Source organism: Durio zibethinus, chromosome 21 (genome assembly GCF_047325235.1).
Source record: "Durio zibethinus cultivar Kanyao isolate XHJ-2024 chromosome 21, ASM4732523v1, whole genome shotgun sequence".
Classification (NCBI taxonomy): domain Eukaryota; kingdom Viridiplantae; phylum Streptophyta; class Magnoliopsida; order Malvales; family Malvaceae; genus Durio; species Durio zibethinus.
Genome location: NC_143182.1, coordinates 22,117,779 through 22,188,046, shown reverse-complemented (window position 1 = coordinate 22,188,046; position 70,268 = coordinate 22,117,779). Strand labels below are relative to the sequence as shown.

The 70,268-nt window shown below is 31.9% G+C and overlaps 8 protein-coding genes across 23 annotated transcripts; 1 reads left to right on the top strand and 7 right to left on the bottom strand.

The window, feature by feature from the left end:
* Positions 1-16,416: 16,416 nt before the first annotated feature.
* Positions 16,417-28,942, bottom strand: LOC111306601 (receptor-like protein 7). 12 transcript variants are annotated; one of them, XM_089750159.1, is made up of 13 exons: positions 28,583-28,942; positions 27,088-27,164; positions 25,820-25,889; positions 25,639-25,719; positions 24,834-24,908; positions 24,461-24,569; positions 24,240-24,377; positions 23,678-23,768; positions 23,444-23,589; positions 23,079-23,159; positions 22,876-22,966; positions 20,787-22,750; positions 16,417-20,665 (listed from the first exon to the last, which is right to left on the bottom strand). In XM_089750159.1, the coding sequence occupies exon 13, from the start codon at positions 18,687-18,689 to the stop codon at positions 17,712-17,714; it is 978 nt and encodes a 325-aa protein (XP_089606285.1). In that variant the 5' UTR covers positions 18,690-20,665; positions 20,787-22,750; positions 22,876-22,966; positions 23,079-23,159; positions 23,444-23,589; positions 23,678-23,768; positions 24,240-24,377; positions 24,461-24,569; positions 24,834-24,908; positions 25,639-25,719; positions 25,820-25,889; positions 27,088-27,164; positions 28,583-28,942; the 3' UTR covers positions 16,417-17,711. The 12 variants fall into 12 exon arrangements, with proteins under 12 accessions (XP_089606285.1, XP_089606281.1, XP_089606282.1 ...); XM_089750155.1 differs by having other exon boundaries at positions 20,787-22,423; positions 28,583-28,941; XM_089750156.1 differs by lacking the exon at positions 23,079-23,159.
* On the bottom strand, positions 18,808-28,842 carry LOC149512992 (putative isoprenylcysteine alpha-carbonyl methylesterase ICME). Its single transcript, XM_089751132.1, has 9 exons — positions 28,794-28,842; positions 28,583-28,750; positions 26,127-26,257; positions 25,455-25,546; positions 24,834-24,908; positions 24,461-24,562; positions 23,703-23,768; positions 22,876-22,966; positions 18,808-18,846 (listed from the first exon to the last, which is right to left on the bottom strand). The coding sequence occupies exons 1-9, from the start codon at positions 28,840-28,842 to the stop codon at positions 18,808-18,810; spliced, it is 813 nt and encodes a 270-aa protein (XP_089607258.1).
* A 4,300-nt stretch (positions 28,943-33,242) lies between the features above and the next one.
* LOC111306333 (cinnamoyl-CoA reductase-like SNL6) lies at positions 33,243-36,608 on the bottom strand. The gene is made up of 5 exons (XM_022904230.2): positions 36,397-36,608; positions 35,741-35,913; positions 34,893-35,078; positions 34,113-34,266; positions 33,243-33,685 (listed from the first exon to the last, which is right to left on the bottom strand). The coding sequence occupies exons 1-5, from the start codon at positions 36,596-36,598 to the stop codon at positions 33,375-33,377; spliced, it is 1,026 nt and encodes a 341-aa protein (XP_022759965.2). The 5' UTR covers positions 36,599-36,608; the 3' UTR covers positions 33,243-33,374.
* Positions 36,609-37,269: 661 nt separating this feature from the next.
* Positions 37,270-43,812, bottom strand: LOC111305801 (proline-rich receptor-like protein kinase PERK8). Of its 4 annotated transcripts, none has more exons than XM_022903613.2 (9): positions 43,734-43,812; positions 42,186-43,643; positions 40,032-40,439; positions 39,567-39,653; positions 39,241-39,311; positions 38,910-38,986; positions 38,405-38,552; positions 37,960-38,121; positions 37,270-37,877 (listed from the first exon to the last, which is right to left on the bottom strand). In XM_022903613.2, the coding sequence occupies exons 2-9, from the start codon at positions 43,180-43,182 to the stop codon at positions 37,626-37,628; spliced, it is 2,202 nt and encodes a 733-aa protein (XP_022759348.2). In that variant the 5' UTR covers positions 43,183-43,643; positions 43,734-43,812; the 3' UTR covers positions 37,270-37,625. The 4 variants fall into 4 exon arrangements, with proteins under 4 accessions (XP_022759348.2, XP_022759349.2, XP_022759351.2 ...); XM_022903614.2 differs by having other exon boundaries at positions 42,186-43,622; XM_022903616.2 differs by having other exon boundaries at positions 42,186-43,622; positions 43,738-43,812.
* A 3,767-nt stretch (positions 43,813-47,579) lies between these two features.
* Positions 47,580-50,248, bottom strand: LOC111305800 (glucan endo-1,3-beta-D-glucosidase). The gene has a single exon (XM_022903612.2). The coding sequence runs from the start codon at positions 50,010-50,012 to the stop codon at positions 47,730-47,732; it is 2,283 nt and encodes a 760-aa protein (XP_022759347.2). The 5' UTR covers positions 50,013-50,248; the 3' UTR covers positions 47,580-47,729.
* A 780-nt stretch (positions 50,249-51,028) lies between these two features.
* LOC111305799 (golgin family A protein) lies at positions 51,029-55,436 on the top strand. Of its 2 annotated transcripts, XM_022903610.2 has the most exons (7): positions 51,029-51,363; positions 52,486-52,608; positions 53,236-53,427; positions 53,547-53,628; positions 54,520-54,584; positions 54,917-55,155; positions 55,277-55,436. In XM_022903610.2, the coding sequence occupies exons 1-7, from the start codon at positions 51,073-51,075 to the stop codon at positions 55,368-55,370; spliced, it is 1,086 nt and encodes a 361-aa protein (XP_022759345.2). In that variant the 5' UTR covers positions 51,029-51,072; the 3' UTR covers positions 55,371-55,436. The 2 variants fall into 2 exon arrangements, with proteins under 2 accessions (XP_022759345.2, XP_022759346.2); XM_022903611.2 differs by having other exon boundaries at positions 51,032-51,363; positions 54,917-55,436.
* Positions 55,437-55,813: 377 nt separating this feature from the next.
* LOC111305798 (protein trichome birefringence-like 19) lies at positions 55,814-58,255 on the bottom strand. Its single transcript, XM_022903609.2, has 2 exons — positions 57,061-58,255; positions 55,814-56,812 (listed from the first exon to the last, which is right to left on the bottom strand). The coding sequence occupies exons 1-2, from the start codon at positions 57,526-57,528 to the stop codon at positions 56,006-56,008; spliced, it is 1,275 nt and encodes a 424-aa protein (XP_022759344.2). The 5' UTR covers positions 57,529-58,255; the 3' UTR covers positions 55,814-56,005.
* A 5,469-nt stretch (positions 58,256-63,724) lies between these two features.
* LOC111306332 (protein trichome birefringence-like 19) lies at positions 63,725-67,234 on the bottom strand. The gene is made up of 2 exons (XM_022904229.2): positions 66,624-67,234; positions 63,725-64,793 (listed from the first exon to the last, which is right to left on the bottom strand). The coding sequence occupies exons 1-2, from the start codon at positions 67,137-67,139 to the stop codon at positions 63,972-63,974; spliced, it is 1,338 nt and encodes a 445-aa protein (XP_022759964.2). The 5' UTR covers positions 67,140-67,234; the 3' UTR covers positions 63,725-63,971.
* Positions 67,235-70,268: the final 3,034 nt, after the last annotated feature.

Sequence of the window (70,268 nt, the reverse complement as noted above, 5' to 3'; positions counted from 1 at the left end):
CATGCATCATTTGCTTGAATTCGTTGCTTTCCATGCCAGCTAAGGACAAGGAATGATAATTGCAAATATACTTTTGTCAAATCTTCGAAGCAATTTTTTTTATATAATAAAATTCATGCCATGCATTTCTGACTTCTGGTAATTAATAAAAGGTTCAAGGATAGCTATTCTAGGAGACAAGGTCAATTGAATCTGTAACTTGTAGCACTCGAGTCAATACCAAAATCATGGAAAATAAAGATGCCAGTCTAATAGACAGAGTAGAAAAGGCTCAAGGAGAGATCAGTAAAACAGTTACAGGAATGCAACAAAATGTGAACAGACAGTTGACAGAATTAAAACAGATGTTAACAGAATGGACAAAAGGAAAAAGAGTTATTGAAAAACATGGGGCAAGAGAGGAAACAGCTATTGAGACACCATTGTATCCATCTGGGTCCACATATGTTCAAGACGCTCATATGCCACAAGTACCTCTAACTACTCATCAACCTTTTACTGATATTTCTACCAAGATGCCATCAATTCAAACAAATATCGATCTCAAGTGCACTCTTAACGACTCCTCTGCTGTGCCTAATGGGGACGATTCTAAAGAATCAAAAAAATTAAATGGTGTGCTAGATCCATCAAGAGATATGATAATGAAAGATAAATTTGATCTGTTGAAAGAGAGATTGAAGGTAATTGAAGGCCATGATATGTACAAAAATGTTGACGCCAATGAACTTAGTCTAGTACCTGATCTCATTATTTCATTAAGATTCAAAGCCCTAGATTTTGAAAAGTATAACGGAACTGGATGTCCTAAAATACATTTGGCTCAATACTGTCACAAAATGGTTGGGTATGCTGGTGATGAAAAGTTGCTTATTCATGTCTTTCAAGAAAGTTTGACTGGGGTAGCAGCTAATTGGTATTATAGTCTGAAAAGTAGTCAAATTCGTACTTGGAGGGATTTATCATAGGCATTCTTAAAGTAATACCAGAATATGTTGGAATTGGCTCCAGACCGACTAACCCTCCAAAATATGAGAAAGAAACCCAATGAGAGTTACAAAGAATATGCTGCTAGATGGAAGAATATGGCATCGTAAGTACAACCACCTCTTACCAATAGGGAGTTGAATTCTCTGTTTGTGGATACCTTTCTTTTTCCCTATTATGATAAGTTGATCAGCAATACTTCATCAAAGTTTGTGAATTTATTGTTTGTTATGGGTAGAATTGAAGATGGGATAAGAAAGGGAAGAATTATAGATACTGGTGATGAAAAAAGAGAAAATATTTTTGAAACAATTGTTAAAGGGTAAAATGAGAGAAATCTCACCATGATACAGAAAGATCCCACGGATAATTATTCACAATGGCTACCATATTGTCACCAACCAATATTTTTGATCGATGATTTTCCTCGACCACTTCATCTGTGTGCTCAAATTTTTTCACCACGAATAGAACCAAAGATCAACTTAAGCCATTCACAGAGTCGTAAGAGAAAGAGAGCCAAAGTGTATTATTCACTTTCAATACCTTACGATGAGCTCTTTACTTTACTGATAGAGAATCATATGATCTCTATTGTTCTTGCAAGACTCAAAAAGCCTCCGTACCCGAAGTGGTATGATCTTAATACTAAATGTGAATTTCATGATAGAGTTAAAAGACATTCCATAGAAGATGTATTACCTTCCAGGATATAGTTCAAGCTTTGATCTACGTAGATGATGCAAAGTTTAAAGAGCTAGTTGGTAGTTTTGATGATTGATGGTAGTAAAGTTGCAAGTTAGTGATGCTAAAGTTGAAACATCAAGGGGAAAACTTTTGTTTATGTAACTTTGAATATCATCTCAAGAGTATGATCAAGATAATAAATTCTTTTTGGTCAAGTCTTAAGGTTTGCATTGCATGAGTAAACATTATGCATCATATTGTTTCATTTCATGTAAGTTTTAATATATAGTTGGTTTAAAAAAAAAGAGAGAAAAGATGTTAAATATGAATAAAGCCTCATGTGATTAAGTATCGAGGCTCGAGAAATATCTTGAAAAAAAAAGTAAAAAAAAAATGAAGTTTTGAGTCTAAGATGAATTGGCGATCGCTATTAGGAATTTTTCAAATACCTAAATACCAATTTGCTCATTCAGTTGACCTCATTTCATCAGTCATGACCCCTTGATAGCCGTGAATTCGAATTTGTGAACCTTATTTTCACCTGATATTGTTGGCAATATTCTTGTCTAAGGCAATGAACAAATGAAACAGCCATTAAAAAATGTGTGGTTCTTAGAAAATCAAGTCTATATGACTTTCTTTTTTTTGGAATTCAAATGCGATAATCTAATATGACAAGACTATGTTGCAGTTTCAAAATTTTCAAATCCAAGTCTTGTAAAATGCACTCAAGCATACTACCTTTAAGCTTTTGTCCCAAAATTGATTCGATCCTTTATCTTGAGGTATATTTGTCAGAAAAGAAATACTTTATTACCTCTAAGGCAACTTGAGTTGTGTTTAACCCTTTTGTTCTCTTTTTGTGGAGTAACTTAGATTATTTGATACCTTAAACATGTTTACCCCATATAATTCTTTTTTCATCCATTTCATATGACCATTCTCTTGTAATTACTTTCATTATGGGTGGTTTGTTAAAATGGGGCATCTTTCATGAAACGTGTTACTGGCAAAAATGAATTTAAGTGTAAGCTATGGGGGTAAAAAAAAACAACAAAAAAACAACAAAAAAGGAAAAAAAGATTGGTTATGACATCATGCACTAAAAAAAAAAACTTGGGCAAATCCAAAAAGATCCTGACAAAGTCAAGGTTTAGAAAAAAAAGAGAAAAAAAAAACCAAAAAATTTTTTTTTTAAAGATAATAAACCTTTTTCAAGTTCATTTTCCTGAAGAGTAGTCTTCAATTTAAGTGTTTATGCTTGAAATGACAAATGGCCATCTTTCATTATCTCTTCACAAAAATAAAAATTTATCTCTTGTTACCCCTTTGAGCCTGATTGAATTCTTTTAAAATAAATCCTGACTAAGGATCACCTTCCACATTTGGGGTAAAAAAAATGCATTTGAAGGTTAAGAATGAGAATGTCTAATGGAATATCATGTGATAGGGGCACAAACCCAATATAAAAGTTCATAAAAGTTTTGAATCCACTCAACGAAAGGATGCAAAAAAAAAATGAAAGGAAAGGAAGAATAAAAAAAAAAAAAAAAAGAAAGAAATGAATGGGTGGAAAGCATAAAATAGAATATACCTTAGAGTGTATCCTTCCAATGAAAAATGATCCTTAGTTTCAAATACCCTTAAAATACTTGTTTTGGGCCTTTTTATCCTGTTCTTTGGCAACCATGAACCTTAACCTACATTATAATATTTGAAAAGTCCATATTAGATCAGGTATGAAAGCTTAAACTTGAAGAGTTTCTCTTGAAAAAATGAACATGAATTTTTTGAGCTTTCCTTTTATTACCTAATCTCTTGTTTGAACCATTAAACCTTTTTGAAAAAAAAATTCTTTTTCTCTTTTGGATTAGATTTGAATTTTCAAGTGCATGGTGTGTAAAAAAAAAGAGAGAAATATAGAAAAAAATGGCTCTAGGGTGAAAACCCTTAAAAGGGCATTCTAGAGCCAACCCTGAAAGGTCACTCCTGATGCTAAGTATGGTGGATGCTAAAAGAAGTAAAGCTAAACCTTTTTGAAAGATCTGAAATATCAAAGCCATAGAAGTCTGAGATGGGTTGATTATTCCTAAATAACCCTTTAAAATCTCAAGTCCTTACAGCTGATCTTGACATATATCAAAATGTCACATTTGGAGACTAAGAAAAATGTTAAATATATTTGATTTTCAAGGAATTCATGCTTTTAGAAAAGCTTGTGTTTCATCTGTGAGCTTGCATGCCTCTTTCACTCCCTTCAAGGATTGAAACCTTTTGAATCAACATCGCTATCTACACCATTTGAAAAAAAATCCTCACATTTTTCATTTTTGATAGGGATCGTCAAATTCTTAAAAAAAAAAAAACTTTAAGCCCAATTATCTGGCCTCAAATGAAGTTTTAAGCCCAGTTTATCTGGCCATTAATGAAGCTTTAAGCCCAGTTTATTTGGCCATCAATGAAGTTTTAAGCTCAGTTTATCTGACCGTTAATGAAGTTTTAAGTCCAGTTTATCTGGCCATCAACGACATTAAGCTCAGTTTATCTGGCCATTAATGAAAATTTAAGCCCAGTTTATCTGGCCATCAATGAATCTTTAAGCCCAGTTTATCTGGCCATCAATGAATCTTTAAGCCCAGTTTATCTGGCCATTAATGAAAATTTAAGCCCAGTTTATCTGGCCATCAATAAAATTTTAAGCCCAGTTTATCTGACCATCAATGAAGTTTTAAGCCTAGTTTATCTGGCCTCAAATGACATTTAAGCCCAGTTTATCTGGCCATCAATGACATTTTAAGCCCAGTTATCTGGCCTCAAATGAGGTTTTAAGCCCAGTTTAGCTGGCCTTCAATAAAATTTAAGCCCAGTTTATTTGGCCCCAAAAAAAGTTTTAGAGTTTGAAAGTTGTATCCACAATAAAAAAAAATTCTCAATGCATAACCTTTTGAAAGATCTTGCATTTGTGTTACTTCTATCATGAGAAAGACATTTGACCTACAAAAAAGAAGATATTCAAATTTGCATCACTCATCTGTGCATCATGAAAGGGATATTTGCATTTGCATCACTTACATCTGTCCCACAAAAGAGACATTCGCATTTGCATCATTTGCATTTGCACTTGCGCAAGATATTTGCATTCGCACCATAAGAAAATTTGCATTTGCACTACCATGGCATCCGCATCCTTAAAAAAGGTATTTGTATGAGCATTTACATGAAAAGAACATTGTCATTGTCAAATATAGTTGCATCAAGCATTTGCATTTTTCCATTTGCATTGAGATTTGTATTTTTACCAACATTTGCATTAGCATCATTTGATCATTGTAGACACCCAATTGGGTCCGGGCCCAAATCAATTGGGCCTGACCCAAATGGGTAAGGCCCATTTCAATCCTGTATATTTTTTTCTTCTTTTGTATTTTATGTATTCTATTATTATTATTATTATTATTATGTATATCTTTATTTATTTATTTATTTTTATTCAGATTAGATTTATATGTATTTTATTTATACAGTTATATATTATTATTATTTTTTTTTTGTGTAATATATTTTTGGGTTTATCTTATTTTATTTGTTATTATTTATTTATTTTTTTTTAATCATCTGTTAATTCTATCTTCTTTTTCCCGAATTATCTGATATTATTTTTAATTTTTAATTTTTGATTTTCTTTTCTAATTATCTAGTTTTTTTATTTTGATTTTGGAGGGCTGAGATTGAAGGCTGAAGAATCCCATTGGAAGTGGGAATTCAATCAGAAAAGTCCAGTGGGATTCAAAGATTGAATTCCCGTCCAAGGAGGAATTGGGATTGATCAGAAACTCCTGATCAATCCCTATATAAAGCACCTCCTGGAACAGAATGAAAAGACACAGAGAAAACAGTGAAAAAGCTACTGATTTGAGAGTAAAGGAGGCGTATAGGAGGCTAAAAAGGGTTTAGGAGTGTTCTGGGAGCTAAAAGAAATTTTTTGAAGATTTTTCGATTTTTTTTTTCTGGGAATTTCTGGAAATTCCAGTTTCCGATTGAATTTTTCGGCGAAACTTGAATTTTCCGGCCAAATCTCCGGCCAACCTTGAAGTTTCCGACGACCTGTCCAGTTTCCGACGAAGAATCCCAGAAACCGGCGACTAATCCCAGAAACCGGCGAACTTCCGGCGAAATTCCGGCTAAATTTCCAGATTCCGAAGAATTTTTCCAGAATCCGGCACCGGTGTTCTTCATTTTCTAGAGAGAAGGGAGAGAAAAAGGGAAGAAGAGAGAGAGGGGGGAGCGTTCTGCCAAAAAACGGAGGAAGGTGCCTTTTATACCCTCCCAAAACGACGTCGTTTTGGCCTTAAGTAACCCAGAGGATCCGCGCGTTTTGCCGTAACCCGACCCGACCCGAGCGTCGACCCGATTCTGACCCGCGCGTGCCAGCCCCCCTCCGAGCCGAGCCGAGCCGCGCCGATAGCCGAGCCGCTCCAGGTTTTTTTTTTTTTTTTTTTTAATTTTTATTTGTTTTATTTGTTTATTTATTATTTTTATTTATTAGATTAGGTTTATTTAATATTCTTTTTATCTTTATTTTATTTTTAGTTTTGTTTTACTTTTCTTTTTTTATTTTTTTATTTTTTTTTTATTTTTCTATTTTTCTTTAAATAAAAAAAATCAAAAGTTCCAAAAAAAATATATTTTTAGGGAAAAGTTGAAAGTATCAATTTTCCTTAGAAATAAATTTTCAAAAAATACTTTTGGGGAAAAGTTGAAAGTATCAATTTTCCTCAGAAATAAATTTCAAAAAAAAATATTTTTAGGGAAAAGTTGAAAGTATCAATTTTCCTTAGAAATAAATTTCCAAAAAATATTTTTGGGAAAAAGTTGAAAGTATCAATTTTCCTCAAAAATAAATTTCAAAAAAAAATATTTTTAGGGAAAAGTTGAAAGTATCAATTTTCCCTAAAAAAAAAAAAATCATTCTTTCCTTCCTTTCTATCTTAATTTTGATTTTGTTTTTTTAAATAATCCGACGACGGAGCCTCTGTAAGTGAAACAGTAGTTTTTCTTGCATACTCTTGAGGTGAGGAAATTTTCTCAATTTTCTGCTAAAGTATTAGAGTTAATTGAGAAAAGTTTCCAATAATTAATTACTTGGTAAAATTTTAAGGCTTTTGGATAACACAAATTCAAGCTGGTACCATCTTTTGATGGGCGTTGTGAGGGTGCTATAACCTTCCTCACACGTAACCGAACTCCCGAACCTTGTTCTGGTTAGCAGACCTGAACCTATTCTTCTAGGGACCCTTAAACTTAGGTGTTCCCTAAAAGGACAGATTCCTTAGGTGACCAATCGCACCTAGATAAAAAAGATTGGTGGCGACTCCCTAAAGTCAATGTCTAGCGATAGATCCCCGGATCTAGACGTTACGACAATCATGATAGACATTTGTATCATTGTTTGCATTCATTAACTCTGATTGGGGAAAAGCCATTTTCAAATTTTTTTTTTTTAATTTTCAAAGTTCTATTACCTCTGATTGAGATGAGCATTTAAAGATCTTGATTTGTAAGACCTTCAGGTATAATTTCGATTCGCGGTATTATCTCGATCGATTCATTATTCTCGACTTGTGATGTTGTCCCAGTCGATTCTATAAGACCTTCGGGTATAATTTTGATTCGCGGTATTATCCCGATCAATTCATTATTCTCAACTTGCGATGTTGTCCCAGTCGATTCTGTAAGACCTCTGAGAATAATTTTGATTTGCGATATTATCCCAATCGATTCATTATTCTCGACTTATGGTGTTGTCCCAGTCGATTTTGTAAGACCTCCGAACATGATTTCTGTAAGACCTTTAGGCATGATTTCAATTCGTGGTATTATCTCAATTGATTTTTTATTTCTCGATTCACGGTGTTATCCCAATCGATTCTTTACTTCTTGACTCGTGATGTTATCCCGATCATTTTTGTTTACATCTTGACTTGCGGTGTCGTCCCGATCGTTTTCTTTATTATTTAACTTGTAGTTTTAAAAAAAAGATTTAAAAAAAATGAAAAAAAATGATTTTCTTCGGACAAAATCGTTGTCTTTATCTTTGCCCTATTACTGATTTTTAGTAATGTACAAAGAGGGGCAGCTATAGACACCGAATTTTGTCTAGGTCTACATTTTTATAATTAAAAAATTAATTAATTTAAAATATTAAAAAGATTAAAAATTAAAAAAAATTAAAAAAAAGGAAAAAAAGAGAAAAAAGACAAATAGAAAAACCAAACGGAAGAAAATATAAACAGAAGAAGAAATGGCTGGTGCCAGCGGGTGCCGTGCACGGCATCGCTGGCCACTCACGCCTGCCACCACCCCAGCCATCATAACACCCCCTCGTCCAGTCCCTTCACTCCATCAACACACGCAACCACCGTTTCAACCTTATAAAAACACTAGCTTCTCCCTTATTTCGGTTAGCTAGCTAAAACTCTCGGATCCCCTCACCAGATCAACAGAAACACGCTCCTCTACCATAAATCTCTCAGACAAAAAGCTCACCTCCCATAAAATACCCAAACAGATCTACAAAAATCCAAAGAAAAAAAATAAAAAAAACAACATAGTCTTCGCCTACGGCAAGGAACCATCAGCGCCAAGCCATCCCTGCAAAATAAACCAAAAACAAAAAGTCAGTTTTTTTAAAAAAAAAAAAAAAGAAAGAAAGGAAATCGCAAGCTTCAAGCCCCAATCTACGTTGATCGGTGTTGTTTCTGGTAAAACGGACGTCGAATCTGGAAAGAACTCGTTGAAAGGAGCTTCTGGAAGGTTTTTTGTGTTTTCCACCGTCGCCGATGACCCAGGCGGCGACCGACGCGACAGTCAGACGATCGGACTCAGGCAGGTGCCGGAGAGAACCCAGAACTCTGAAAAAAAATTTTTGTGTGAAAATAAAAAAGTGAGCTGAAAAAAATTTGAGTTTTATAGAAAACATTAAAAGCAAAACGACGTCGTTTTGAGCATAGGGCCAAAACGACGCCATTTCAGGCTAAAGAGGATCTGCGCATTGACTCGGACCTGACCTGAGATCCGCGCAACCTAACTCGTCGACCCACCTCAGCCAACCTCCAGCTAGTTCATACGAACCGTCAGTGAACCGATCGAACCGATCCGAACGGTTCATGAACCGAACCGCGCATCGAACTGAACCGCTGTTGACCGGACCGTTGACCGGTCCGGTTCAGGTAAAAAAATTTTTTTTATTTTTTTATATATATATATTTTTTGTTATTTTAAGTATATTTTTTTTATGTATGATAAACTTTAAATTTGTTAAGATAAGTTTTCTAATTGTTATTAATAGTAATAAAATGAAAATAATATAATATAATAAAATAAAAATATATATATTAAAAATGTTTAAATAATAATAAAAATAATGAAATAAACTTTTTGTTTTCCTTGCCTAGATGTTGAAGGGAATAAAAAATATTTTTTTCAAACAAATAATTCCGCCTAAATGTTGAGGAATTATTATTAATAAATTTTCATAAAAAAAAAAACATAAGAAGTTTTTTAGTTTTCAAAAATTATAAAAAATTAAACTTGCTCCGAAAATCTGCCTAGAGGATGGGGATTTTTAGAGATGTTCGCGTTTTACCTAAACCTTAAACACTAATTTTTAATTTTCAAAATCCTAAGTTTTTAAAACCCCTAAAAATCCAAAATCCCTAAAATCCAAACCCCTTAAAAGTCCAAAATCCCTTAAATCCAAACCCCTAATAAAATCCAAAATCCCTAAAATCCAAAAACCCCCCCAAATCCAAAATCCCTAAAATCCAAACTCCTAAAAGTCCTAAAAACACGTGTGAAAATTCTATTTGAAGCAATTTGTTCCCGAATGCCGCCTAGATGATGGGGTATTTAGAAAATTTTACTTCGTTAAGTCTTTTCACACGATTTCTTAATTTGCATTAATAATAAGATTAATAAATAAAAAACATAATAATAAATTGGGATCTTAAATATAAACAGTCGCACCTAAGCTCTGCCTAGATGTTGGAGAGTCGGGGTGGTCTCATTATACTTAAGAGTCCAACTTTTAAATTGCATCTCATCCTACATAACATTCATTAGCGTACATACATTAGCATGTTGTCATCGATAATTGTCTGCATTATTCTCTCTTTGATTTACTGTTCGATGATAAAATATGTTATAATAAAAAAGAATAATACTTTAAAAAAAAAGAATTTTTTTTGATATTATAAAATAAAATAAAAATAACATTCCGAAGGAAATAATTCTTAGTACTCTGCCTAGATGTTAGAGAGTCACTAACAATTATCTTCTATAAAGATTGTTATTTCATTTTAAGGATTATCGTGTTAAATCTTAAGCGAAAAGAGTTATTTTAAATTATGCCTAGATGTTGGAGAATTTTAAAATAATTCTTTAACTTCAAGATTTTCTCGATATTCCTAAATACAGAGCTTTAGTAAAATTTTATTTTTGCAAATAAAGGGAATTAATGTTAAATTTCAAATTAAAACTATTTTTATCCAACATAAAAAATAGTGATAATTAAATGGTACCAATTTATAGGCGTTGTGGGGGTGCTAATCCTTCTCTACACGTAACCGACTCCCGAACCTAACCTGATTTTTGTAGACCAAACTTCATCTTTTTGATAAACTTTAAATCCGCTTTTACAGTTTTATTGAAAAGATAAACTTTTGGGTGGCCAATCACACCCTAACAAAGATTGGTGGCGACTCGCCTATTTACTTCGATTTTTAAAACTCATTTACGTCTAGCGGTCCCAAAACTGTTACGACAAAACCCATTGTTGATTTTTCATCACCATCCACAAGGTGCAACACTTTTACCAAAGGCTCATAAACTTTTATTATGTTGCTTGCTTTTTCCAATAAACTTTTACTTTTACAAGCTTATTGCTTTATTCTGCAGTGTTGAAATTTTATTTTTTTCTTGAATTGTTGATCCGTGAGTAGGAAAACGGAATAGCATCCGTTATTGCCACTATTTTTTGTTACGTCATTATTTTATGACCGTTATAAACTGTTTTGACTGTCAATGAATTTTTCAACCGTATTTCATCCAATAGCATTGGCAGGTGGTGGCGCTACCGTAATTTTATGACCATTATTCTACTATTAAACTGCTATTTGAATCCAAGGATTGGATATATATAACAATTTTTATTTCAAATAAAAAAATTACTTTAAATGTGTTATAAAATTAAATTCAAAATAAACAATACATAAATGAAAAATTAACTAACCTATTTTATGTTTCTAAGTGCTTATTTCAAGAAAGATCCAAAGATTCAAGGTTCAAATTTTTCCCTAAAGATGATGGAATATGACTAGTGAGATTGTTATTTGAAAGGTTAAACATAAGAATCCGCTTCAAATTACTAATGACTTCGGGGATTTTTCATTCAAACTTGTTGCTTGACAGATCAATAGCTGAGATTGCATCTGGAACATTCTCATACTTTAGGTCTTTGCCTTTGTTTGTCAATGTAATTGCGTAATTATAATAATCAGACCACAAAACTCTCTATTCCGGAAGCTTGTTTTTGCATTCATGTATGGTGATAAGTTGTTTGTATTGGCAACTTTCATGGCATTCCAAATATTGAAGTACTCAGATGGCAACTTACTTCTAAAGTATTGTCTGATAGATAAATTATTTGCAACTTAGAGAATTTTGATTTGGTATGAGGTTTCCCTATCACACCATGCAATCTATTTGCTCTCAAGATGAGAACCTTAAGTTTTGGAAGAGTACCCAACCAACAAGAAAATCTATCACTTATCTGATTGTTTCCAAGAATTAAAACTTCTATCTGAGTACAGTGGGCTAGTGATCTATTAGGCCTAAAGCAATAAACACAACAACACAGAAGTAATATATCGCAATAAAGCCACAGTAATAGCAATAATCAATAACGCAGAAAAAATAAAATTCAACAAAATTTTCCGTGAAAAGCCCTCTAGTGTAAAGAGAAAAAACTATGAACCACCAGAAAATATCTACTATCAAATAATGGATATACAAAATTTTTCTCTAGTTATAACTAGAGCTAATTAACAATTAAAGAGATAATTGAAAAAATCTCACAAAATAGGTGACTCAATAAATACACCATGGATTTGTTCCTAAAGAGCTTCAAACCCGATCTCACCATTCAGAATATATAACTCTATATCATAAACCTAGTGATAAAATTTTAGCTCAATCAGATCACTGATCAACTTTCATTCAACCAACTCTCCTTTTTTTTTTTCTCTTTATTTTTCTGGCTTTTTTTCTTGGTTTTGTGACACAACTTTAAAACAATCCCACCTCCTTTTATTAAGTAACTAGGGCTTTATGTAAGAAGAAAGACCAAGGCCCATAGCCTTCGATTGTTCCAAAACTAATTACATGGGTTTAGACCCCATTTTTCTAACAATTTCCCCCTCCAGCCCCATTAGGAGGAGATTTAACACCATAACAGTTTTATTTGGAAGTTACCTTGGCTAAAGAACTCATTTCGATCAAGTTACTGTAGAGCTTAAGCTTCTTCTTAGGAAGTGTCTTAGTCAACATATTTGCTACATTCTCATTAGTATATACTTTCTTCAACAACATCTGTTGTTTCTTAATCACTGAATGTAACCAATGTTCTCTAACATCAATGTGCTTTGTTCTAGCATAGTACATGACATTCTTACTCAAATCTAAAGTATTATGGCTATCACAAAACACTACATACTCTTTCTGATTCAACCTTAATTCAAAAAGAAAACGTTTCATCAAAAATATTCTTACTTGCTTCGATTATTGCAATATACTCAGCCTCTGTAGTTGACAAAGTAACACACTTTTACAACTTAGACTCTCAAGACACAGCTCCTTTTACGAAAATGAACAAATATCCTGAAATAGATTTTCTACCGTCAAGGTCACCGTTATGTCAACATCAGTAAACCCTTCTAGAACTGGTTGTGAAACTTTATAACTCAAGCACATTTTTTAAGTGCCCCTCAAATATCAAAAAATTTATTTACTATTTTTTAGTGAACTTTTCTCGAATTAAAAAAAAATTTGTTCACTACACCAACTGTATGAGCAATGTCAAGCCATGTACAAACCATAAGATACATTAAAGAACCAACTGAAGAAAAATAAAAAATACTAGACATAGCTAGTTGCTCTTTCTTAGACACCAAACAAGATTTCTTACTTAGATGAAAATGGTTGGTAAGTGGACTATTAACTGATTTAGCATATTGCATGTTGAATCTACTAAGTATCCGTTCAATATATTTTTCCTATGACAACCACAGCTTTACAGCTTTCCTATCCCGAATAATGTTCATTTCGAGAAACTACTTTGTTGGACCTAAATCTTTCATATCAAAGGACTTAGATAATTGTTCTTTCAATTTACAAATCATACAAACATTTTGTCCTATAATCAACATATCATCAACATATAATAAGAGAATAATGAAGTTACTATTAGAAAACTTTTACAGCTACACATAAGGATCCACTACCATTCTTTTATAACTATGACTCACTATAAAATAATCAAACTTCTTGTACCACTATTGAGAAGCTTGTTTCAAGCCATACAAGCTTTTTTTCAATTTGCAAACTATGTTTTCTTTCCTTTTTACTTCAAAACCCTCAAAGTGATTCATATAAATTTTCTCCTACAAGTGACCATGTAAGATTGTAATTTTAACATCAAGTTGCTCAAGCTCAAGATTCAAAGTAACTGCTAATCCTAGTACCACTCAAATGGAACTCATCTTCAAAACTAGACAGAAGATCTCATCAAAATCGATGCCTAGTTTCTAAGAAAAATCTTTCACCACCAATCGAGCTTTGTACTTCACTAAGTTATCACCATCTTTTTTTAACTTGAACACCCGTTTATTTTTTAACGACCTCTTTCCTTTCAAAAGTTTAATGAGATCATAAGTACTATTTTTTTGTAATGACTCCATCTTTTCTTTTATTACTTTTAACCAGTGCTCTTTATTCGAAGTAATCTACATATCTTATAAGCTCTCTGGCTCCCCTTCACTGGTAATTAAAATAAAATCTGAACTTAGATACATGGTAGATGACATGTGCTCTCTAGTAGATTTTCTAGGCTAAGACTTTATAGCATCGATGCCGAAAGTAGCTTCTCCTGCTCAACACTCTCAGGTAGAGAAAATTGCTTCTCCTGTTCAAAACTAATTATATATGGCTCATCATTAATTGTGGTTGGCTCATTCAAATCTTTAAGTTCTGTTTCTTACTCATTCTCACCATCTGTAGCTTTTTCTTATGGAACCCCTATTGGTGTTGAAACATCACACTCAATAGTAACCTGTGTAGTTTTCTCATTTTTGTCAAGATCTGCTATGGCTTCTTTTTCTTGAAAGATCACATCTTTGCTTTTGACTGTTTTTCTCTTCACTGGATCCCATACCCTATAGCCAAATTTGTCATCACCATATCCTACAAACACACACTGTGTAACTTTACTATTAAGCTTTGACCTTTATTTTTTTGACACATGCATGAATGCTTTACATCCGAAAACTTTTAAGTGAGAATATGAAGCATCCTTTTTCTGTCCACACTCTTTATGAAATGTCAAAGCCAAAAGAAATTGATAGTGATCTGTTAAGCAAATAACAAGCTGTGTTGATTACTTTATCCTAGAATGGCTTTGGTAATTTTACCATCCTTAACATACATCTGACTTTTTTCATAATGGTACGATTCATCCTTTCAGCTATACAATTATGCTACAGTGTTTTAGGTTCTGTTATTTCATACCTGATCTCATATTTTAAACAGTACTCTTCAAAGTCTTTAAATGTGTATTTCCTACCATTATCAGTTCAAATACATTTCAAGGGTAACTTTGTCATCCTTTTTATCATGGCATGAAATTTCTAAAAATACTATAATACCTAGCTTTTCTTTTAACATATACATCTAAGTCTTACTGAAGCATCATCAATAAAAGTAACAAAATATATGTTGCCACCTAATGACTTAGCCTCAATGGGACCATATACGTTAGAATAAATTAATTTCAATCTATTTTCTTTTCTCTGAGAACTCTTACAAAAAAAAAACTCTACGATGCTTATCAAACAAACAATAATCACATGATCGAGAAACATACCTTTGATCAAGGGAATAAGAGATTGTCTTGCCACAACCTATAACCCTTTTCTCGCTCATGTGTGCCAGCCTTTTATGTCACAAGTTTGCTAAAGCATTATCCTCAACGACATTTACCTGATTACCATTCAATTACATCCATGTCTTATACATTGTGCAGCATAATTTTCTCTTTGCAATTACCATAGATCCTTTGAAAAGCTTTCACTGCCCATTTTTTTATCGACTCTCATATCTTTCCTTATCAAAGATATTAATAGCAAGAAAGTTCATTCTTATATTCGAAATGTATCTGACATACCTTAAAGTCAACATGCAGCCTGTACTAGTTTGTACAACAATATCATCAATCCTAATAATCTGTAACATACTCTTGTTTTTCATCTTGGTGCAACCAAAGTCTCTTACTTTGTAAGTTATAAATAACTCTTTCTTAGGAACACAATGATATACCGCTCTTGTATCAACTACCACTCAATGCCAGGATCACCAACATCATTACAATCATCATGTGTATAAATCAAAGTAACTGAATCACTATCTGAATTCACTATTGCAACATTACCATCATCTAAACTCTTGTCTTTTTCATCTTTTCGCTCTTGCTTCAAGATTTTATAGTGTCATTTTCTATGAACTGCCTTACCACAATGAAAACACTTCACTTTATCTCTGAATTTGGATCTATGTTTAGACGTATTACGATCTTTTAAGTTTTGACCTCTGTCGATGTTTCTACCTTTGTTCTCTGTGACCAAAGATTTTCAGGGTCTACATCTTTTCACATTGCTTCTTCATTAAGCATACTGTCCTTTACCATATCCAGTGTCACCTTATAATTAAGAGCTGAATTAAAAACAGTCACAACTAAAGTATTCTAGCTGTCTAGCAATGAACCTAAAAGAAATAATGCCTTCATTTCATCATCCATCTTAAACTCTATAGTAGTCATCCGATTAAATATATCTTGAAATCACTCAAATGCTTAATAATAAATCATCTATCCATGTACTGTAAAGTTGTAAGTTTTTTAATAAGCATAACTTTATTCATACATGTTTTTCTCTCATACAATGCTATTAATTTTTTTCAAACAATGTGGGATCTGTCTCTTGCGCTACATGATGGAACACGCTGATATCAACCCATTTTTTAATTGTAGCCAGCGTCTTTCTGTCTAACTTCTTCCAGCTTTTATTTTTTATATCTGTTGATTTAGCTGAATCACCCAATACTAGCTCATACAAATCTTTACAGTATAAATGATCTTCCATCATAGGCTTTTAAATTGAATAATTTGATACTATCAATTTTATTATGAAACCTGTATCACCCTCCATGATCTCAAATAAAATTTACTTCTATCTTAGGCTACTTCTGTATTGATGTCTCAAAATAACCATCGCTCTGATACTACTTATTGGGCCTAAAGCAATAAACACAATAACGCAGAAGTAATATATCGTAATAAACCCACAGTAATAGCAACAATCAATAACGCAAGAAAAATAAAACACAACAAGATTTACGTGAAAAACCCTCTAGTGTTGAGGGAAAAAATCACGGACCACCAAAAAAATCTCTACTATCAAATAATGGATATATAAAGTTCTTCTCTAGTTATAACTAAAGCTAATCAACAATTAGGAGACAATTGAAGAAATCTCACTAAATAAGTGACTCAACAAATATACCATGGATTTGTTTCTAGAGAGTTTCAAACCCGATCTCACCGTTCAAAATGTAGAACTCTAAATCATAAACCTACTGACAAAATTTTAGCTCATTCGGATCATGGATCAACTTTTGTTCAACCAACTCTCTCTTCTTCTTTTTCTTTCTATTTTTTTTGGCTTTTCTTATTTTTCTTTTTGGTTTTGCGACACAACCTTAAAATAACCCCACTTCCTTTTATTAAGTAACTAGGGCTCTGTGTAAAAAGAAAAACCATGGCTTATAAACTTTGATTGGTCCAAAACTAATTACATGAGGCTGGATCCCATTTTCCTAACATGATCTTGGTATTCTGCCTTGCAATTGTTTTTGGCTCAAGTCCATCACACTCAACCCGCAGCTCTTCGTATATGTTGGAGGAATAGCACCGGTAAAGTGATTATTTCGAAGGTTGAGAACTTTTAGAGAGTCACTTAGAATGACTAAACATGGCGGCAGCATCCTAGTCGAGTTGTTATTGGACAAATCCAAGGCCAGAAGAGGAGAAAGATTGCAGATCATTGACCGGATTTCTCCCGACAGCGAGTTATTCGAGACCAAATAAGAGCTGATGGTAGGCGGTGGATGGGGCAGTGATCCATGAAACATGTTAAAAGCAAGGTTGAAAACCTCTAAGCTACTCCATGGGAGAACGGCAGGAACCTCCTGAAATCCAGTTAGAAAATTAAAGCCCAAATTTAAGTACTGGAGAGTTTCTTTTCCCACACTCCTGAACCAATTTAGTATTTGGCCATGAATTTTGTTGTCAGCAAGTTCCAAAAACTCAATTCATGTTGATTACGCAGAAAACTTTGGAACTCGGTTAAGTTGCATGAAGCCAATCCTAGAAGCTTGAACCTTTGACGAGTGGCAGTGATGCTGACATTGTTTAGCAAGGACAGGTAGTTGCCTGAAAGTTGGAGTCTGGTGAGATTTTTAAGCTCAAGGAATGAGTCCAACTTGAGAATTCCTGTTAGTTGATTTCTTTGTAAATAAAGAAGTTCAAGATTCTCAAGCTGGAAGATTGATTCTGGAATAGACCCACTCAAAATATTTTCCTGGAATTTCATCTCACTTAGCTCGGTAAGGTTTCCTATCCAAGGTGGAATCTGACAATCTAACTTATTGCCTCAGAGATATAATTTAGTAATTTGGGTCAAATTTCTGAGAGAAGATGGGATTTTACCAGTTAAATTGGTGTTTGACAAATCCAAGTCTGTTAGATTGGTTTGTTTACCAATCCAGGACAAGGTTCCATGGTCGAAACTCTTGGTGGAAAGGGACAGATAAACAAGTTGGGTAAGATTGGCTAAGGAAGAAGGGATCTCCCCTGAAAAATTGTTATAAGAGAAATCCAAACTCATGAGCTGGTTTAGGTTTCCAGCTGAAGGAGGAGTAGGTCCCGAAAAGTTATTGTAAGACAGATCAAGATAGTTGAGTTCAGTAAGGTTAGCAAGTGAATATGGTAACTTCCCTGAAAAATGGCAGTTGTTGATGTCTAAATATTCCAAGGACTCGAAGTTTCCAATTGATTCTGGCAGCTGTCCGAAAAAGCTTGTGTTTGCAGGGCTTAACTTCAAAAGAGGATGACTGCCCTGAATATCAGGTAAATATCCTGTAACTTCTTGATTGGATTGCAAGCTGAGAAACTGAAGACTTGGTAAGTCACAGTTTGATAAAATTAAAGTTGTCAACGAAGACAAATTTGCTGAGACATTAGGTACCAAAGAAGAAAATTTCACATCAGTGAGAGAAAGTGCATTAAGATTGGTTAACTTTTCAAGCAGAGATCTCAAGCCTAGCGTTCGAAGCTTCAATGAGTTTCCTGACAGATCAAGGAGCTCTAATTCTGATAGCTCCAGGATTTCTGATGGAACTTGACCAGAGAAGTTGGAGTAAGAGAGGTCTAGGAATGTCAGTCTTGGCAGATTCCTAATCTCTGAAGGAATTTTGGAATTGTTGAAGACATTGTTGGCAAGATTAAGCACTTCAAGGTGAACAAGACGGAAGAGGCTGCTGCTGGAATTGATTGACCCATAAAGATAACTGTTTCTAAGATCAAGGACGATTACATGACCAGCGCTGTTGTCGCACTCGCCCCATTCCATGAACAACAATCACCACCTCTTTCCTCCTCCAGTTTCCAGGATTCAGTTTTGGGATACGCATCAGGACTACTTGAGGCAGAATTATCGATGATAAAGCTTTCCTTGAACTGCAACAATGCTAAGCGCTCATCAGGGAGACACAAGGGCAGTAGCTGTACTGAAGAAACAAGAAAAAACATTAAGAGTAAATATCTCAATTGTTTACGTCCAGAACTCTTGGATGTGCAATGAAAATCAGTAGTGACAGACCATTTTCTGACAACCAGACAGTGGAAATGAAACTGTTGGAGTCGTTTGTGTGCAATTTTGTCATTGAAGCTTTAAACAGTGAAGTTTATTATTTTATTTATTTATTTATTTATTGCATCTGTTTTATCAAAGATTCCAGAAGGCAAGGTTGGAACATCCTGCAATTTGCTTTTCCAAAAGCAAACACCATTGATTTACTTGGATGAACCATGAGTCTCCCCCGAGACCATTTCAAAGTCTTCCACTTTTAATTTGCGTGTTTCCACGCTGAAACAACTTTTGCCTATTACTAATAATTTTAACCGGAAAAGACAAGAAAACCAAATTATGTTGTAAAAACTCAAAAAAAATGCATAACTTGTTCCCTGTTTTCTGTTATACTATCTTTCATTCATATTTCTCTTTTGTTCATACCCGTATTAGGCTTAAGTTGCAAATTAAACAGAGTTTTGTCGGCCACCTGCATGGGTGACAGATCAATGATCCAGTGATTTCTTTGTGCTTAATTTTTTAAGTGTTCAACGATGCAATAAACAAGTGCGAGAAGGGGAGGGCATCGAAATTAACTTCAATATAATATAAGATTTTAGCACTGTGCTACTACTGTTTGTGGTTTGAGGCCTGATTAACTTTGTTATTCCAACTTTGTCCTTTTGTGTTCTGTCAATAATCCTCTATATATGATAGTTTGTTTCTTAAAAACGCAAATGCTATTTGGGGTATCTTGTTTTTGGGGTTTATATATGATCATATAATAAAATTGATCTTAATATTTATTAAATGAAGAAAATGATCAAGATCATCAACAAATATGTGTAACAATAAATCGATTCTTTTAATCATTTTTACGAAAGTCGAAAGGCAATAATTAATATATAGAAATCAAATTTATTAAGATATTTTTGAATTTCACTAAAAAATATGTGCATGGGATTGAGTTAATCTTATAATTCTAATAAAAAATTGATCTTTTAAATAAAATTATATTTAATTGATAAAAATAAATAAATATAAAAGTTATACATACACTTTGGGAAAAGAAAAGGATGGTGCATAATGAAGCTACTTTCGGTCAATGCAAAATTTTATTTCAATATTCATCTTCTTTTGTGTTAAAATATTGCTCATTTCATACATTAAATTTAAAAAAAAAATTAAAAGCTTTTTCTGACATTATTTGATACATATATATATGGAAGATACCTGGTAATATATTAATTAGTGTATTTTTTTTTGTGTATTTATACAAATAACAAATAATTTGTGCATCGCATAAATTAATAAGAAATAAATTAAATAAAAAGATAAAAAAAATGTAATTGAACCAAATAAGAAATTTCCCATATGCAAAATTTATTGTTATTATTATTATATATAAGAAAAACACTAGGACTCAAATCAAAGATCTCTACCTCAATCCCATGCACGCCACTCTTTAACATAAACTGGAAGATACTGTTGAATAAATCATTACTCAACATATATAGCACCTTGAAACACACTATAGAAACAAAATAATTATCAAAGACTTAATTAGAGTCCTTTTCGATTAATGCAAGGGCATGTCGATCTTGAATAAATAGACACTTTTCCTGCCTTTCCTGCTGGTGGTGTGCGTATGTTGCATACTACATATTTTCCATTCTTGTAGCATGATACTTTTGTAGCCACACGCTGTCCACCTGTGTTTCGCACCGGAAAACTCACGCTAATGCCATTGTGTTCCACTGCATGCATGCATCATCAACAAAAAAAAAATGTTGTTTGTCTCATCAATGAAAGAGTATACCCTAAAAAAAAGATTCATGAAAAGAAATATAGAAGTGAAATAGAAAGCAATTTTCTTACCGTCGTGAACGTCTCGAGCTGTAGAGAAAGGAAGGACACAAAACAAGAACAAGAGGATGCAAATAATGAGCAAAGCCTTCATGTTTTTGAGAGTATGATGTTATGCTCAACTTCTGATGGCTTTCCTATGTCTATTTATATTTGAATAAACTTTTGAAAGCAGTATGAATGGGTGGGCGTTGGATCCATCAAGCAACCCCCATAATTAGGGGCATGGCCCCAGTGGAAAGAGGGAGGAAACGCATTACTAACTTTGTCACCTTCTTTATAACTTTTGTTTTTTTGACTATCAGAAGGATTGTGATTTGTGAATGCCATTCCAATTCACACTGGTCAAAGATACAAAACTTAAAAAAACAAAAGTTTGCACTTTTGTTATTATTAGAAACATTTTATCTTACTTTCTAGTTATTCAATTATTTTACGTGAAATGAGATTTTTATTTTTTGAATATGGTTTCACTTTATTCTAAAAGAGAAAAATGTGTAATGAAGTATAACTAAAAAGAGTCCTTTAAATAATAAAAATATTTTTTAATAATTTTAAATATATTTTTAAATTAAATTAAAGAAATATATAATTTATTAATGAAAATAATTATTTATCTCATAACGTGTTTGGTAGGGTAGAAAAGTGAAAAGATAGACAAGGGAAAGTGAAAAAATGAAAAAAAAAAAATTGTTCAATCAACCCATGTCACGTGTTTTTAAAATTTTCTATCGGTCATTCAATTTCTTTCATTATTTTTCCCCAAAAGATCTTCCCCAAACCATGTGATTTTTACCTTAGGTTTTAGGCTCCATCTCCTTCTGCCTATGATCCAAAAGTTCCAAATCAATTGTTTTTTCACACAGGAAGCTATGTACCTGGAAGTCTACTTTGTGTAGCAGCAGCCGATGAATTGGATGTGTTGAAATCTATTTGTTTTTTTTTTTCTCTTTTGTAAATTTCTCTTATTACATTTTTTTTAATATTTTATATGCGTATAACCTTAATTATAAAAACATATAAGCAGTAAATACATTAAAATTAAAGCAAGAAAGTAGGTGAAACATAGAACAAACCACACTAGACCTTAATTATGTAAATGACCATGGCGATTTCACTTAATTATGCAAGGACATATATAGACCATCTACTTCAGAACTATGGCTCGAAGTATAGCATATATAGACTAAATAATATATGACTGACGCATTAGTTTGGGTTTCAATATCCTTGAACTTCAACTTAGTTTACACGAAAATGCACTAGTTCATAGTTTACAGGAAAATGCACTATTTCATGGCTGATGCTACTGCATGAGCTCATTCTAAAAAATTTGTTTGTTTCTCCAATAATAATATCTAACAGGAATGAAGAACCCAATGAATGTGATGCCTACTAGACAAGCATACATAAATGGTGGAAGAACTGGAGATACCATAGACATTATCAACAAATTGGCCTAAATGTGCTGTTGCTGATCAAACATTGAGAAATAGAAAGGAACTAGAAGGGACTGATCTGACGAGCCAACCTTAATAAAATCTCAGGCACGAGGCGTTTTCTTGGACGTTCCAGAGCTTCCTCATCACTAGCATGTATCACAGCAACCAGATGGTCAAATGGATCATCCTTCTACCTCTTAAAGGATCCTGCATAGCAGCGCTCGATTTTAGGGGAGGAAAGAAGAGTTTATCAATGCCATATCAATATATTTGTCACAAATTTATTTGCTCAAGGAACTGGAAAGCAGGGAAACCTTCAAATAGCATACCAAAAAAAAAAAAATGCAGTAGCGTAAATCATTGTGTGCATCAATCCTTAAATATTGTTATGACTAAAAAATCATGTAAAACAGAGCTCTGGCCAAAACAGTAGTTTGGTTCTATTAGCTACTAGTAATAAAAACAAAAAAAAAAAAAAATTGTTGAAGTATGGTCCTTGGTTGAAAGATGATCCAGTATCGACGGTGAGGGATGCTGTTGTGGCAAAAGGAATCAACCATGTCAGAATAAGTTTCTATAGTTACATATCACAAAAGTAGATGTAGGAACTGGTATATTAAACCTATAATGACAATAAAAAGCTAGAAATGATCACTTACCTGTAAAAACATATCAGTATGAGACTTTCCTTGATATAAAATTAGCTCCGCCTCAGCCCCTACCCCTCTGAGAGCATCTACAAAGTTTATACTGCACAGAAAACGTCAATACCAGGAAATAATGCAGCACTTTCTGTAAAAATTTGCAGTAAATCCATTGCAGCAGTAGATGACTCCGTTTCACAACTTAGAACAATATTTACCTTTACAATCTAAAACTTTATAAACCGCATTTGACAGGGATGGCAAATTGGGAAACACATGCATTACTAGCAATATGATATCTGTTCTTCACCACCATACATCAGTAGAGAGAACAGTATCTGATAGAATTATTCTAGTTACAATCATTATTACATAATACCTATTACGATTCCAGAATAAAAATATAGTAATGGAATTAAATACAAGAAGGTACCCACTCATCACCTGGACGCAGAATATTGTTTTTTTTTTTTCTCAGTAGCATATGCCATTTGAAAATAAACAAAGTTATTAAACAATCAACATCTAGGAGCCATATCCAATAGAACTTAGTTGTTAACGCTATGCCAACAGGAATTCTAACCTGGCATCTGATGGTATTGATTAATCTGAAGTTCCATGGAAAAGTTTAATAGGAGGCAGAAGAAAAGCAGCTTCTCTACAGTTTGGATCTTTTACTCTTAACTTCAGGAGAAATTTTGTTCAAAGGACTCTTCCCCTTCCATAATGCTGTAAGATAGAAAGAGAACTTTAGTTGGGTAATAAACTGGTAGATGGGGTAATAAAAGGAAAATGACAAGTACATATAGATGTTTACCGGAAAAATACTGTAGGCGGAATACCTTAAAAAGATGGAACAATAAAGGCCTCGATTGTGGAAATAATCAACCACATTGAATAAATTGTACCTATTCACAGAATTTAAAAGGAAATAAGCAGATATCTATGTACAACTATCAATCTGTTTATACAATTTAACTGGAAAATAAGACCATATGATGTACATTGTACAACTATCAATGAACAGAAAGAGCATAACGCAAACATAACAAACAGCATTTTACACTATGAAAGTCATTCCCATTGCAGTGATACCCTCCTGCAAATAATTTCTCTGAAAGTCAGAAAGCATGGAAACTATGCCCCAAAACCATTCCAATGACTCCACATAAGAAGTGAAACGGTAGCTTGTTGCTTATTCATGCTTAGGATATAAACATTTTTATCATACAAAAGGTATTAAAAAGGTTTTCAATTCAGATAGCATTAAGAACATTGTAGTCCCAAAATTATGCCCAAAAAAAATAGATAAGTAAAGCTTTCTGCAGATCCAACATATCTTATGCAAGACTCACGATAAAGAACACATAAAAGTTTACCCGCCAGATAAACCAAAATAAGCTTTTATCTGGGAGACACTCTAGGTGATTCTTTCTCCTCTAGATTCTTTGATTGCTTGCTGCAAGAGAACACAAGCAGAAATATGTGCCCCTGCTGACTGACCCATTAAATAGATTCTATTCAAAAAATAACCATAAAGGAGTCAATTGACATAATATGGAAAAAGGAGAGGCATGCATCAAAAAAAGCAGTCAGTCACCTATTAGGATCACCTCCATATCCTCCAATGATATTGCATATAAATGAGATCCCTTGAGATACATCTTTCACCATACCACTAATGGTTCCCTGGGGAAAGTTTCTGCATACTAATATCAAGCAAAGACATTTAGTGTTTGAAGAAAACAGACAGGCCTCGTGAAGATAATAAAATTTTATGACAATATGTGAGTTGGTTAATATCTGGGGAGGGAAATTGCATAGAGCATGGAGACAAAACCATTCATTGGATATGGCTTTCCATTAATAAAGTTACAAGTACTTATTTTGACCCTTAGAATATTTCACTCAGGAGTGGCATTGTTGGCAAACATGAACACAGCACCATGTCATGGCATCAACCAAACTAATACCTGTGATCAACGCATGCTACTATGATGTCTCTTTCTGCCAATTGTAGTCCCAGAAGGGAACCCCAAGCCTTGTACCTAAATCAACAGAAAAGTTCAGAAACTTAACATAAAAGAATTGAATGATATTATATACTTTCAATAAATATTTTATGGTCCGCCAGAATTGAAAGTGGTTGATATTGTTAGACACTGTTTGATCATTCAAGTCCACTGAGTTAGCAATTTCAGCCTTAAATTCTCTTTAGGTTTATAGATACTTCATATGACATATCTCAATCTACGATTATCTAATTCCTTAGCACAGCCCACATGCATACACAAATACAAGGAAAGACAAACCGATGCAGAACCACCTTAAGGTATATTAAGGAATCTCAAGGCTATATCCTGCATTACATATTTAAATTAGGATTTATGAGTAATAAGATACAAAATCTTCCTCCTTTCTTCCATCTCATACTCTCTCATACACCTCATTCTTCCATCTCATACTCTCTCTTTCTTCCACCTTTCTTCCCTGGTTCTCAAGTTCTTCCTTTTTCATTCACAAATAATATACTACTTACTAAGAATGAGAGCTCCCTCATTCTCAAAGAAACCTACAATTCACTTTTCTCAAACCTGTATTGTATATTTAAGCCCGCAACTACGGCAATACTTGTTAGCAAAGCTTTGCTACGGCTAATTTGTAGTGTTACTTCAGATTCAGGGGCCTGGTGCATGTTACCAAATTAAATAATGCAAAACTCAACAGTTGTACATTAAAATGTGACTGATACGCATGCAGCAATCTCATGTCACTCACCCAAATATCCAGGCTCCGCCGGTCACAAACACCACAACTGGCTTTGGGCCATTACTATTTGTTGGCAAGTATAAATCCTATCTGTCGATTCATCATCAAAAGAAAAAACAGCAGCATTAATCTATTATATGTGACAAGCAAGTTAATAACATATAACTACTTGTGCCACATATTCACATACCTATTACTTGGTTGATCTCCATAAACAATACTCCGTCGTACTTGACAAGAGAAAAAATAACAATACTCAACTGTAGAAGATTAACAAGTTATGCTTTTATCAATATGAAGATATTTGAAAGCAACCTACAAGACAAATATTTATGGCATTGGTGAACAACAGAGCTAAACTTCTATTTCTGTTACAATCAAGCACATATTAGTTATATTTGTCTTTCATTCCACCACATATTCAATTTTTAAACTGCCTAAGTATGAAGGCAAACATAGTGCAGATGTCATTTATCCCAAGCAAAGAGCTGCACAACCACAATCCTCAAAAACTTGACTGCAACTTCTATCACACATGAGTACGCATCCCCTGTGAATTCAATTAGTGGGAGAACTAAGACATGTAGGGATAGCGTTACAGCCAAGTCAGTGGAGTCACTCGGTCCCACTGAAAATTGAAAAGCTCCAAAAACACATCGTTTACGAAATATTCTAAAATGACCCATTGGGAAAGAAATATTGGCATCACTATATGGTATTCGAATAATTTTTATAAAAGATTTTATGGGTCATATATATAAATTTTAAAGCTTGGAAGAAATTTTGATAATTTCAATAGTTTGTAGATAATGGGACCCACCACAAGAGCTTTGGACTTAGCAACACTAAAACAAAGAAGAGATAACAAGGAGAATAAGGTTCTTCAATTCTAAAAGAAACATACAAATAACAAGGAGAATAAAGTATGAAGATTTTTTTTCTTTTAACATTTTGGAAGCAACGCCAAAAGAAGAGATAAAAATTTAACACTTGAGGTTCGTGTAAAAAACTTTTCAAACCCTAATTTTAGGTTGAGAAATATCATTTTCATAATAAGATCACTTTAGAGATATGTTATTATTTTAGTTTATTGACCTCACTCAAGGAAAATCTTAGCTCCACCACTGAAGATAAGTTGAGTCTTTGTGATCATTTCCTGTGGTACAATAACAATTGGGCCCCATTTGGTGCCCTTGTAAATGGTAAAGGATTACTTATATATTCACTAATGCTAAAAACAGAAAATAATTCAGTAATGAATTATGCAAAATATAAAAGTATTCTATTCCAAGTTTCCAACACCTTCTTGATTTCCTTTTTCTTTTTCCTCATTCTTACATTCATATATTTTCAGTTTCTTAAATGATTTAGAAGGGGCAATCTCTTGCTCAACTTCACTTTAACCCAAAACCTACTTATTTTCATGTGAAAAAAAAAAAAAAAAAAAAGAGAAAATACCTTGAAGAAAACCAGGTAAAAGAAGCAAAGCATAGCAAGCAAGAGCAACTAATCTTGGGATCCACCTGTAGCCTACCCTGAATGAAAATGTATGATTAAACAATATATATACATATAAAATAATCAAGTGAAAAGCAATTCAAAATAAGTTCAAGGACAATAACGCGTGTTAGATAAAAAATGAATTATTTTTTTCATTAGTTCTATCTCAAAAAATACCAACAAATTGCAACAAAACACATGCAGCAAGCAAATTTAACAAGAACTAAGCTCCAAATATGGCAGAAGAAGGTTCAGAATAATAACAATATTTCCGTTAATCATAGAGCTAGTGAAAACTAACAAAACCTAATAGACCAGTAGAACCTTCCTTGGAACTCAACCCGACTCAACTTACTTTGACTTAAAGTGGTCAACTACTTAACCTGAATAACCCAAAACCGGAGGAGCCAAAACCTGAATCAACTCAAACCAAAAAAAAAAGAGTGGCATAGATAGATCCAAGTAGACGTGAAGTCAGAACGACCAAAAATTATATATTCACTATAAATTTCATTCTTTCTCATTTGAAATTCAATTTGATTAAAAATAATAAATATAAATATCAATTATTAAAAAAGTAACCTAAATTTGATTCAAGTATGTGTATAATAACTCAAATTTGAAACCCAAAATAACCTAACCGCAAAAAAACTTAGGACCCAAACTTACCAGATTCAATTAATCCAAACAAAAAGAGAGCAAAATAAAAGAAGAAAAGGAAAACTAAATCAAAATGACATGAACCCCATATTAACCGAAACCCGAAATGACTCTTAAATTAACCTCTTAACCGGAATCAATCGATATCTTAAAACTTAAGTTGTTAGCTTTTAATCAATTAATGTTTGATATGGATCTCAGAAATGCATCAGTTCATCAATGCATTATCATTTTACTTTTATGGTTAATAATCAGATACCAAAAACCACCTGCTCCAATCTTCTTGACGTGTAATTAAACTTGAGGATGCAATGGGATCAAACTTTGATTTCAATTAAATTTCCGATAAACCGATTCAATTAGGAAACATAATCGTAGAATATTACTAAGCCTCCTTTTGATTTGCTTTTGCAACACTCCTTTTGCTTATGAAAGTGAAAAGCAAGAAGTGCTTGTAGATGAAAAGTAAATAATATTTTTAAGGAATTAACAAATAATATAATTTATTTATCAAAAATTCTTCATTTCTGGATTTTTTTTGAAAAGGAAAATTGAAACTATGCAACTATTTCCTAACACTTAAAGCAACCACTCAGAAAAATTATAGTAATTGTATTTGCTTCTCTTCTTTCCTTCAACTTTCTAGAGAACCAAACACAGCCGAGATTCACAAATAATAAACTAAATAAAAATCAAAGTATTATTAAAAAAAAAAAAGCAACTGAAATACGCAGATAAATACGTCAAAATAAATAAACAAATACGTATTCAAATGAATGTACGTATATTATACCCGAGATATCGGAGGAGAGTGAAGCTAAGCCGCGTAAGAAGACAAGTCTCAGCCGCAGCGTGCCCGATCTCTCGGCTAAACGACGGCTGACGCTCCATCCTAGCCGATTTCCGGCTGCGCTGCTATTGACGATAGTTGCCGTAGGTCCCAAAGACGGACCCCAGGAACCTGTAAATCAAGCAACTAACATCCAAATCAAGATGATTTTCACTTCCGCCACGTTGGCCATGGTCATGCACCGGCGGTAACAAGGATGTCATCGCCAGCCCCATAAGAGTGGATCTGAGATTAGAGGGATTTTTCTTTTTTTTTTTGCTTTAATTGTGAGAATCTTCGCTGTTGTTTATTGCTTCAAGCCTTTGATCTTCTCTTTTTGTTTGTTTGGATTATATAGCTTTTTGTTTTGCCACTGTGGAGTGGAGTGTGTGTATTATTTACGTGCGGACCTGATTTACTAGTCATGTCAAGCCACGTGGCAAAATTATGATCTAGTGGGGTCCATCTCGGCCTTGGGCGGAACTGCAAGTTTATTTTTTTTTTCGAGCTAATATTTTTATTATTATTATAAAATATTAAAATACTCTTATTACTATACAAAATTAAATGTTTACAATTTTATTATTTGAATATGATTTCCACTTTTAGTAATTGAATGCAAAGTCGTCAAAATTTAATGAAATTCAAAATTTTTTATTTAATTTGTTTGAGTTCAAGCTCTATTGTCTGAGAAATTATAAAAGTTATAGATTGGATAAATCTTAATCAATTTAATTTAAACTAATTGAGTCCAAATTTGATCTAAAGTTTAATTCAAAATTGCTCGAAAAGAAAATTTGTCACCTTTATTATTTAAAAAATATTAATTTAATTAAAAAAATAAATTTTAAAAAATTATTAGTTTATTAATTTTTAAAACTTTATAATAACAATTAGACTCATGAAGATCTGGCAACTCAAGGAATAAATTTCATTTCTAGTCACTAAATTATCATCATAATTTTAAATGAGTTACTCATCTTTAATTTGTATAAATAAAATCATTCAAATTTGTAAAATATATCAAATATAATCACTCTAACAAATTTCATCTGATGATTGGATGAAAAAATTACGTAACTACCACTGAGCAACCATGTAAGCTTTTTAATTTAAACAAATAACCACATAAGCTATATAATTTGCCACATAGACTTTTCTTCCTTTTCATCAAACCATAAATTTCTTCACTTTTTTCAATTTTGCTGCATGCAACGGAGGATCCTTTAAAGTACCTGAGGGCCATGATCTTTTTAAATAAGAATATAAATGATATATTAATATTTATAAATTATTCGAATTTAATTTAAATAAAATTTAAATTTGAATCGATTATTATTGAATTAAGTTCGAACTTAAATAGTTCGATTCATCAATTGAACTGAGTTCAAGTATTTTTATAGCTGATTCAAATAGTTCACGAGCTTAATCGAGTTTTTATATTTAAATGTATTTTTATTATTTTAATTAATAAAATATCTCGAAATCGAACACAAATAATCAAACTTTTATCAAATATAAAAATCGAACTTATTTTTACATATTAATCAAGCTTAATCGAACGAGTTCAAGTAGCTCGATTTCTATCTCGAGTCAAACTTAAATTAAAAAAATAAAACTTAATCGAGTTTAAGTCAATTTTCGAGTTTCAAATTTTGAATCGAGCTCAAATTTGAGCTTAATACTGTATCAGTTCAAACTCAATCGATTACACTCTTACTCTTAAAATTTTGAATTTTAAATTTATTTTTATAATAAATTTAAATTTTATTATAAAAAATTTAGTTTTGTCCTTTTAAATTTTAGTATTTATTTTACGTATTTATATTGGATCTACAGTTACAAAAATTATTTATCTCTACATATTACAACTCTTAATTTAAAAAAAAAATAATTCTTTAACTTATATTTATTTATTTTAAATTATTTTTAATTTAAAATGAATAAATTTATTAACATTATATTTTAATATATATGTAAATTTAAGTTTACTATATATAAAAGTATTGTAATAATTAAAACCAACTTGACAAATAAATTCTTTTTTTTAACTAACGTTTTACAATATTTTGCTTGCTCATTTTATTTAAAAATTGTTACACATCAAAATAATTAATATGATTAATTTAAATACCTTTTCATTTTTTATAATGCAAAAATATCACATAAAAAATTAAAAAGTTTTAGTTTATCAAATCAAAGTCTCTATTTTATTTTTTTAAATTTAATTTTTATTTAAAAAATATATTTTTGTGTTTTCACTTTAATACTTTAAAATATTAAATATAATAAAATAATATATTAATATTATTAAAAATAATGATTTTATTTTTATAAAAATTATTATTAATAATTTATAATTAAAAGTCTGAGACAAATTACTTAATATATCTATTTTGTTATATATATATAAAATTTTCATATTAGCATAATTGTAAGTTGACCGCATGCTCTCCTCCTAGCAGGGCCTAAGTAGAACAAATTTGTCGTCCTATCTTCATGGCAACACTCCCACTTTCCTTTTTCTTCTCACTTCCTCACCTCACTGCCACACTCTCCACATTCTTTCTTCTTCTCTTATGCAGATTATTTTTTTGGATAATTGTCTTAATGTAGAATTAGATCTTTCAACAACCCACCGCCTTCGAAAACCCCATTTCCGTCGCCATTAAAGACCAAGCAAAACCTTGAAAACATTTTCTCTAACATTCCTATTTCTTACCACCTAAAAACTGAAGTCGGCAAAAAAACGAAGTCAGCAGTTTGTGGTTACTTTATTTTCTAGGAATAGTTTACTTTAAACTTATTGTCGTGGTTGTGGCAGATGATGTTGCTGTTTTTAGTGGTGATGGGAGGTGGTTTGCGGGCTGCGGCTGTGGTGGTTGTGGGAGGCTTAAGTCTATAGGCTGTGATGATTTGACCATGCTCGATTTTGGTCTTTAGTGATGGTTAATGATGGTTGAGCTATCGGAGTACCTTTGGTGCTAGCAATGGTGTGCCAAAAATTGACATGGATGCCTACTATATCATTTTTCCGTCCAAACATGGTATGAAATCTATTAAGATGATTATATTTGATACATTTTACAAATTTGAGTGATTTTATTAGTATAAATTAAGACTAAATTAATTTTACGGTTTTAAAATTTTGAGGTGGATATTATTTTGATTTTTAAATTTTTAAAAAATAACATATTAATTTTTATAACTTTATGATTGTGATGAAATGGTTTATTTGTAAATAAAAAAAATTACAAAATAAGATATTATATTGATAATATTATAAGTTCAAGGTTAAAAGATAAAATAATAATAATTAAGAAAATAAAATTTTGAATATTTTTATGAATATTATTAAAAGATAAAATTTTATTTTTTAATTTATTTTTATTATTATTTTTATAATGCTGATTTTAAATCAATTAATTTTTTTAAAAAAAATTATTAAATTACAATTAAATTTACCTATAAATTAAATTATTAATTAGATCAAGTTAGACTTGACTCAAATCAAGTTTTGAACATAACTTTTAAGACCTAGACTCAAAATTATTAATTTATCAATAACATATTTTTTATTTAATTTGTATTTTAAAGTACATTATTCCCTCATTTCGAACACAATCATATATAAAAACATATAAATATCCAAATGAACCTAGTAGAAAATCAGGAAAGAATAAGTTTTTTATATCATCATCATAAAAAAAAAAAAAAAAAAAAAACTTATTTATTCAATGAATTTATGGATAGCTCAAGAAAAAAGATTAAATAGAATAAATATTTTTAAGAACATCATTATACAAATTATTTATCTTATTCCAATATCAAAAAACAAAAACAAAAGTAGAAGCATTTGGCAGGTTTCACCATAGTAGGGTAGCAGCTGGAGTTGGAGAAAATTGCTTCAGCTTGGACACACAACCAAACAATTTATTAGGCAGGTTAATGGTGCTGAGATATGGTCTATTCTTGGGAACTGTTATTCAACTATGACAGTGCAGAATGAGATTAGGCCAAAGCAAAGGAAGGTGGAATGGCATAAGCTGATATGGTTTCAGACATCATATATATACCAAAACACTCATTGATTGCTTGGATGGAAATACTAAATAGGCTCCCAACCAAGGATAGACTGAGGGCATGGAGAATGGAGGTGAATGAGAAATGTTGTTTATGTCAACAGGGCAGAGAATCCAGGGATCATTTGTGCTTTGAATGTGAGTTCACAAAAGCAATATGGCAAAGAGCATTATGGCAGTGCAGGATGGGAAGAAGAATAAGGGAGTGGGTTGCAGAGCTCCGATGGGCAGAAAACAGGATGAAAGGGAAAGCATTGATCTCAATTATCTTGCGAATTACTTGGAGTGCTTGTATATATTTAGGCATGGAAAGAAAGGAACTATAGATTATACAAGAATGGAAAAGAGACAACTGAACAAGTGTTTGTTGGAGTACAAGATGCTGTTAAGAATAGATTAGAAAGTTTGCATTCTGTTGTTGCTGACTCAATAAGGAATTCTATTTAATAAATGATTTTTTATTATTCTTATTATAAATCTTCTTGAATGTTGCATTGTTGATCAAAACTTTTATTCCATTGTTGCGTTGGTGAATTCCCATATGCTTAATTGATTTCCGCCTTTAAGAGCTCTCTTCATTGAATTTCCATGCTCTTTTTAAGAGCTCTCTCTCTCTCTCCAATTGAATGGGTGTAAAAGAAAATTTCTCAACAAAATGTTGCGACAATGAGGTTTCAACTTTTACAAGACAACCGTTGAGAGGCCTTAAATAAGAGGGTCACAAGCTTTGAATTGCTAATTTTGATTGGAATTTCTTCTTCTTCTTCTGATAAGAGCACATGTCTATCTCCTAACAGCAAACCCTGCTTCTTCAACCCATTTTCAAGCTCAATGGCCTTACTTGGTCTTCTCACTACTTCTTCAAAGCAAAAATATCGTCCACAAGCTCCGTAATCCATGGCTTCATAAACATGAACATGGGCTTCAGCCACCTTCTTCACCTCTGCAATTGCTAAGTGGCCTTGTTGTAGCATTATATGCCCACCTACATACCCAAATACACCCATCGCAATTGAATACACAATAAAAATATAGACTCAAGCAAATGCATATGTTTAAATACAATATTTTCTATATATCTTATTGGGTTAATGTTATAAATGGTACTTGAATTATAGTGAAAATTTTAAAACAATATCTAAACTTAAAAAATTTTTAATGTAGTATCAATAATATGAATCTATTAATTAATATGATATTCACCTTCAACGTGATTAACTTCAAGTAATAATACGTGATGAGCAAATAGCCTTCAAAATATTATATTAGTTAAAAGATTCATACTTTAAATATCGTATTAAAAAATTTAAAATTTATGTTTACGTTAAATATTTCATTATAATTCAAGGGTCACCCTACCTTATTTTGCATAAATTTAAACTCGAGGAGTAGAAAATGTTCGATTATTGTACCTTTAAGGTAAGGTATAGAAGTTTCTCTGTGAGCATTTGGAAATGTGGGAGCCATGAGAAGACCAGGGCAGATAGTAACAAGTTTTACTTTTGAATCTCTTGCCTTCATCCAAGCTACCTTCTCAGCCTTGGTCTTACCCAATGCAAGCCAAAACTATCGTCCAAAACAAAGAATGCCATTAATATTTGGAGGTCACAGCTAAATTTAGAGTTGTAGAAAAAGAAACAAAATAGTAATATAAAAAAAGATGAAGCCTACTTTAAGTAAATCTATAATTTATTTCTTCCAAAGAGATGTTAGGATAAAGGTAATATATAAGCATGCCTTGATCGTCCCTTTCATAAATACACAAGTCTCATGTGTTAAGTAAAAACCCTAAATTCACTTGAGAGACAATCTATTTCTTTTAGTATAGAATTCAGCCAAACATCACCTTTTCACTTCTTATTCAAGCGAACTATCATTAGAGGTTGGATGCTTGGACAGCTAAAGGTTTAGAATAATCTAACTCAAGTTTCTAAGCGGTTCTTGCGTTTGTGAAACCTAGAGATCAAGGTAAACAATTATGCTCTTATCGATTTGCTAGTATGGTTGTACATCATGAAATCGACATGTGATCCTTGCTTTTAGGAGTTAAAATTTTTAAATGTCATTGCATTTGCATGCTTAATTCCCAACATTGCCAGCCCCCTCTGCCCTTACCTAAGATAACATTGATAAAAAAAAATGTGGAAGTAGTACTAATGCATCAAGCTAAAACTATATACAAAGGAAACTACCTTATTTTCTCTGCAAAATTCTTCACTGCTCCAACAACTCTCATCTATGGTCTTCTCTATATTGTTGTTTTCCCAAATAGATGCGAGTAAAGAAGAAGTGAAGATACACCTCTTTATATAGGCTGCCTTAGCACAAGCTTCCATGACATTCCTCGCCCCTTCAATCTCCAGAAATGCCATTTTTTCCTAGAATCAGCAAGCAAAATTGTCAAGTGTACAAAATTTAAAAAAGCAAGGAAAGTAACAAGCTGGTTATAGAAATTCATGTGCAGCAAATCTTGTTGTTACAATCACATTAAAAGAAAGCCTCTATTAATCCATGCTTGTCGTGAAGTCCTTACTCATTGTGCATTTTAGATAGCATTAACTAGGAGTTGACACAACTTAATACTAATACCTATGTCACTCATTGGGAGTAAGTGTCGAATCTGAGTATGTATTCGACACGGGTACGTTCATTTTTATAAAATTCTTTTCATATATTTATAGGATTGAACTGTCATACCCATGTTCATTGTTCATCAGATATATCTTACATAAGTACTTAAAAAATAAAGAGTTGAAGTAACATAGACAAATACATAGCTATCTTTCTAAAGCATAACCTCTCCAAACGATTGTTATTTCTATGTGAACTATAATCAAGGAAAGCTGATGTGACTACTACTACTACTACGTATTTTACTCAAATTTTAATTTTGATTAAAGTTGTTCAGTAATTAACTGTTTACTATGGCAAATTAGTTCAGAAATCCTATTGACATCAATTGTAAATAATTGAAGAGTAGATGAATTGAAATATGTAGTAAATCTAGCTTTATGTAATGAAACCACATATATAAACTTACCGAATAACCAGAGATCCCATGTGGATCAATGAAGGAGGATGTATGAAAAACAGCATGGCAGCCTCTAAAAGCAGCACAGAGACTTTCTAAATCTTCCATCCTTGTAACCACTACACTTTCCAATAGATTTAACTCTTCCACCCCTATCAGATCTTTCACGTCTTCAAATTCCACTGTTTAATGGAAAAAAAAAAATAAAGCTGCTTTCCAGAAGAACATCAAAACTGTAACAAGATTCAACAAAAAAAAGCTAGGAGTTCAAGAAAAAGTTGACATGATTTTTGGTCATAGGAACTAAAGAGATTAGTTCAAAGTCTATTATTCCACATAGCAACCAGCTCGGTTTCCGAACCGGAGTTTAACCTGTAACCTCTTTCCTTATCCTAACCTACGATCTCTTTATAAAAAAAATCGTCATGTTTCCCATGTTACAGATGCCAACAATTTCTGTAGCCATAGGGTGTTCACTTAATTGGTTCTGGATTGACCCAGCCTATCGACTACAATAATCAGAAAATAATTACAATTCTGAAGAAAACAGAAAAAAAAATGATAATAAGAACTTATAATATGAAATCCAAATCGTCCTAAAATTTGTTTTATTGCTACAAATTCTTGTTGCAGAAAAATTTTTAACACAGTTTAAATAACTATACCTTCGTGTTGAATGGTAACTCGCACAAGGTAACCATGAGCCAATAGCTCCTTGACAATAAAAGAACCCAAGTAAGAGTTCCCACTTGTCACACATATCAGTTTCTTCTCTCTTGCACTCAAACTACAACTAAAAACATTCCCAACACACTTTTGTCCTAAAACTGGCACCAACACTGGTTTTGGTACCTCTACTTCCTCCATCTCTCTGTTTGACTCCTTCTCTTTGATAAGGCCTTAGCTTTATATCAGAGGGCGCTTGCAGCAGGGTAGACGGAGAATATTAGATGGAAAAGCACGAGGGTGGTAAGTGCAGTCTCCCCATAATAACAGTCAAGAAACAATGGTTTGACTGATGGCATACTTGGGCCCACGTAGTCAGGCAAAGTAATAATTTACAAGCCAATATTCACATGCTATTATTGAATAAAATATCTAGAATGCAATAATAGAGGGTTTGAGATAAGGTTTGTATTATTCCACTGTAAATTTGATAGATGAAAGATAATTGGCGAGATTGGAGAGTGATTCGGTTATTTTTAATATTATGATGAGGTTTAATATGCTAACTTGTCGGCTAAAACTGAAATCCGTTATGACTCTTGGTCAGCTAGACCATTAAACTGGGCGGGTCGGGTAGGTCATTTCGGATCCCGATTATTTTCAGGACAGATTTGACAGGTTAGTGTCAACTTGGACTGGTAGGGATATATCAGACTCTAAAGTCAAGCTAATAGATGGATCCCAAACACAAGTGGGGCAGTGGCATTTATTGGGAACCAGGATTAAAAAGATTCTAGTAACTTGAAGGAAAAACCTTCTACAATATTTCTTCTCATTATTTCCAGGTACAAAACAAATTCACGAGTTATAAATAAGTGAAAAGAAACTTATATTGAATTAATAAATATAAATACAAGGAAAAGATGTATGAATAATGATTCTAAATCATAGAAAATACATCCAGAAGCATTCCTACAGGAAAATCATGTATGCTTTTTTTTTTTTTCTTTCTCAAAAATCATGTGGGCTACAAAATAACAAAGATTGGATATCAAGTGAGCAGCAAGACCTGATTCCATGATATTGATCTTCAATCTTCCAAAAGTCAGAGATAAGGCATTCCCTGTAAACTGTGATGCATCTGAACTATCAGTACTCAGGTATCCAATGGTATGCATTGAACGCATCTGACTTGCTAAGGCATTAAGGTGCTACGTTCCCTATGCTCTCAACTCTGGCCACTCTGATTCCCAAACTCTCGACTCCTCCAGCTACCCTGACTACCATCTTCTTGACTTCTCCAACTGCTCTGAGTATGTTCAAAGAAACTAGAACTGTAGTCTTGGCTGCCAAATGCTAACCTCCGAAACATTCTGATTTGTGCAGATTGTTGTGCTGAATCAAAAACTTCACTTTGGCCAGGTCTCATTCCATTTGTGAGATCTGATGACTCATCTAATGAGTCTAGAGCTCTCACCACCTATGAAATAAATGTCAATGAAATCCATTTGTAAGCCAAAAGTGATAATAAAGAAAGTTCCATATTATGGAAGCATATTTACCTGACTCATTCTTGGCCTTTTAGTAGCTAAATGTCTCACACATGCTGCAGCTGCCTCAATCATTCGAAACATTTCATGATTCACATAGTTCTTTTCCAGTCTAGGATCCACCAACTCTCCAAAGTCTTGATGTTCAATTGCTTCAGCAAGCAATGGTCGCGCCTAAGTAAGAAGTATGAATCAAATTAAAATGTTTGATACCGGACCATTGCCACAAGTTCCATTGCATTAGATAAAGAAATGATTGAGGTCATAACAATTTGGTTTGGTACTTTCTAGCTGGATTTCAGATGTTAATCAGAAGAAAATCAAATTTCTTGAAGATTCAACCAGTATAAGGCTTAACTTAAAGCAAAGCTAAATCCTATGAAGAAGTTAGATCAAAAGGCATGTTAAAAGCAGGCACAAATTTTTGATAACTCAAAACCTAGCTTCATAGCCTTACCCATTCAACCAGGCTCTCATCACCTAGGGGCTGAGAATCATCAACGGGCTTGCGTCCAGTAATTAGCTCCAAGAGCACAACACCAAAGGAATAAACATCAGATTTTTCAGTTAACTTGCCACTTGTCGCATACTCTGGAGCCATATATCTATAAAAGAACAAATTCGTTTATCAGAAAACCAGAATATGATATTTGACTAAGACACAATACATGTTTGCAGGCCAAATTAAAGGTCAAATGAAAAGTGCAGTGCACATTTAGACAGATTATCAGATCTCAAAATTATTGGATTTAAAAATGCTTTAAATAGATCAAAGTGATAATATGCAATTATAATATGGACCTTAAGTTTTAGCTTTACACAGGAAAGCTTTAAACAGATCAAAAAGTACAAAAATAATTGGTTATGCATATGTAACACAGGGAAAACAACACCATGCAAAAAGCACATGAAAGTTTAGTTCTTCTAGATATATCACAAACCAACATACCAAGTTAACTTACCCAAAGGTTCCCATCACACGAGTGGTTACATGGGTATTTGAATCCAAAGCTAACTTTGCAAGTCCAAAATCCGAAACCTGTTTTGGTAACATGAATTGGGGGAGAGAAAGTTAAAGTGACAAAAGGAAAATAAAATAATGAAAAAAGAAAACCCCAATATAGTTTCTAAGATTATAATAGTAAGAAATGTTAATAATTCTAATTTAATGCAGAAATTCTATGGTTAACAAAAGATGATATGGCACTCATAAGCACCATCAATATCCCCCAAAACAATTCAAGATCAAAATAATGGTGTTTACAAAAATTTGGACAGTAGAAATTGGCATACCCGAGCCTCAAAATTGTTATCAAGAAGTATGTTTGATGACTTGATATCCCTGTGAATGATGCGAGGATGGCCTGATTGAAGCAAAATATTTATAAGAAATGTTGCATTAGAAGTTACAATAGTAATGATGCAATGATCAGTTAATTACCAAAGGAACATGTCATAGAAAGACCAATTCTATATGATTTGAAGTACATATTACTTTATAGCATAGCAAACCTGGTTCTAGGTGCTGTTTAAAGTCTACTGTTGTTCTTATTCAGATAATTTAAAGGTTTGCAGCATATGTCAGAGTCTAAAAGTACAACAAAGAAAAAGTAGATTACAGTCTTCATGGAGGTAAGCTATCCCACGAGCTGCACCTGCAGCAACCTTGACTCGTACTGGCCAATCCATAACTGGCCTGCCTCTACCTGGAAAATTCCATAAAAGTGCATGAAATTAGAACATTACCATCAGTACAAGAGGATTATAAAGAGTGATTCTTTCATGTTTCTGTTATCCCTCATCTTCTATTCAATGTGTAGGTGAGTGTGAGTTGGGAGAGGAGGAAGCTTCCCAACTGAAGTACAGATGCTCAAGCAATGGGTCCAATCACGTTAATGGACAGGAATCCTCTTACAAAATTGGTATAAATATCCATCATATCAGTTGACTCTTTGAACCATACATATAACTCATGCAACCCGCTTCAAATTTTGAACAGAAAATTATATCCGACTTCATTATAAGCACAGAATGGTTATAGATGACAGAAGTGCTTAGGAGTTTAAGATCAGAAGATGACTTACCATGGAGATGGTAATGAAGGGTATTGTTCGGGACATAATCATAGACAAGCAATCTTTGATGCTCTGATATACAGTATCCTACCAGCGAAACCAAATGGCGATGATGTACTCTGCTAATAATCTCAACTTCTGCTCTGAACTCCCGCTCCCCCTGTCCACCACCAATCTTTAGCTGCTTTACAGCGACTTCTCTACTGTCTGTGAGAATACCTTTGTATACACAACCAAATCCACCTTCACCCAAAAGATTATGTTCTGAAAACCCATCCGTTGCCTGGGCTAGCTCTTCATAAGTGAACCATGACCTGGAATTATTGACCCCACCAGGCTCTGACGGTGAATAAAAACCACTGTTAGAACCACTTCCCACTAGTTGATGTGGAGACTGAGGCCTTAAAAATGCTGCATCTGCAGAGCAATGCAAGTTCCTATATCACTATACAGCATAATTTAAGTAATATTCAGTTATAGCAAGATAAATCAAAAGAAGGAACTGAAATATCATTGCCCAAGTAAAATGTGACCAAAGAATCCCCTAGAACCTGAAATAAAATTTTAGCTTATATTAACTCCAAATCCTTGGTGAGCCAAATTGAATTTGGAAAAAAAAAATCCTAAATAGATCTATAAATAAGTAAGATTTACAACACTTATCAGAGTCATTAACAATATATTCAAAATGAAAAAGAACTTTAAGTATTGAAAAATGATCCCTAGCAAAGGACTTGTGCACCTCATCCATATTATATCTTTGTATAGATCTATTAACTCTGAGTTTCTCAATTTCCCCATATAAGAATACAGAACCATTCCTTTTGCCTTTTACATTAGAAACAACAAAGGGAAAAAAAGAACAAAATAGCAAAGTACAAAAGGAAGAGTGCGCATGCGCAGGGGGTGGGGTGTGTTCAAAATTTTTTCTTTTAGTTGCTGAGATATGTAGAAAGGTAGTTGAAATTATAAAAATAATCTCCGTTTTCTTATTATATTCTCAACAGGGAAAAGTTCAAACATTCAATTACTTAATAAATAACTTTCAATATTCTATCAATTGTTACTCATCCTAAGATGTTTATTAAGGAAGGCTTAGATTATTTTTGTGCATGATGTGATATTGAATATCATTCGGTTTTAATGTTAAAAAATGTTATAGTTCTTTTCTTCAAAAAGAAAAAAAAAAAAAAGAAAACAAAAGAAAAGAAAACGTTACGGTGCTTCTGTAAAATTGACCAACCAATATTTGTTTTTGTCGAAAATTAGTATAAAAGTCATTTCCAGTTGATTTAGCAGTTTTATAATATTCTAATTTGATTACACTATTTCTTAGCTTTACAAATACTATATTGAATAGATAGATGACTATTTATGATAAAAATATTTATTTATTTTTTTTTATATATTTTCAAATAAAATTATTAGTAATCATTTGACACCCCTACGAATAAAATTCCTGGCTCTAGCAAACTGCTTTAATTTAATTCTCAAACAAATTGGAATGCTAAAGATATGGCAGCAGCAGTAAAAGGTGAAGTATTGAAGCTGTGGCATTGAGAATTGTAGAAATATGTGAAGAAAGGATAGGTCCTAGGGGATTGATATCAAAGAATCAAGCTCATGAAAGTCTAGAATTGTTTTGTTGATTGGGTTTTGCAGAACAAATAGCCGTAAAAGAGAAAAAAAAAAAAAAAAAGTAAAACAATGATAATCTTGGGTATAACATCATTTAATAAGCATGAAAGATCTTCAAAATTCACTTTATGTGATAATCTAGGATAAAAAATGTCACTTAATAACATAGCATGTTTCAATGTAATGTGCATAATGTGGGTCAAATGTGGATCACATTGGATGACAAATTATAAACTTTTCTAATATTAATCTTCATATAAGTTTTTTCTATTTTATGAATTACTCAGAAAGGGTGTCCTTTCAACCAAAATCTTTCAGCTTACCATGAGGGAAATTTTCATTTCAGATAAAACTTTTGGAATCATAAAAGTGAAACCAAACTAAATGAATAAGTACTTTTGAAGATTTCAAAATTAATCTAGAAAACATCGAAATAAAGATAATTCTTACATTGAATTAAGAACATCCACAACCAACAGAAGAACATGAAAACCAGCTTCCGCAAGCCATGTTTCAATTATTTACCTGAATTTTGAGAGGAGGCAAATGGAGAAGGCATAGTGTACCGAATTTTCAGTCCAGCCCTCTTTCTCTTTTGTTTCTGTGCAAACCACACAGTCACCACAAGAAGACCAAGCACAATAAACCCTACAACAATGCTTATACCTGCAGCACCTCCAGCGCCTAAACCATTCTTACCGGAGGATGTTGCATTTACAGATGCATCGGCACCCTTACTTGAATTTGCAGTTGGTTTTTCTGTTGGAATTGAGGGCAAAGATGACGAAATGGGACTTCCAGCTGTTGACGGAGTACTTGGAGCTGCTGGAGGTGAAATTGTAGAAGGTGAGGGGGTTGAGGGAACTGAAGGAGGCGGGGATGATAATGTGGGTGTTGAGGGAGAAGTTGTGGGAGGAGGAGAAGCAGACTTAGGGCTAGATGGTGGGGGTGTAAGTATAGGAGGTGAGGAAGAGCTTTCAGGTGGGGGTGTTTCTGGTGGTGAAGGTAGAGACTTTGAGGATGGTGGAGTTGGAACATTAGCTGAAGGAGGTGGGGAATGTAAAATGACCTGAGGTGGAGGTGAAGTTGCAATCGGAGGTGCAGGTGCAGCTTTTGGAGGAGGAGAACCACCTGATTGCGGTGGTGGAGATAAAACTGGTGAGGGTGGAGGGACAACAGGAGCTGAAGGTGGAGGAGATGTTGGCAATGACGGAGGTGGGGAAGCAGGAGGCGATGGAGAAGGAGATGCTGGGATTGATGGTGCAGGTGAAGCTGGTGGTGGTGATAAAGGTGGTGATGGAGGAGGAGCTGTAAGGACAGCTGGAGGAGGGGATTGAGGTGGTGGAGGTGAAGAATTTGATGGTGCTGAGGATGGTGGGGGATCGGTAGTTTGATTTGGCTGAGATGATTTGGGGGATGGCGAAGTGGTTGAGGAATTTGAGGAGGAAGAGGTAGGAGGTGCTGGTGGTGGTGAGATATCACTAGAAGTTGGTGGAATTACAGAAGGTAAAATTGAAGTCATATTTCTCTAAATGATCAGCACTACTATATCCCTACACTCTCATATCCAATTTATAAATTTCTGAACAGCAAAATCTCCAATTGTTCCACAAAACTATATCTATACATGGTTTCCACAGCACAAAATGCCACAATTCAAGCCATAAAACGCGTATCAAAGCTCCTTGAATAAAACACAAGGAAAATTCCAATGAATTGACAACAGCAACGCCCAGAAACCAATAGAAAATGTTCCAATAAGTCCTGGCTCAGGCAAATAAACCAATCAACCAAACTCCCTTCCTGGTATCACCATGATTCCACACTCAAACAACCTCTAAAAATCCGTACTTCACAAAAAATGAGGAAAACCCAATTCTTAAAATCCTCCAAAAAAACAAAACCCAGATCATCAAACTCGAAAACTGATATCACAAGACTGAGTTCTCACCTCCAAGCAACCTCCAGAATGAGAAAGCAACTCTTAATAACAAGCAAAATGCAGCATTACAAGATGGATGAAACCTTGGAAATAGAAAAAACCAGGAAGCTGAAGAGTGAAGACATGCTTACCTACCAATCCAAAAACTGAAGAAAATTGGAATCTTGAAAAGCCACAGAGAGGGTGGTGTTGATTTTTTGCAAGAAGAACAAGAAAAGAAAAAGAAAGACAGCCTTTTTCTTTTGAGGAAATTGGTAGGGGGAGACAAGTGTGCCCACAAATTGTGCAAAGGAACGTGGGGGCAACTTGGAGTCCACAGGCAATCAAGTCCTTCATCAGTTCACATGTAGCGGAGCCAATATGCATTGTCACTTTCTTAGCTGTTTAATAAAAATAAAAATTCTTGTCTTTTTCTTTTCTTTGTTTAATCAAACTTTATAACTTGTATTCCTAGATTAATTGAGTAAATGATAAATTAATATTCATAAATTATTTAAATTTTATTAAAATAAAATTTAAATTTAATTTAATTAAATTTAAGCTAAATTTTAAAAAATAAATTTTAAATTAAATTCAAACTTCTTGTTATATTAATTCAATTCGATTTCATCCTTAAATTACATTAAACAAAATAGTAAATTTAACTACTTTTCTTTTTGTGTTCTGTTTTCTTTTTTGCACTTTTGGGAAGCTTTGGGGTTTAAACTTAGCATTCAATAAACAATCTTAAATTTTAAAACTTCTGTTCTTTGTGATCCAAAATGCAAATATTAGTTTTGTTTGGCACATATGAAGAATTCCATAAAAAATGAGCTTTTTTAATTTAAATCTCTACTTTCTTAATAAGGGGTTTTTTTTTAACTTTCTTAATGAGAATTAATAAATTTATATATCAAGCTAAATTTGAATTATGTTTTGAGGATTAAGTAGGGGAGACAGTCAAAAGTTGCAAAAGTATTTTGAAAATTAAAAAGTGTCCATTTGATATAACTAGTTTAATAGTAGTAGCATATATGCCATCAAAGTTGATAAAATAAGATTCTTTTTAAGAAGTTTAATTTAAAATTAAATTTGAAAGTTATTTTAATTGATTTATATAATTATTTTAAAATAATATATTTAATATATTTAAAATTTAAATTTAATATATATTTTTTTATTCTTAAGCAACGGTCTCTTTTTAAAAAATAAATTTTAAATTCAAACATTTAAAAAATATATTTATTCAAATAATATAATTACAAATTCTATTATTTTAAATTAATAAATTTCAAAATATTAATATTTTAAAATTTTTAAGAATTTTAAAATTCTCAGTACAAACCCACAAGATCAAAAGATGAATTGAATTTAAGCATAGAGCCAAAATTTTGTATTAAGGGTGCTGTCCAATAACAAAAAGATAAAAAGCTTGGATAAAATGCTGTCGGAATTGATTAAAAAGTGTAAATGATCACAACATTATCCAACATGGAAAAGTGAAACTTCATTGTCACGGTGGTTAAAGGCGTTAACGAAATATCAAGCTCTAATTTCAAATTATTTTTTTTATTAAATTTTTATTTTTTTATATAATTAAAAATAATAATAATTAAGTTTTTCATTTGTATTTAAAGTTATCGAAATTTAATTTTGATTATTAAAATTAAAAATTTAATAATTTATTAAAAGGTAATGCGATTGTAAAAGAAATTCACTACAGATAAAGTAGAAAATTGTTACTCTCTCTTTTTTATTTTTTTTAAATTTTTTAGAGATGTTCTAAAATTATTTTTTAATATTAAAAATTATAAAACTTTAATTTTATAAAAAATTTAAATTTTAATATTAAATATATTAAAATTAAAACTTATTTTAAATTTCATAAAATTCAATATGACCTAAACAATTTGGACAGAGAAAATACATTAAAGACAAAAAGCAAAGGAAGGTGAAGAAAAAACTCCGAAGCCGAGTTGGGATTAATCATTTATTTACTAATAAATAATATCTCAATAAGCTATTAAATTTTAAATGATAAAGAGTTCGATAGTTTTTAAATAAAATTTTAATTTTAAAATTTTATAAATAAAAAAATAAATTTAAAAATTTTATTATCTCTTATAAGATTCACCTTAATTTAATTTTAAATTAATTAAAATCTAAAATAATTATCGAACATTAAAAATTTTAGATAAAAAAAAATCCCAATAAGTCAACGCTGAGATGTTATTGTTATTTCAACTGCCCATGATTGTTTTGAACGTGCTGTTTTTAGGGTAAGAAACAATTAAAAAAAAAAAACCACGATAATTATTAACGGGTCCTAGATAAAAAAAAAAAAATCCCAACAAGTCAGCGCTGAGATCTGAATCTTGTTTCAACTGCCCCTGTTTGTTTTAAATGTGCTGTTTATAGGGTAAGAAACAATTAAAAAAAAAAAAGCCACAATAATTATTAATTTTATGGAGATTCGTTTCATCATGGGAACTTTGTTTTATTAATTTATTATTATGTTTTTGTTTTATTGAGCAAGGCATGGATTAAATAAGCCTTTTGAAGTCGAGATTTGTTGAGCTAACTATGGCAGATGGATTTCTTGTAACTTCAATTTCAAGCCATGGAAAGCTTCCTCTCTCTTTCTTTTAACATTATATATCGTGAAATGATTAGGTCATGAAAGTTTCACTGTTTTATTGCATTAAGTATCCAACTATTAAAACTATAATAAAAAAATCATTAAAGTTTTTATTTTTTATTATAATTAATTAATTGCTTCAATATTTATTTGAATCTAATTAAATTTTAATTTGAATTAAAAATTAACATCATTAATTTTTTAATTAAAATAAAAATTTATATGATACCAATAAAATAAATGAAAATTTATCACATTAAAAAATTAATATGTATAAAAATTAAATAAAAAATATATTTTTTCTTTCCCACTTTTTTTAAGATCTTTTAAAGGTTGAATTGTTTGATTAAATTTTATCCAATTAAAATTTTAATTAAATCGAAATAAAAAATTAAAAGTTTGATTAATTGTAATAAAATATTAAAAATTTAAATAATTATTAAATTAGAATTCGAAAGTATTTTTAGCCTTTACCCTTTTATTTTTGGTTAAAAAATTTATTTTTTTACGTTATGGATGAAGTTTTTAAATCTGATGCTAGAAAATTACCTACGCGTCTCATTAAATTTATTTTTTGAAGATTTAATTTGATGAAATATATGGCAACTCTCTAACTTGCTAGTAAAATTTTTAAATCAAATTGATGCTGATTGAGAAGATTTTTTTTTTTCTCTTCAAAACATATTTTAACTACTGTTCTTTTGAAAAAAGAAACAGATAATTTAGAACTCAAAGTGAAGGTTGGCCCAACTAAGTTTGTTCTTTTGGGCTTCCCATTGACAAGTAAAATTGTTGCACGATCCAAAGCATATGTTGATTTTATCCATATCTTTTTTTCTGGCCAATAGATTTTATCCATATCTATAAATTAATAAATATTATAATTTTAGTTATAATTTTAAAACATATTTAAAATATTAATATAAAAATAATGTTATTTTATTCTAATAATAAAATATTTTGTAAATAGATGGACACATTGAGTTGAATTAATTGAAATGATTCTTAACATGACAATCAACGAATGCTAATTTGACAGTTAAGATGTTTCAGAGAGATACAATAACCTGGAAAACTTGTTTCTTTGTGGTATACTTCACTCCATTTTGAACTGCCTTTTAGGTTGCAAACCCAGTTTCATGGCCATTGAAAACTCATGTTCATCTTATATTTTGTGATGTCTCTTATAATTAAAACTTGTAATTGTGAAGGAAAATGGAACCAGCTTATAAGTTTGATCCCGTTCTTGTACTCAGCATAACTTTTGGTGTAAGGCTAAGCAAGTGAAGAGGGAGAGCATTACTGATAAAAACCATTGATTAGAAAGAAATGAAATTTCAGCTAAATAAACAGCACAGTGTATCAAATTAATGAATCCATTTAACTTGGAACTTTATATCAATTCATATATAGCATTAAGCAACAGAGTCATGAAAATAGCAGAACTAATTCCAGAAGCAACATTTCATGGTTTAATTTATTCACCCAATCCAATATAAGACAACTGAAGTTAATGACAATAGTGAGGAAACCAGCAATACTTTCCCCCAGCACCGCTTTCATTTTCATGTTCATCACCCCTACTGTGAACCCACCACAACAGATTAGTAAGTGAATTCCCATCATCAAAACCATTCAGGTTTCTTATCTTTTCCAATGCACTCTCTTTGTCATAAATTGCTTCCAAGGCATAGACAAACCCTTTCCATCCCTCTCCCACTCCATCCCTTCCTAGTGCTGGCAATGTCCAGTTCACAAGCTCTCTAGTAAAGCCAATATCAGAGAACAAAACCTCGCTGATAGGCAATAAGGGTAGCAACTGAATTCCGAGCCTGCACTCTCTCCAGTCAGGAGGAGCAAACCAAAGGCCACTGTCCCTCTTGTTAGCCCACAAAACTCCTACCACTCGGTTCTCTCTTGTGAATTCTTCTTCATACAGATTACCTCCCTCCTTTACATGCCACCATGTTTGTGCTGCTTGAATCTCCATTGCTGTAAGTGTTGATCCAGTTGCAACAAGATGAGTGTCTCCATAGGCTAACCCCATCAATGCAGCAGAATAATATGCATTCACTGCTTCACTAGTGCTTTCTTGATTCCGTCCATCTGCAAATTCAGTCAACCCTCCAGCCCAAGAATGGAGTTTATAGAAATCAAAACACCTCAAACGTGGATAATTTGAATTTAATCGCCTGCCTAAGTTCATAAAATCTGCCACAAGTGAATAAGCTTGGAGCTTATACCTCCTTCCCCATGTTGGGTCAATCTTGGCCAAGACAGCAATCGCATAAAGGAAGTAACCAATATGATAATGGTGATCATTGTAAATTCCAAAACCAAAATCTGCCCCCGAATCAGCTGACCCTTGTTTAGTTAAAATTCCACCCCATTTTGAGTCATAAAAAAAACCGTTCCCATTAAAAGTCCCATCCAGCCATGGCTCAATTGTATCCTTCAAGAACTTCCTTATTGCTGGAATCACATCAAGAAAACACACTTCTTCAGCAATCAAAGCCAACCTTGCTGCTTTCGCAATCAACTTCCCATAAAAATAAGATGATGTTGTTGTTATAGCCGATGAATTCAAGGCCTCAACGTCCTTACAAAGAGCAGTTACAATCTCAGGATATGATTCTTCTTTCACCCCTTTAATAGAATGCCAAGTTACTGAAACTTGGTGTGGTTTCAACACCCATGAATCACCAACAATACCAACAAGCTCCCCATCAATACTTTTATACTTAAAATTCTCTAAAACTTTAACATCACAATCGTCACTAGATAAAATATTAAGATGAAGTGGATGTGCAAGCATAAGCAAATCTCCCCACCCCTTCTTTTCCCATTTATATTCTAAACAAAATGGTTTAGTGAAAACTGCATCACCTGAGATTGGATAGCATGAACTGAACCGATCAAGAATGGACTCATATGTTGGATCAGAATCTGGCAGTACAGCTATCCGAATAATACCCGAAAACCCACCAGAAGTGATCAAAGAAAGATTATGCTCCAGACTGATGGGTGAAGATGTATATATAAGCCAAGTTTGATTGTTGTTGAGCTTAATGGTATACTTGGTGAGTGAACTATTTGAAGAAAATGAGAGAATTGCATGAATCGTAGAGATTGATATTGGAGTATTGCCTGTTACAGAACAGGTTAAAAAGGGACTACCTCGGACAAGAAAGAATCGGAGGTTTGAAGAGGGGAGATCTATAGTAAGACTTAAATCACTGTAAGAAGAGATTATATGGTTTTTCAGTGAAGTTGGGTGGGTTTTATCTGTCGCAAAGATGGTCAGATCAGAGATAAAAATTTGGTACAAGAACGAAGAGTTGTGGAAGCGAGATGGGTAGGAGATAGAAATGGAAGAGTCAGCTGATTTGATGAGATATGGATGGATGTATTCAGGTTGATCGCCATTTTTAAGAGTAAAGTTTTGGAAGAAAGAGTTTGTAGGGAGAGGAGTTGAGAGGAGGTCAGGGGAGAAGAAAAGGGAAGGGTCAGGGAGAACTGAGGACTGTACTTTGGGGAAGAGAAAAGGGTACCTTTTCTGGGGGGTTTGAGGTTTTGGTGGTGACATTGGCGGAGATGGAGATGGAGATGGAGATGGAGATGGCGATAGAGATGGCGATGGTGGTGGCGAGGGAGATGGTGATTTTGGGGGTTTAGAAGGTTTTTTTGCCTTTTTACAGGACTTTGTAACTATGGTCTTGACTTTTCTCCTTAGTTTTTTCAACATTTCTTTTATTGGCTTGATTTGAATGAACTTTGTTGGCATTCGGTGCATGGAAAGTGGGAGGAAACAGAGGTAGCCTGTTTTTAAATGGTGATGTTCATCAATGGCAAAATCAAAATTTTAAGAAACAAAATGAAGGAAGAAGGGTTAAATTAGATTGGAAGTTAAGTAGGGAGGAGGAAGAAGATGAATATGGGATTGTCAAGGATTGCAAGCCATGCAAACATTTTTCTTTTTCAAAATCTTAGAATATGTAAACAAACCAAGGAAGGGATAATAAATAATTTGGGGTTACATAAGATTCGAAACTTTAGAATACAAGTATTAAAATTTAAAATTTATATTTATTATTTAAAATATCTTATTTTTTAAAAAATAATTATATAAGTTAAATAAATTAAAATTGTAATTTACGTTGAATTTTTTTTCTCAATGCTTAAGAGGTTAACAAAATGTATAGAACTGGGGGCATTCCAATTCAGGCTTTTGGGACTGCATATTAATATATATTCAACACGGTTTTTACACCCCATCACAACTTGCAAGCAAGGAAATTGGGGTGAACCGGTGAAGTCCTTACTTCAAAGTTTTCTTATCAGCAAATCTAAGATATTGAAGAATTAAAAAAAAAATTGTAATATGTGAATATCGAAATTCGAATATTTTATATTTTAATTTGATTCGAATTGATTTTTATATAAAAAAAAAATAAAAATATTCTAATGAATTATATATTTTATTAATTTTATATGTTTTTTAATTTTTATAAAATAAAATAATTATTTTACATTTAAATTTTTAAATGTATTTAAAATATAAAAATAAATTAAAAAAAACTGATAAATTAAACAAAATCGATGGTCTAATCAATTCAATATTTTTATAAAATTCGATTCATATAAAATGGAATAGGAAATAATCAAGCTGAATGGTATTTGATCCAAAACCACTGCCACGAGCTGACACGACCAATATAACACGGCCAGATCAAGATGGAGCCCAATCTTAGGCTGTACCAGGCCGGCCCAGCCCATTCGTTTGAATTTTGCACAGGAGGAGATCCCCAATCTCAAAACGCAAAGCTTGCAGATCCTTTGAACCAGACACAGATATGGCGGGGTTATTAGCATGGGCAGCGGACGTGGTCGGAGGCCACGGAGGAAACAACAGTCAAGACGATGATGCCGACAATATCCCATTAATTTTCTCTACAGAGCAGCAAAAGTACGTTCAGGAATTGGACCGAAAGGCTTCCTCTCTCAGCCGTCAGATCCAAGATCTACGTCTCAGGTTACCTCCTCCTGACATCTCCCAACGCCTCCCTCATCTCCACGCCCACTCTCTGGCTTCCAATGCCGCTCTTGCTCTCCAACTCAACGCTCACTCTGCTACTCGTCAGCAGGTTTTCTTTTTATTCTTTAATTCTTCCTTTTCTATACTTTGGGTATATAGTTTTTTATTTGAATTATTTTCTGGGTTTTTTTTTTTATTTAGTTGTGATTTTTCAAGCTTAATTTTTTCTTGCATTTTCTCATCTAGGTTCTGTCTTAATGGTTTTCTTTTGGTGGGTGTAATTGTAATGAAGCTTTTTCCCTTTGAATGTTATCCAATTTGTAAAGTTTTTTTTTTTTTTTTTCATTTCTTTTCTTGAATTTTGTTCTAATTGCTATGTACAATACATTCTCTTTCAATTTTGATTGAATTTATTTGAGCAAGTTTTATGCTTTCTTTTTTTAGTATTTGTTTTCAATGAGGAGTTTTATATTGTGGGTTAAAAGATAACTTATTAAGGCAGATGAAGTTACTTTTCATCTATTACAGATAGACTTAGCAATTCATCTATTCTTGTCATGTAAAATATTGAAATTCATGTATTTGTATCATGTTTTATACGAAAATTACATGTCACAATTTGTGTCAACATGCAAATATGAAATACATTTTTTTTTATTTTGTTAAATCCATATATGGTTATTGCTAAAATTTTAAATTGTATCACTCTTGTGTCCTTTTTTTTGTATTGTGTTCATGTCGTGTTGCTGCGTATGTTTTAGATTGCCAATTCTAATTACAGATAAAGAAGTGATTAATGTCTGTTTATGCATTATTAAATACAAGCTTTTTTGCTTTTGTATAACTACCATCTTCATTTGCAACATCAAGTTTGAAGTTTGTTTAGAGTTAACTGGCTAATTGTGACAGGAAACTTTAAGTTTTCTGGCATTTGGTGTAGCTTTATGATAGCTTGTGAGTTGTGACATTAAAAAATTTAAAAGGCAGGCTGCTTTTGAAATTTCATTTCTTAGGGTGTGATCTTATATCAGACAAGGGATAATGCATATAGGAGTGAAGGAAAAAGTTATTCACTTGTTAGCATTTCTTTAGTACTGATTTTGAGATTAGATATTTGCTTTTCAGCATGTTTTGATATGTGGAAGAGTTTTTTTTTCTCAACAAAATTCCATATCCATGGGTAATGTTTACCTTTTCCCTACTAATACTTGACAACACTTCTTATGACCAGGCCCAATTGAGAGAGGAGACATTGCGACAAGAAAACACTGCATATGAAAGGGCTATATCAAATTGTGAGAATAAAATACATGAGAAGGCACAAGAAGCAGATATGCTTTGTGCAAAGTTAAAGGTCAGGGCAGAGGTTCCAAAACTTATTCTACATTCTGCTTTCATGACTTCTATATGATTCATCAAATTACACTCAAGACCTATTTTTTAATATTATAGGATTTCTTATGATACACTGTCATGTTAAAGCATCTGTATTTTAGGAAGGATGTGCCTCTAGGTGGATATGCTGTTTCTAGAACTTCATTCTTATGTTTGAAAATATGAATTTGAGAGAATGGATTTAAATTTGATTTGTTATATAAAATTGGGAGGGATGGTGTTAAACATTACTCAAAGCTAGATAAAATTCAATACAGTTATGCATTCAATAGGGTCTAACTAGATGAATTTCAAATTCTATAAATGATTAAGGTATTTCAAATTGCCATGGAATAGGGATCTTGCATATCTACGAATTTGAAGATAATCAAGAAACTCATGTTTTTGATGAGTTCTATCATGCACTTTTATGCTCAACTAGAATTTCACCCATTTATTTCTACAGTATTAATTTTGTTTTAATTTTTAAAGTATTTATTTTTTCTTGCATATCTTAATATATATTAATATACTATAATCACATTTTTTTATAGTGATAACTCTAATTAAAATTAAAGACTTACTCCATTTTTCATGTTTTTCCTAGGAGATGGATGACATTGAGAAAAGTCTGAGAGCTGAATTGGAAACTGCACAGACTGTCATGGATGCCAGTCATTCTAGAAAACCAGCTGACTCCGTGGTTGAATCCACAACTAGTGCTGAAGATGAAGCCGACATAGAAGCTTCAAAAAAATCTGCCATGCTAGACAAGTTAGAGAAGAAGAAAAAAGAATTGGTCCATTTCATCACTTTTGATTTTGCACTATGTTTTTTTTCCTATTTTATCCTTATTACTTTAGTTGAGTTGCTGCTGCTGTTTCTTTTTGCTGATGACAAGTTCTATAATATCCTCAGAGCTCAATTGAAGAGACAATTCAAGATTTAGAGAATAAATGGGAAAATATCCAGAATAAAGCATTGAAGCAGCCTTCTCCAGGTATCTTACATCAAAGCCCTTCTTTTAGTGCTTGTCTTATGAGCTCACAAACACTGATTTTATAATGAATGTCAATGAGACAAACTTCTACCTTGTTATATCATGATCTTTCAATAATCTCTTTTTTGGCATGCCATTGATTTGTTGTTAAATGGGGTCTTCCATTTTTGCTATTATTTTTTGTTCTAATTTTTCTTTTCTGTTTTAAAGGATCAACTATGATGTCCCTCTTGAAAATCAAAACCAGATCTTTGATAGGATGTTGGAAGTAAGAACAAAAGGAGTAATAAGTTGGAATATGTGACAAATGAAGTTGTAAAAATTTGTATTGCTGGTGTCCTGTTGTTCATTCATTTCTAGATTGAAAGTAGTTATCATTAAGAACCCCTTATTCCGAAGCAATAGCAGAGTTGGGTTTTCTATGATCTGGTTGAAGTTAGTTTAAATTTTTTTTATTTGAAGGTTTTGTGGGATTTTGCAGTTCTTAAATATTTTAAAATCTTGATTTGAAGTGTCAGTGGGATTTTACGATTATTAAATGGGTAAGGTTTTAGAAAAAATGTTTGAAATGCTCCCAAGTTCTTTTGTGTCACTTTGGTGAAAGGTGATTCTTTTAATGTGTAAATAGAGACAGAGCGAAGGAAAAAAAAATTCTGAATGAATTGCTTTCTTCTTGTGGTGGTAATGGGAGCATAGGACTTCTCCTGCCTGCAGAGATACATTTTATCATATGTTTCTTCCTTTATTACGAGGTTACTTTTCTGTGTAATGCCAATTTTTGTTGAACCTTTTCTTGTTATTAAGAAGAGACAAAAGAGTGCAAAAAGGTGGTTGGGGGTAGAAATGAACCCACTTAAACTTTGTTCTGATTAATCAATGTCTCTTATGCAGCTCAAAGAGAGAAGGCATTGGACAAACAGCTTCACAGCCTAATTGAGCAACTAGCTGCAAAGCAGGTCAGTTATTTAATTTATCCTATAATTTAAAATGAATCCAACTATATACACAAAAAAGTTACTCTTGAGATTCACTCCAAGCTTTCAGCCATTGATCATATTCCCCAAGTGGGCTGCCTCCAATTCATGATCATAACTGAGGTGGTTGGGAATTGGATATTGGATTTGCGTAGCTTTATCCCTATACCATGTGTTCTACATCAACCATTAACTTCTTTATATTGTCATTGTCAAAAAAAAAAAAAAAGCTGTGTTTAAATGTCTTTCTGGTGTTGGTATAGGCTTCTTTTATGATGTCATTTTCAAAAGGAACATTTTAAATGTTTTTTCAGGCACAAGCAGAAGGCCTTGTTGGTGAAATTCATTTGAAAGAGAAGGAACTAGAGAGGTTGAATGGTTTGTGGACAAAGCTAGAAAGTAGTTATGCAGAGGTGAATACTGCCAGGAATCGATTCGGAAAAGGTGCTTCTGATAAGGGATCTTCCTCGGATTTTTCTGTTGATTCTCATCACAAGCTTCCTAATTCCACTGTTGGCCGGAGTGAGAATCAACAGAGGCTCGTGCTACTCAGGTCGGCCTTTGTGCTCTACATTTTAGCTTTGCACATCTTGGTCTTCATCAGGATTTCATTTTGAAGAACATCTCAGGATTACTCTGATCTTTCTCATAATGTTTTTTCCTTTTGCATACAGAAGCCCATGTGTTCTTCCCATTGTGATATTTGTTCCGAGTTCATATTTTCTCCCACATTTTGTTTTGCTAATGTGTATACATACGTGCCCGTAAGCACCCCTAAAGATTGATGTTGATACATTCCAAGTAAATTTGTGAAGCTAAAACATTATTCAACAACTCGGTGGAATAAAACACATTGAAAATGCAGGAACTTGCAAATTGGTGGATCAGGAACAATAAAAAAGCAACCTTTGCAACAGAAACAAAGCTTCTCTTTATTTCTTCTTTGAAATATCTTGGAAAAAGAATAGTTGTCGCCTAAACTTTTTTACCTATTTCAGAGATAAATCATAAACATAAAACAACTATTGGTTCTTCTATTGCATTGGATCCATTGCTCCTGTCAGGTCTACTGGTTGCACTCATCAGGCCACTGTGGAAGAGAACAATAATGATTTCTCATCTCCTAATTTCACTGACTCTGTTTCTGGAAGAGAACTATAATGATTTTTTAGTATTATGAGCACTAATAATGTATTTTGATATAACGACGGTTGATCAAGAATTGTTGTATTTCCTTTATGAAACAATATACTTTTACAGATAAGATTTCAAATACAATCTCAAATCCACAAATGTTTTATGTATTGTAAATAATGAAAATATATATATTTTTTTTACAGCAGCAAAGAATTAATAATTTAAACTGGAGAGCATACTTCAGAACAATTAGAATGTAAGTTTGATCAGGCATTTTTCATCAACTTTGCTCTTAACCTTTGTAGAGCATCCCTCTTCATCAAATATAGCAAAAACTCATTCCATGTGTCGATGGGGCCTGGCAAGCACCAGTGAACACAGTCGTTTACTGTCGCATTCCTATTCATCGAATGTCCATAACTGTTCGGATGTCCATCTGGTCTCAACCACATAATTTCTGTAGTGTTCAGCAGTTGAAATGTTAAGCCAGTTGTCTTCCCTTCTTTCTCTGCTGTTCTTAGTTCCTCTACTTGAGTCAGGTAGAACTCCATGTTAAACTCTTCTAGCTTCATTTCTTGGCCAGTAATGGGTCTTATTCTAGCACAGCTTCCTCCCTTATCCCAATCTCCGTTCTCAAAGTGGGACGCGGAAAATGTCCTTAAAAATGTAGTACCCTTGTAGTTTTTAAGGCTAAGAAGAGTTCTGAAAGCGGTTCTGAAGGCCATTCTATATGCATAATACCTGGTAAGGCTTGTGATGTTTCCATTGCACTTGTGACATCCAACAAGTTGGCCCTTGTTGTAGAAAAGCAGTGGGCGGAAGAACCATTGCCCTGCTGATATGATCACATAATCAAAATTTTCTATCTCATTAGCCCATGCTTCATCAGCTTCATCCAAGTAAAGGCTCATGAGGCTGTTGTAGGAATGACCATCAGGGTCTGCATCTCTGGATTTAACCAAGAACGGTGACCAAAATGTTGCTAGGGTGAAGTTGTAATCAGCATAGAACAAACGCTTGAAATAATTGGTGTCTGCTGAAAGTTTATCAGAAATATCTTCTGGATATGCTACCTGGAAGATACAGAATAAAGCCGATCACTCTCTGATAGATGCAACAGCATACTTCAAAGTTCAGAAAGTAAATACATAAATGTAAAGCAGCTTCCTCTTGTCATGAATTCATTTTCATTTTATATGCAGTCCTAGACATACTGTAGTTCAAATGGTTTAAGCTTGGCTACATAACTTCCAGATTGTGGAGATAATTATGTGCAGAATTTTAGACAATAGATGGTGGCAAATAATGGTTAGGAACTTACATCAGCTAAGAGGCACAGTAATGATTGCATTTGGTTCCTTCCTACTGAATCCCCAACAAAGGCCATCGACTTCCCTCTAACCATCTCTAAGAACTGAGCTGCATCAAAGAGGGGTAGGACACAGTCATCTGGCTTCCACCTCCATTTCATGAACTCCGAGTCAGGTCTCCCAAACTTCATGCAGTTATGCTGATCAATGATGAGGCGGCAAGTTTCGTTAGTGTAGTAGGGACCTTGTGGATGAGGCACCCATTTTCCCTTAAATACATCACATTTGTTATCTAGCTCGATGCTTCTCAGGCTACTTATATTAATCTTGGGAGATGGCAATGGCGAATGGGAACTTTTCAGGAGACCTAGAGGGATTGAACTGATGAGAATGAGCGAAAGGGTTACCAGGAAAACTTTAGTGGAACTGTTTTGTTGAGAGTTCTTTCCATTGGATAGCTGAATAACCTGGAACTTCATAGTGGAGAAGCATGAAGCAAGAAACTTCAGTGCTTTGTTCAATTTATATGTATTAACAATGACATTTAAACAGCTACTGACACCAACTAATTGATCATCATGATATAAACATGAAATTGCCAAGACATCATGATGAATAATTAATTACATACTTATCACAATGAAAGAATCGGAATGCCTTTTTTCTTTTTGTTCTTTTCAAAAGAAAGCTCAGCAGATTAAGTTTGGTATAACTTTGTTCTTCTTTACAACATGGGATTCTTGTCTTTTACAATTTAGGCACATAGTTAAACTGAACAGGGAATTATCTTCTGGACTGAACAGGGAATTATCTTCTGGTATAGCAAAACTAAAACTCTTTTAGCTGTTTTTGTCCACTGTTTTTGGAGGAATAATATCAGCTTTGCTTTAGATTGAAGATTGAAAGGTTCAAAACTACGATAAGGAGAAAATCAAAGCATAGAATAATGATATGTTAAGAGTTGGAAAAATCAAAGCAGCTCCATGAATTAACAGTCAAAATCAGTAAACTTTACTCTCATCTGATAATCTAAACTTCAAATTATGTTTGATTACATCCTGCTCCAGGTTTTTTTTTTGTCGGTGCATGCAATAGCTATAAGATATGCCTAAATTTCTGATTTAATTGGCATTTCATTTCATGATTTCTTTTTATTCAAACTCACATAATTTCTTATAAAGACAAACAGTAAAAAGTGACACTTTGACATTACAGCCTACCAAGAGATCGCATCTCTTTTTGTGCTCTATCATCCATTTGGAAGCAGTAAACTACAAGTCCTTTTGGCTCTGATTCTTTGCTTTTCGCAGAGAGCTGATCAGCAGGGGAAACCTGTAACAGTTTTTAACTTCAATCATCAGTCAATATCATTTCATTCTGAACTATTTGCAGTAATGATGAGGCTCATGAAAACCTTGAGCCACACCATGTTAGCTCACACTTCAAACATGTCGTGACCCCAAAGTGAAATTGGTCTTTGATCAATAATAACTATTAGTGCTATGTTGGACAGGAGTCGCTTAGGAGCAAAGCAATTTTTGATTGCAAAATTTTATTGCTCATGCCTTCCACCTTTCACAACATCCTTCTTTTATAAACCACTCTTTTGCTTTAACAATATGTGAAGTGCTGATTACCCACTCTTTGCACTACTTGGTGCCTTCATATTTCGTAATTAGGGCCTAGTAGACTACAAATCCAACACTAAAATTACGTTGCCAATGTGGCTTTTTCTTATGGCAAGAGCTCTCATACTCAAATCTTAGAGTGTATTTTATAGTATATTAAATTGGCATTGGGAGAGCTTGTCGGGATCTGACTCAACTTGACTCCGGATTAATGGAGAATCAAAGTGATTATTAAATATTAAAATGTTTCACAAAAAAAAAAAAATTTATATTGTATTAATTTTGATTTAGTTTTGTATTTGATTTAATTTTTATATATGAGTTCATTTGTTAGATTGTATATTTGAATTCGTCGATTACTTATATAAAATGTAATTGTTGTTTGTAATTATAATTTTTTAAAATTAATTTTAGATACACAATTATAACGTGTGAAAAAATATATATATAATATTTTAAGGAGGTTAATATCAAATAATCAAATCTCCTTTTCATCGTTTTGCATATAAAAAATTGAACTCTATTATGAGATCTTAATTTAATGCTTGTTGGAACATATTTGAGAGAACAGACCATAAATAGTTATATAATTATCAAATCATAGTCTTGGTTAGAGTTAATCATAGAGCAAACAACTGAATATTTTAAAGCAGGGATAGTCTAAAGAATAGTTTTGAACACATGAATCCAATCTATATATCCACGAACATAACACGAAACATTCCAAATTGGGGTAATTGAAAGGATAGGATATAATATATCCACTGGCCAAAAGCATCTGATTATTTGCCTGTAAACAATATTTTAGGAATTATAGATAATATGGAGGCTGCTGGGATAAGTCAATTTTAAACTTATGAAAAGTTCACCACATTTTTTTTAATATAAAAAAACTATATTTTGAGTATAAAAAAATTATAAATATTGAAATTTGAATATTAAATCTATAAGATATTATTTTCTAGATAATTATGTAATTAACTGAATTAAATTTCGAAATCAAATTAGTAGTATTTGATTCATGCATTGATTTTATTTTAATTTAGGTCTTTTAGTTTTAGTTTTTTTTTTTTTTGAAATTTGGTCTTTTAGTTTATTAATTATCTCATAAAATAATTTAAGATGAATACCAACAAATTAAAACATTTAGTCTTATTCTCATATCGCTTTCCCTTTTAGAGAATCATCCAGCCATTTTGCAATTTGAAGATGCTACCATCAATCTTCAAAGATTAGACCCCTAACCCACCAAACTTTTGAAAGCCTTGGAATTTTCATTCCCATCCAAATTGTTGATGCTTGAACAACCTCATTAATAATTTTCTCTTGGATGCAAATCAGGTCACCATTTCTCTAGTAGGCAATGATCATGATAGATGGCCTAGTGGCTGGTCCTCTAAAGTGCATAATCAAGTTCATACAAATTAAAAACTAGTTTTGGCATGCGCAAAGCTAGATTTTATGTGTGTTACATTTTTTGTCGGTGGATTTAGATAAAATAATAAAAAAAAAGTTTTATATTTGTGCCAGGTGCAAATTTTCCAATTAAACTCAATTAAATGCTTTTAATTTTAATTTATCATTAAAATATTTTTATAATATTATTTAAAGTATATCACAAAGTTAAAGTTAAATAAAAAATTATTTAATAATAAAACATTATCATATGTCAAACCAGGCTTGGCCCAAGTATGATGGGCTTGCCCGCTTGGCGACAGGACATGATTAGATATGGACATGAACATAATGATTTTTAACCATAATTAGCTTGAATTTTTTACATTATATATATTTGGAGTTAATAAAGTTTTTTTTTTTTCTTTTTGTGAGATTAGCTTAAATATATTTTTATAAAAAAAATTACGAGTTAAATATCTAACACTTTTAGATTCGTCATTCATGCAGATGTCAGAGGAAAATTTTGGCATGTATATATAATAACTCCATCTCATTTTCTTTAATTTTTTTTGGGATGTTTTAAAATTATTTTATTTTACCTCCATCTCATTTTCTTTAATTTTTTTTGGGATGTTTTTAAATTATTTTTTTAATATTTAAAAATTATATTTTATGATTTTTGTTTAATTTTTATATTAAAAATAATAAAATTTCAATTTTATTAAAAATTGAATTTTAATATAAATATATTAATGTCAAATTTCTATTTATTTTCATTTTTTCTCCCTTTCCTATTCATTTTTTTTATTTTTTTATTCTACGAAACACATTTTTAGATAAAAATTATCAGTTAATTCGAGGATCTGGCATGAATTTTTGTCACAACTTTTTTGAAAGGAAAATGGATAATAGTCATGCCATTTCTATCACTGCTTTCTTCATGACCCTTCAATAGAAAGTAGCAATTTTAGTTTTTCATACTAATTTTGTTCCTCCATATACGAGCTTAATTACTCTAAGGGAAGTCATCTCTCTTGTTAATTGTTTTTTCATGCAAAATTTTAATTAATTCAATAACAATAATTGTTATTCAAGATAAAAGCTAAGGATCGATCCATCACAAAAAAAAAGAAAAAAAAGAAAAAAGAAATCAGATCAAAGATAAAGGTATCTCTCAAGTTCTGCTGTAACTCAGCATCCAAAGGTATTCACACTTTTTTTTTAAGGTTTTAATTTGAAAAAATTATTTGATATTTTATCAATAAAATTTTTTAACTCTACAAACGAGATGAATAAAGTGACACATGTTTCATTTTTTTTTTAAATTTTTATTTTTATTTTTTAAATATATACTAAGAGATATGTTTCACTCTATTAGCGTCGTTTATAAAATTAAATAGTTTATTTGTTATTTGCTCTCTTAAATTAATCACAAAATCGTAATCAATTTGTCTAGCTCTTGAGATTTGAAAGATTTATAATAAAATTATAATTAATATTTAGCAGTTCATTCCCTAATTATATTTCACATTTACTAATGAAAATTGTTATATTCAAAGATAGTTCACAATTATGTTTGATGATGGTAGGATGTGCAGGTAGTTACTATGTTAGCTAATCCTTTCAAAAGCTCAATTTCTAGTAGATATGAATTATTTTTCTTCATGTTGAATGATTGGTATCTCATGCAGCTCATATCAATCACTCAATTTTTTTGTGCATTTAGGCATTTTGTTGACTTTTGGGGTACTTTTTAAGGGCTAATTTGATAGGCTGGTCAATAAATATAGTTTGGACCTAATTGTTAGCTTAAATTTATCAATTAAAAGTTGTTCCAAGTGTAAGAATGTTTTAGTTTGCATTGTGCATCATATGTTTGGTGCATTTAGGCATCTTTAGGACTTTTAAAACAGCGAGATAGGTCCCTTCCGGCCTGAGAATTCTCACCTTAAAGATTCATTTGTTATTCATTATATGGTTGTTACATGATACGAGACTAAAAAGAAGAAATGAAAAGATAATTTTTGTATATTACTAGATGAAATAAGGGTGTGGCTTATGTTCTTCATGTAACATTTAGATTGAATGATATGCGATTCATTGAAATATAATTTTTTTTTATTTCTTTTGTTTTAAAAAATAAGCTGAATGAATTGAATAGATATCTTTGTTTTTTTATTATCCTTCAGGTTGATAAATTAAATTATATAGTTATATATGTTAAATTAAATAGTAATCTTTGAGCTTGACTGCAAGACCCATCCGTCGAGCAAGAACGAAAGTCGGCCTTAGTGATCCGACAGTGCCGAGTGGAAGGGCCACCCTTTAAGGGATAAAAGTTACTCTAGCTCTTTAAGGGCTAATTTGATAGACTGCCCTATAAATACAGTTTGGACCTAATGTTTAGCTTAAATTTATCATGTAAAAATTGTTCGAAGTGCAAGAGTGTTGTAGTTTGCATTGTGGGTCATGTGCATTTAGGCATTTTGAGGACTTTTTTTAATATTGTTTGGGTTAACTTGATAGGTAACCCAATAAATGATCATCATTTAAAAATTGTTCAAAATGTTCAAATGTTCTAGTTTCATTGTATGTCATCCCTTGAAACTTTTACTATAGTTACTTTAATCTTATATAATTCATTAGTTTTTTCCTTTTTCTCCATATTTAGTTTTATAATTCTTAGTTTAGTTTTAATTTTACATTTACATTTTATATTTTAGTTTAGGTTTATATTTTATATTTTCACTTTTGTTTTGTAGCTGCTTTCGACCTTACACATTGGAATTGGCTTCGAAATTCATAAAAATTTTGGAATATTTGTATTAAATTTGTAACATATTGGTACAAATTTTAGTTTTGCAATATTTTACAAACCTTGTAACAATTTTGTAAAATATTACTTTATTTATTATCAATGAAATTAGAATTTTATTTATTATATTTTGAAAGCAAATATAAAAAAAGTTAAAAATAAATTGACATGAAATATATATTAAAAATGATATAAAATTAAAAATTTTATAATTAAATTTTTTGATAAAATTTTATTATTTTTGATAAAAAATTTTTGCCGTAATAATTTTTTCAATGAAATTTTATAACAAATTAAATAAATTCAATAAATATAAAATTTTTTTAGTATTATCTATGAAAATTTTGGTATGTGAATTTGTCATTTTCGAAGAAAAATAGCATTTTCAATTGAAGAGTATTACATTAATTATTTCCAATTGAAATTTTGGTTAGAAAAGCCTCCATCATACAAAAGGAAGATAGGAGCATTAAAGCTCATGACCGATCAACCAAGACACTTCGACATAAAAAAGGGTTTAGTCACAAATCCTTTATCACTCAAAGACACGTTCTCTGCACATAACACGTGTCAAGTAATTCGACAACAAGGGCCTACTTTTGGTCAAAGTGGGACTGAATGTTGGGGATGTTGTCAGTCAGGACCCAACAAGACCGAACATTAGCTCAACATGCTACGCCTAGGCCATGTCCAGTCTCCTTGGACCACCAATCTCATGGCTTGAGAAGGCCCATTCCTACTCCTGACGCAAAGAAGCAAAGAGATGATGACACTTGGCAGAATCGAGATCATCCATTTGCCTACATATGGCCACTATTCATGACAAGACAACTCTTTTCTCCAACTGATTTCATTCATTTGAACGTCCAAACGTGTTCACTTCAGCACTCAGCTTGTGCACCAAACCACATATTTTGACTAGGCCTACGCCTTATTTCGAGAGCTCTCCCACATTGGGGAGTTTACATAAAGCTTTATTTACAAAAAAAATAAAAATCAACACTTAAGAGTACAATAAAAAGGAAAAATAAAATATTGAATACAAAATAATTAGAAACAAAAAGGTAAAAAGGAACTGAATTTATTCGAATCTCATTTTCCTGTCAACTGAATAAAGCCTCTCTTGATATGATCTTACGCCTTCCATCTTCAACATTTGAAGCAAGAAATCATTCCAAGTATCAATCGGCCCAGGCAAGCACCAATGCACACAATCATTGTACAAAGTCACATTTTCATGAGGCCAATGCCCATATCTACTAGGATGACCATCTGGTCTTAACAATGTTGCTTGTGTTGTGTCCATTAGCCTGTATCTCTTCCCTTTCTTTCTCCCTTCTCTTTCAGCAGTCCTGAATTCCTCTATTTGAATCATATAAAGCTCCAAGTTATCGCCATCCAACACCGCCTCATTGCTTCGAAATGGCTTTTTTCGCACACAATTTCCACCTTGGTTCCACAATCCATTCTCAAAGTGTGGTGGTGCAAAAGTTCTAAGAAATGTTATGCCTTTGAAATTTTCTAAGCTATTAATAGCCCTGAAAGCAGTCCTGAAAGCCTTTCTATAGCCATAGAATTTTGTCAAGTCTGTCACATTTTGTATGAGACAAAAGTGGCAACCAACAACTTGGTGATTTTCATAAAAAACTGATGGACGATAAAACCAATGGCCACCTGAGATGATTAGGTAGTCGAATTCTTCAATTTGGGCTGTCCATTCTTCATCATACTCATCAAGATAAAGATTGAAGAGGCCAGTCTGTGTGGGACCGTTGGCCTCTCTTTCTTTCGATTTAACCAAATGTGGAGTCCAAAGGTAAGCAATGGTGAAGTTGTAAGTTGTGTATTTCCATCGTTTGAATTTTTCATCTGCCGTGTATGAAACATCTAAAGGGTATTCCACCTAAAACAATAATGTAAAAGCTTAAGAATCCAACAGAATTAAGAAGTTTTAAACATTTGTTTTCATTTTAATAAAAAATAACCAAACACAATGAAATTAATACATCAAAAACTAGAACTAATAAAACAAGCATAAGCATTGACAGAAGAAATTTTATAAGTCATATGGTTTGCTAACTTTATTTTATAACAAAAAATCTTATTTTCTATACTATTGTGCTTATACATTTTTTAGCCACCAAAACGAATTATATAATTTATGAGCAAATGATAACAAACATAAGAGCCCACATTACCAAAAAATGCATGGGCTATGCCTACCAGACATTTGTTATTATATGATGAAACTTTAGAATATTCAATTATATTTAATCAAAAATTGTTTTGTCAGATTGCATGGATAATTAAACAGGTGAATTAACTAAAGGAATAATGTTTGTCTATATGGTTAGTACAGAAAGATTCTTTCTTCTAATCCTGATGGGTGATTAGTTAGAATGTCAACATACATATATAGCTGGCAGCATCTTAATTATTTTAGAGAAAGACAGGTAATAGGGGCAAAAAGTGGTGATTTATGATTAGGAATTGTTCAATTCAATGGCTATCATTTATATAAAAAAAGGTTTTGAATTTGTAAACATCGATTTGGCAAAAAAAAAATAATAATAATTTGGCCTGGTCCTAATCAAGCTTTTCAAATCTCTCTAGATGTACATAGGCCACAAGAGAAAAAAAAAAAAAAAAAAGAAAGAGGGGGCAAGAAGTAAAAATGCTTTAAAACATCTAGTTTCTCCTAATTCTTGTTTTATTTTAAATCACAAGGCAAAAGTTCAAAATTATTACCTTGGTGGAACCAGCTTTCGATGCGTGACATTTTGAATTTGAAACTTAATTCAAATGATTAATTCATCTCTCTTAAAAAATAAATTTTCATAAAATTAAGATTTGGTTTTCAATGCTTGCAATTTCCCTTTCCTTGTGGTTACAGCCTTTCTTGTACTAAAAAAAGTAACATTTTTGTTTGGCACAAGCATTTATGATTATGTTAACTAGCTAGAAAATTTTTAATTTTAATTTGGTTTGTTGAGGGAAAAAAGTTCATTGCACTAGCATGCATGTGAATGAACTAATAATTGGAACAACCGTGTAAACACTAAAGATTCATTGGCTTGGGTAATTTCACCTAATCTTTGATTTACATAGTGGCTTAGGTAAACTACCCTTGCTCTCTAACCACAATTGATTGGACAATTGATTCAATGCATAAAGCAAGTATTGATATAGAATTTTAGGGGACCACTTCAATTTTAACAAGTTGAGTGTTTTTTTTTTTTGTTAAACAAAAGCAAAGTCTGAATCAAAGAAAGCAAACTCTGAACCAAAGCTCTATATGGCCAAAAAAACTCTGAAATCAAAGCAAACATAAACTTTAAACCATAAAAATGTTAAATATAAGACAATAAAAAGCATATATATGTAAAAATTTAACAATTTACACTTCATAATTAGTATATGTGGACATTTGCCAAAACAAGAAAAAGTCGAATACAAAAGGTTTCATGCTACAATCATTTCGAGGGTAGACACTATTTTTATGAAGGTAACATCTTTTATGTAACTTCAAACTACCAACCAAATTCTTGAGTTAAATGCGAAATGATATGTGTGTAAACGGACGCATGCAGATATTTTAGATATATGAAAATTTATTTAATAATTCGATTGTAAGGTTTAAAAACTTTATCCATTTGTTTGTTTTGTGTAATTTTGTTGAAATAATGTATTGCATGATGGAAGAAAATTTTAGTTGGAAAATAAAGAGACCTACCCTGGAAAGAAGGCATATCAAGGACTGCATTTGGTTTCTACCCACAGAGTCTCCAACAAATGCTAAGGACTTGTCTCTAACAATTTCCAGGAACTGAGCAGGGTTGAAAACAGGAAGCTCACAGCCATCAGGTTTCCACTTCCATTTCATGAACTCTGTATCAGGCCTTCCATATTTCATGCAATTCTGATGCTCATGTATCGCCCAGCATGTCGTGTTCGTGTAGTAAGGGGCATCATGATTTGGCACCCATTCCCCGGAAAATATGTCACAATTCTCACCTTCCGATATCCTTATTGAAGCAGCCTGGAGTTCTTGATCAGAATCATATGTGGATGATGGCTTGGAAGAAGAGTTTCTTAGCAGGTATAAAGGATACCCTAGTAAAGGGTAAAATACAGGGATGATAGTGAGCAAAACTAAGGTAACAAAGATTATAATTAGGACAATTTTCGTTGTTTTTGGCTGTGCATGGCTTCTGCCGCCCAAGGGAGGCTCCCCTGCGTGAAGTTTCATTTAGAAAGACAAGGAGAGACGAAAATGAAAATAGATTGTGTACACAGGAAACAGTCAAGGCATTTCAAAAGAGACTTAGCGCATGTACTTAAAGTTAGTGGCAATTTCAAAAATAAATAAATAAATAACGCCGTGATAATTACTTTTCTTAATGTATGGTTTTGGCCTTTTTGTTAAATTTTATTTATTATGCAAATTAAATCTTAATTTTATGTAGTCTCAATTTCTAATTTTTGGAAATTAAATGATTTTTATAATTTCTTAATTAAAGAGAAATTATACCTTAATGCATTATAATTTTTTTTAAAAAAATGTTTTATGAATTTTTTTTCTATTTCTCCCTTTTCACCAATCATTTCTTCACGCATCTATTAGTGGAGATAAAGTACCATTTCGTATGCAGAGAGAGAGAGAGAGAGAGAGAGAGAGAGAGAGGGAATATTTTGCATTAATATTTATTCATAAACAAATTCTCATTATTTAATAATTTTTATTCTCATATTTCATCAATACAAGTTATTAAAAAAATAACTCCCTTTTCTATTTGATTAATAAGTATACATTTTGTTTTATAACTCATAACATTCATTAAATCATTTTATCTTTTAGTAAAATTAAAAGATATTTACTTAATGTTAAATAACTTGCATGAAAATCATAAAAATCTGGCACTTTTGTTTGAAGATTTGTGGTGCATGAAATTAAACATGATGATTTGTGCATTTTTGTTGTCTAAAATATTAAAATTCATCTATTCGTATTATTTTTTAAATAACAATAATTTATTATAATTTATATCGATACAAAAATATAAAATATATATTTTTTAAATTTTATTAAACTAACATATAATTATTATTAAAATTTTAAATTATATCACATTCATATTTACTTTTTATATCATATTTATATAATAACATCATATAATATTTTAAATTATCAAATTTACGTCAAATCATTTTCTAAGAGCTTTATGGATTTTTTGTGATTAGTATATCATACAATCATTATTGTTTTTCTTATGAGATAATATTGTATTACAAAAAATAACAACCAAAATCAAACTATAATCTTCAACATATTTAAAATAGCTATTATGTCGATCAGACCGAAATTAACTATTGAATAACCAAAAAAATTAATAAAATGAGATAAAATTGAAGCAAATTTTAACACTTGATGGTGGAGGTGTCCAGCTTCGGCACTTGGGCCGAATCAGGACAGAATGATCTTTGAAAGTACCTGCTCAACGTCTAACCCGATTTGTTGGATTCCAGAGATTCAATTTAAAAGAAAAAAATTACGAGAGCCTAAAAGATTTTAATATTTTAAATGTTATTAAAATTAAAATTAAAATATTTTTTAACTAATTAAAAAATAATTCTGGTCAAAACTGAACTTAAAAAATCTATTTAGCGCCTGGTCCCGTAGACAAATCTAATTGACCGAGGCACAATTACTAAAATTAGGTCACGAGTTGTTTTCAATGTAGGGTAGCGTATGCCTAAACTTTTTAAAAGTTGAGTTATTTTTATCAAATTAAAAGATTTATTCAAAATTTAAAAAGATTTAGACAAAAATTTAAAGTATGTTAAATGAGTTTAATCTTAATTTTTAAATTTATTTAAATTTTGAATATAATTTTAGATAAAAAATTTAAAACTCGAGCCCAATCTAAATTCATGTATATATAAATTTATTATTATATATATATATGAATTGTATATAAATAAATTTAAATATATATATAAATTAAAAATAAAAATTATATATATTATTAAACTTAATTTTTACTTTTATATAATTTTTATTTTTAATTTATATATATATATGTGAATTGAATATAATATCATTAAATTTAATTTAATCACTTTTTTTAAATTTTTATTATATAAATTAAATTTAATGAGTGGATTTGAGATTTATTTTTTTTAATTTAGATCAAACTTGAAAAAATTTTGAGACCCAAAAATTTTGGATTGGACCAAATTTAAACAGATATATAAACTATTAATATCAAATATAAATCTGATCCGAACTTGATCTAGTTCAATCCATAAATACCTCTACTTATTTCGTACGGTATGATTTTGTTTTAAAAAAAATTAAACTACAATTCTATAATTATTTTAAATGAATCATATTATTTAGTGTAATTTATTATTTTGTTTATATTTTTTACCAATGAACATTCGTTAAATGAGCAAATCTAAGTGAGTCTGTTAAAAGGAGATCTGCCCAAGAGTATGGTCTTGAACAAGATTTTCTAAGCAGAGCTAGACTTGAATTATTATTTAATTAATAAATATATTTTATTTAATTTTAATTTTAGAATATATTTAAATTTTTAATTTTTTTAAAAAATTTGAGCCCCACAAACTCGGGGACTTAATTAAACCATTTCAAATCCCGGCTACTTCATATTTGAACCTTTGCAAATTTGAGTTGTTTAGAGTTTAAATCATTTTTAATTCAGATAGTTTTAAGTATGATTCATTTTATATTCGATGGATTTTTAATTTTGTCACTCTCAAATTAATAATTTAATCACGATAATTTTTTTGAAATAAAAAATAAAATTTTATGAATTTCAAATCAAATCATTTTAGATTTGGAGAATTGAAATTTTGGATTATTTCATATTCTGATAATTTAAATTATACAATTTTCAAGTTTTGATTGTCTTTAAATCAATTTTTTTGAGTTCAAAATTTTTTTATTTAGTTCTTTGATTTTTTTTTAATCAATTTGAATCGAATTGAATTTGTTACGTATATTTTTTTACTTTTTTTTTAAATTTTACGTAAATTCTTGAAATAGATGCCTATTAACTCATAAAAATAACTTATTGTTTGACATTATAAACTAATATCATTTCTTAGTTTAAATAAATGAACAAAAGATTAATATGTTAGGATTATATAAAAATTGAGTTGATTATGATTTTAAATATTTTGGTGAGTCATCAAAAAATAAAATTCTTCTTCTATATTAATTTTAATATAATAATTTTTGTGTTATTAAAATTAAAAAATATTCATGAGTTGGATTGCGAGATTTTTTTTTATTAAAGCCAAACTCGAGTTTATCCAATACATCAATTTAATTATTAAAATAATAAAATAATAT

Coding starts and splice junctions, on each gene's coding strand:
- LOC111306601 (XM_089750159.1), bottom strand. CDS start 18,689: ATGGAATGGGGCGAGTGCGACAACAGCGCTGGTCATGTAATCGTCCTT.
- LOC149512992 (XM_089751132.1), bottom strand. CDS start 28,842: ATGACATCCTTGTTACCGCCGGTGCATGACCATGGCCAACGTGGCGGA. Junction 23,769..24,460: donor TATGGAGGTGATCCTAATAG/GTGACTGACTGC, acceptor TTCTGTGAATAG/GTACAATTTATTCAATGTGG. Junction 18,847..22,875: donor ATACTGATATGTTTTTACAG/GTAAGTGATCAT, acceptor TTGTTTCTTCAG/TACAGCTACTGCCCTTGTGT.
- LOC111306333 (XM_022904230.2), bottom strand. CDS start 36,598: ATGGAGGAAGTAGAGGTACCAAAACCAGTGTTGGTGCCAGTTTTAGGA. Junction 35,914..36,396: donor AGTTACCATTCAACACGAAG/GTATAGTTATTT, acceptor TCCATTAAACAG/TGGAATTTGAAGACGTGAAA. Junction 34,267..34,892: donor AATTTTGCAGAGAAAATAAG/GTAGTTTCCTTT, acceptor TTTGGACGATAG/TTTTGGCTTGCATTGGGTAA.
- LOC111305801 (XM_089751135.1), bottom strand. CDS start 43,182: ATGACTTCAATTTTACCTTCTGTAATTCCACCAACTTCTAGTGATATC. Junction 38,987..39,240: donor ATAACAATTTTGAGGCTCGG/GTATGCCAATTT, acceptor TTACCAAAACAG/GTTTCGGATTTTGGACTTGC. Junction 37,878..37,959: donor AAAGGCCAAGAATGAGTCAG/GTAAATATGCTT, acceptor TTTATTTCATAG/GTGGTGAGAGCTCTAGACTC.
- LOC111305800 (XM_022903612.2), bottom strand. CDS start 50,012: ATGCACCGAATGCCAACAAAGTTCATTCAAATCAAGCCAATAAAAGAA.
- LOC111305799 (XM_022903610.2), top strand. CDS start 51,073: ATGGCGGGGTTATTAGCATGGGCAGCGGACGTGGTCGGAGGCCACGGA. Junction 51,364..52,485: donor ACTCTGCTACTCGTCAGCAG/GTTTTCTTTTTA, acceptor TCTTATGACCAG/GCCCAATTGAGAGAGGAGAC. Junction 53,629..54,519: donor ATTGAAGCAGCCTTCTCCAG/GTATCTTACATC, acceptor TCTCTTATGCAG/CTCAAAGAGAGAAGGCATTG.
- LOC111305798 (XM_022903609.2), bottom strand. CDS start 57,528: ATGAAGTTCCAGGTTATTCAGCTATCCAATGGAAAGAACTCTCAACAA. Junction 56,813..57,060: donor TACTGTGCCTCTTAGCTGAT/GTAAGTTCCTAA, acceptor TGTATCTTCCAG/GTAGCATATCCAGAAGATAT.
- LOC111306332 (XM_022904229.2), bottom strand. CDS start 67,139: ATGAAACTTCACGCAGGGGAGCCTCCCTTGGGCGGCAGAAGCCATGCA. Junction 64,794..66,623: donor TGATATGCCTTCTTTCCAGG/GTAGGTCTCTTT, acceptor TTATTGTTTTAG/GTGGAATACCCTTTAGATGT.